Consider the following 72,089-nt stretch of genomic DNA (forward strand, 5'->3'; position numbering starts at 1 on the left):
TTATGTTGGGGTGGACTTGTCCTTTAAGTATGAACGACAAATTTTGGTTATCTTGTCCTAGCTGGTCTGCATTCCCATTCTGGACCAAATTTGTTCCACCACTGCGCTCAGCAGAAGCTGATCAGTATCTATGCCAGTACATTTCAAGGGTCGTCCACTACATAAAAGGAACTGTTGCATCATGCCCAAGACAAAGTGAGAGCTTCAAATCGTTTTCAATATTTTTTCCAGGCCAGAAGTTTGCAAAACGAAAGATTATTTAACATCACCAACCAATAATTCAGAATACTCATGAGTATTAATGGAAGGGATAAAGTATAAATTATGAGTGATTTCTTTGTCACAGTACAAGAAGTGGCATATTGGTAACAAGATTGAAGGGAAGAAAAATAGGGAGAGAAAGAGAATGAGAGGGACAGAGCGAACATGAGATGAGTACAATTATTCTTCAGAATGAAGATGAATAAGAATGCTTACACAAAATAACTGATGAGATATCCTTGAACTATTATTCAAAAGATATCAATGTGTCCTCACGTTGCTGCTGAGGAGGGGGCTGTTGCATGCCAGGGGGTGGTTGCTGTTGTTGTTGCATACCAGGTGGAACCATCTGCTGCATGCCACCTGCACCCATCATCTGTTGCTGGCCCTGTGGTTGATATTGCTGTTGTGGCGCTGGAGATCCATATTGACCTTGTGGTGGCACTTGCCCTTGTGGTGGCACCTGCCCTTGTGGTGGCACTTGCCCTTGTGGTGGTACCTGACCTTGTGGTAGAGCACCGGCCATAGCTTGCATGTTGTAGGGGTTGCCTGCTTGTGGCTGGTATTGTGGTTGCTGAGGTGGTGGCTGCTGCTGTTGCCGATAGTCAAGCGATGAGTGAGGCGACCCAAAGCTCTGATTCATGCTACCAGGTTGCGGCTGCGCTTGCTGCTGCTGCTGTTGTTGCTGCTGGGGAGGTGCACCATATTGCCCAGAAGGATAGCCTCCACCACCAGCCATTGGTTGCTGGTATTGTTGTTGCTGCTGCTGTTGGGGTGGCATTTGTTGTTGTGGTGGTGCGGGCTGTTGCTGTTGTTGGAGTGGTACCTGGTAACCTGAGGGAGGTTGGTTGTAACCCACCTGGGTGGTTGGCTGGCCAGCATCCATCTGGGTGGTAGGAGGGGGCGGACCATTGGGGTAACTCCCCTGGGGTGGGGCCATCCCATAGGGGGCATGAGAAGGGGATCCATACTGTAAAACAAAATTTTAACAAGCCATCAATGGACCTAGGTCTTCTTGCAAGTCATTGTTAGTCAAACTTCACCCCAAACTTAATTAAACCAAACTAAATAGACATTATATTATTTGTGTGTGATCGGGGCTACTACGTTTTGATGCAAAAAAGTCAATATGATTGTTAAATATAAATGGACATTTTTTTTCTCATGAAATACAGAACATATGAAACTGACTGAATATGGTGTCAAATTACCTCCATGTGTATTGATTATGAACATTTGTTTCCGAGATCTGCAGATTTTGTGATTTGCAATGATTTTTCTAATTGAATTCTTCAATCCAAACATTTCTGTACCGATTTTTTACTGCCTTGTTTTGTTGTTTTTTTTAACATAAATTCACAACCAGGATTTGTAATGTATTTATGTTACTTTTTGGTACATATGATCAGCTCCACTTTTGTTTGCCCTAGCAAATAGTCAAAAACAACAAACTGCATTAATCTATTATTGATCAGTTTAGTACTAGATCAGTTTCTGAAAGAGAAGTTGAGATTTGATTATGATCCTGATTAGAATACAACTATCTATAGACTTGTGTAAACCTACCTGCTGCTGCTGCTGCACAAACTGGCCAGGAGGGGCGTGTTGCATTCCACCAGGTGGGGGCACCATACCACCTTGCGGCATCATGCCAGGTTGATTCATGCCTACATCATACAAATCACAATGACACAAATGAATGTGATGACAACACCCCAAGAATAAAACCATAGATAGGAACAACTCTTTCCCTACCGCAGAATACCAGATAAAGTGACTTTCAAGTTGGTTAATCAAAAATGAAGGCTTATAAAAAAAAAACATGGGCCACAAGCAGTTGAAGTAACTGCTCCCTTCTATCCTCCCCCTGGTAATTAGGTAGGCCTACTGTATGATTATTTTTAATATTGGTCACATGGCATGAAATGAACAAGACAAAATGATGAAAAGTAAACAAATTTAATTGAAATAGATTAAAAGGGGGATTATAAAGATATCTCAAAAAGAGAATCTAGAATAGACCCTTTCATACAAACACACACAAAAAAGTTTTCTGCAGGCAAAGGCAAATAACACAAACCTTATCAATGGACCATATGTTTGATTTTAGGGAATGATTGTTGTAAAAAGTTTCATTTACCATCAAGTACTAATTGTTTGATCACAAATTCCATTAATATTTTTATTAACGTCTTAAGAAACACTCTTCATAAGGCAGCCGTACTAGTGCTGCAGCCGAACCGAACGGAAGTTCGCCGAACTTGGCACTTCCGAACCGGACCGAACGCAAAAGCCTGGTTCGGAAGTTCGGTAAAAAAAAAAAATTAATATGCAATGCGTAAGTGCGATGACTACATAGATTTAATTATAAAATTAAACAAAAAATATTGGTTAGTGATTGTGCACAAAGAGAATTCCACTCAATATATTTTTGAAATCCACTATGATAGCTCCCATCACGTCTTTGATTGAACTGTTATCAACTTAGGAATATTTTATTAACATAAATATATTTTTTTCTTGATAAAATGAGGGGACATTTTGAAGCTAAACTCGTATAAAAGTGTGGTGTAATAACGTGTTGCCATAATCGATCGTGATCGTAATCGGACCTAATCATTTTGTATTTAATAAAGAAAAAGAACCAGACATAAATTCATTCCTCGTAAATGACAAAGTATGACAGTTTCGGTCTCGTGTTTGATTAAATTTTTATCATTTTCATTTTTTTTTATAAACATGAATATATTTTTTCCTTATAAAATGTGGGGACATTTTAAGCTTAACTCAGTTAAAAAGTGTAGTTGAATTACGTATTGCTGTAATCGGACGTACATTTAATTGTTTTGTATTTAAAAAAAGAAAAAGACAAGACAAATTAATTCCTTGTGACTGACAAATGGTAAAGCAGGCCTCGAAATAGGATTTTGGGGGGGCAAGGCCACTTTTTTGAGGGGCACTTTTTCACTGAGGCCAGGCAGCAGAGGGCACCAAGGCCATACAGAGGGGCACCAAGGCCACTTTTTAAGGGGCATGTAATAAATTATTTGTAGGTGTTACAGTTTCGCGGCGTGGGGGGGGGGCTTTCCACAGTCGATGTTATACATCAGATTCATTACCAAACCACATTATTTACTTAAGAAAAAATGAACTTTAATAGTCTGACAACACTCACTGTATAAGGTTTTAAAAGAAATTTTCATTATTCTTCAGAATCACTTCAGGACAGGATAACACATCATTGCATTGCTTTGAGTCTTGAATTTGACATCCAACATGTAACATGTACATATTAACAAATCAAGTAAAAGTACCTCTGGTAGAAGTAAATTTCATCTAATTCTTTATCCAAATTACCTCATGGTATGCCAAGTAGGCCTGGGACGAATACCCTTTTTGCCATTCGATTGTTTGCCAGAGGAAACATTCGATTAGTTCGATTAATAGAGATTCCTGGAATATCAGAAATCACGCACTCAAAAATTGACCTACTTCCATGACCTAGCGGTAGCTGCGCTTATAGATATGGGCTGATATGATGGGAGTGGAACTTGGAATAAATGCATTGTATACAAGGAACATGTACTTGTACTGTGTTTGTCATTTATCCCGCCCTCTATACACACAATGAACGAATAGCAAAGGAGTTGTACTGTGTTTGTCATTTTATCCCGCCCTCTCTGCACACAATGAACGAATAGCAAAGGACTTTGAGAACTGTGCGTGACCGCTATGGTGCATGGATGTTAGGCCTGGGACGATTGTCATTTTTACCATTCAATAATTTCCTGAAAAAATAATCGAATGATTCGATTGTTCGTCGGGAATCAGGTCTTTTAGGTCACAATAGTTGACCTACTTTATGGTGACCCCCCACCCCATGAATAAATCTCCATCAAAGTCACATGTTTAGAATAAATGAAAGTAGGACCTTTTTTCCCCTTCTCCATATTTATATCAAAAGAAACTACATGAAATGAGATTAAAACTTTCAGTTTATTGTTCCAATGAAAATCCTTCCTAAATCCATGCTGGTACTCAGGTATTATGCATGCATCCCTCCAAGTGCCACACCCCTGCATATGAATGAATCAGCCCAGATCAGAGTTCAAAGTCCAAAGATGTAAACAACTCATTCATGAACTATTCTTTGAGACTGACCCCAGGTGGAGCATTTCTTGAACAATTACATCCCTTGCCCACACCATGTCCCCGCCCCCACTTGTGGCACTGCCCACGATTCTACACATGTATTTCAAAAAAATATTTTGCAAATATTTAATTTGAAATACCTTTTAAAATTACGATTTTTTATCATTTGAACCTACATGTATAACTGGGTCTATTTTTGGAGACTAGTCGAGAAAGTACCGGTGAAGACTGGCACATGTTGGAATGTAGTTTTCATTGTGTGAGGGGGATAGAAAAAAGGTTGCATTATTGTTTTGAAACATGAAAGGAATTCTCCGGCTCCCACCCTTATCTTTCTCTCTCCCTCACACACACACACACACACACACAGATGGGGGAGGGGTCAATTTATTTCTGAAGTCATGACCTCTCCTGATAAGGGAACCACATGCCTTCTTCTTTGTTTCCCCAAAAGTTTCATTGGCTATCCGAAGGTCCAATCAGCTCAAGTGAGCTTGGTTGTGTGTTTTCTTATTGTTTTGTGCACGCAGACAATGAACTCATTTTGTGTATCAAGGGCTCGTCCATTCTTATGCTGCAGCTTACATAGCATATGTAAAGCGCACTAGCTGCCGGCTGGCCGCTAGCGGTGTATAGCTACTAGCTCATCGTTCGGCGCGGCTTCAGACTAGACTGCATACATGCACTGGACGTTGCTGGTAAAGCTAAGATATTGGATACTTTTTGAGATCGGAGAAAAGTTTTCCTCGCTCAGAAAAAAAGGTGCAGACTTTCAAAAGGGGCACATTATATATCAGAAAAAGGGCACATTTATGAGAAAAAGGGCACCACGGCCATATAAAAAAAGGGCACATTTTTAGTGGCCGTAACTTTTAGCAAAAAGAAGAAGGGCATGACGGCCAGTAATGGGGGCATCGACGGCCATGGCCGTCGATGGCCGTCGATTATTTCGAGGCCTGGTAAAGTATATATATTCCACCTTCTGAAATTTCCATATTAACATAAAAGATAAATAAATAAGAGATGAAGGAATGAGGGTGAAAAAACAGAAAATATAAAAATTCAAACCAAATCAACGCATGTTCCCTGATCGATGTTCCGGAAATGGTTGATAAGTCCAAACAACCTGCTCTCGGTTGCTATCATACAGGTAAAATTCGTATTCCGAACTTGAAACGTTTTTCCATTGTCAATATTTTCTTAAAAGTGGTTTAATCTGGTCAATTACTGAAAATGAAATGATTATAATTATCAGTTCCGTCTTAGTTCTGACGATCAACGCCGAGTGATTTCACAACACTAAAATACAGTGTACAGTCCCATGTACTCATTTTCGTGTTGGAAATATGTTTGAAGTCACGTAGCGTCGATCTTTCTGGACCAAGAATGGACTGATATTTTATCTTTTTAAAGTAATTCATTGACCAGATTTCACCACTTTTCAGAAAATAGGGACTTTCTAAAACACTCATATTCTTTGGAATGTGAATTTTACCGGTATAATAACAGTTGAGTGGAGGTTGTTTGTCTACTGTTTCGACATTCCCGATCAACACTTTCCAATTTGAGAAGCTGCGTTGGCAATGACATCGTAATTAGGCCTGGGACGATTGTCATTTTCACCATTCGATTATTTCCTGAAAAAAATAATCGAATGTTCGATTGTTCGTTGGGAGTCACGTCTTTTAAGTCACAATAGGTGACCTAATTTATGGAGACCCCCCTCCCCAATGAAGAAATCTCCATCAAAGTCACATGTTTAGCATAAATGAAAGTAGGCCCTTTTCCCCCTTTTCCATGATTTTTATATCAAAAGAAACTACATGAAATGAGATTAAATCTTTCAGTATATTGTTCCAATGAAAATCTTTCCTAAATCAATGCTGTTACTCTGGTATCATGCATGCATCCCTCCAAGTGCCACACCCCTGCTTATGAATGAATCAGCCCAGATCAGCAAAGCCCAAAGACGTAAACAACTCATTCATGAAGTATTCTTTGAGATTGACCCCAGGTGGAGCATTTCACTTGAAAAATTTCATCCCTTGCCCATACCATGTCTCCGCCCCCACTTGTGGCACTGCCCACGATGCTACACATGTATTTCAAAAAAAAATATTTTGCAAAATATTTCATTTGAAATACCTTTCAAAATTACGATTTTTTTATCATTTGAACCTACATGTATAACTGGGTCTATTTTTGGAGACTAGTCGAGAAAGTACTGGTGAAGACGGGCGCATGTTGGAATGTCGTTTTCATTGTGTGAGGGGGATATAAAAAAGGTTGCATTGTTTTGAATCATGAAAGGAATTCTCCGGCTCCCACCCTATCTTTCTCTCTCTCTCTCTCTCACACACACAGACGGGGGAGGGGTCAATTCATTTCTAAAGTCATGACCTTTCCTGATAAGGGAACCACGTGCCTTCTTCTTTGTTTCCCAAAGTTTCATTGGCTATTCGAAGGTCCAATCAGCTCAAGTGAGCTGGTTGTGTGTTTACTTATTGTTTTGTGGCAAAAAGAAGCTGCTGAAAACTGCTTATCTAAAAAAAAAGAGCCAATGGAGTAAATTAGAGTCAAAAGGGGCCTAAGCTTTCGATCCTAGCAGAATCTTCGTCGGAGGCAAAATGCATTTTGCCTCCGACGAAGATTCTGCTAGGATCGAAAGCTTAGGCCCCTTTTGACTCTTATTTTTTTGTGCACGCAGACAATGACTTATTTTGTGTATCGACGGCAAGGTCGGGTGGGATTAAAATTTTCGGAGCGCTTTCATGTTGGTGTGTAACTGTGAATGTGATACAATCATTGATAATTTTTGAAAAATTACCTCGGTAACATAATTTTTAAACCTGTATGAAGTATTTAAAAACCGTTGTCATCGTTGTTTTCTTGTTTTTGTTATTATTACTTGGGTATTCGAGTTATCCCAATGTCATAATCAGGATCTACCGAACATTCGATTAGTGTAAATTTTTCTAATCGATTGGTGATTGGCGGCATGCCAATCGAACCATTCGATCAATCGATGTTTACTCCCAGGCCTAATCGTAATCGATCATGATCATAGCTACATGAAATAATCATGAAAAAAATATTCTGATCTTTGTAATTCTGTTTCTGTCCTGATTCTCTCATTATCAATATTTTTTCTTTTTTTTAAATTTTCATTTAAAAAAAGAAAGTAGAAATGACTGTTATTTTTTGTTTAAAGATTAAAACAAAAGAAAGTTCAACAATTTTCATAACTATTCTTTTTAGAAACAAAATTTATTATAAATATATGACAGATCATCCTGGAGTTCACTTGTTTGTGGGTCGGCGATCTTTATTTTTTATATGTTAAATTTAATTTGGCATTTATTGCCGAACCCCGAACCGAACCAAAGTTCGGAAAAAAATTGCCGAACCGTGCCGAACCGAACCGAACCCGAACATGCAGCCTGACTTGCAGCACTAAGCCATACAAATGTTTCAAGAAATTGTAAGAATCATGCAAGCTTTTGTAGGGTCAAGAGACAATTCTAGAAGTGTAAAATTCCAATAATTGTAAGAATGCCTGAAGTTGTTCATAGAGGGCTCTTACAACTCTTACAGATTTAATAAGGGTATCAAAAATGCACTCCTACCTATAGGAACAGGGAAATATTTGTGGAATCTCTTCTTGCAGAAGGGTCACTAGTTGTGCATTACGTTATGTGAAACTCCCAAACAGCTTTATGAAATACCAACATGTACATCCCTGTATGGATGAACAATGGATGATTACTTACCACCCAAGCCATAAGCTGTGTATTGTATCTGCCTCATTTGCTGTTGTTGCTTCTGTTGTTCTAACCACATCTGTCTCTCTCTTTCTTGTTCCTGCATCTTCAGCAAAGCCTGCTGCTGCTGGAACTGAAGCATCTCCTGCAAAAAACAAACAAAAAACAAGTGTTGAAAGGTGGAATAATTCTTAGGCATCCTCCCAATATGAATCAGCGAAGGCAGGCAACAAAATTCAGTCATAAAATACTGGTACTCCAGTTGTGAACATCTTCCCTTAATCTATCCGATATTTTTCAAGAAAACTTTGACATGAAGAATCTTGTTCCTATGAATTTACCATTTGACTTTAGCTTTCAATAGTGTATTCCCACAAGGATCATGATTTAATACTTTAATGCATTTTTAATATTTTATTAATGTTTTCATACAAATGCGGTCAATGTTTGTACTCTTAATTATACTTTTGATATCTCAATAAATAATGGGAAATTTAGGCATTGACTTCCCAAAAAAACATCTTGGGATATAAAGGACTTGCAATTTTCAAATACATGGAATGAAAATGAAATATGATGTATTGAAGCTGTATGATGAGGTATTTGTGAACAAAAATGTCTGTTAATGTTTAGAATTGTTTTATGTGAGAGAAAATCAATTTCCCTTGAACTTGAAGCCTAAATAATCTATTTTAAACACACACGTTCAAAAAATTGACTGTGCGCCATGCGTAATGTAGTTCTTGGAATTTAAAACTGTGAATATGAACCCATGCACTTTTCAAATAATGGAATATTACAATGAATAATGGCTATCAAATTGAAACATGTCATGTAATTAAAATTCTCTCATTGATATAAATCACTTGAGAAAAATTAATAATGATGAATAGGATGCCATAAAAAATTTGTTTTAATGAACATTAATGAAGTCTTAAAGAATGGATACATATAGCATAACAATTGGACAGCATCATGCAGCCACAGGTATCTTGTCTTGTATGTATGTAATAGAAGTGTATCTCCTCAGCCAATGTGTATTAATGGGAAAACCCAAGGGCTGTTATCGTTAAGAAAATTCTCTGTCGATATATCGCAAAAAATATCTTACCGATAGCTGTCAAAAAAAGAACATAATCAATATGCATTTCTTATGCATCATAGTGATGTCACAAACTCACATTGGTCAAAATTCGTATCTGCCACTGTACCAAGAACGCTTTAAAATCCATGTTCATCGGATGTTAATGATTACATAACACCTTTTAACAAACATATTTAGCATAAATACATCCACACCATTCACGTTCTTAGCATTATTTTAGGGTTGGATGAAATCTTATCAACAACTTCGGGGTTTTTTGAACATCGTTCTTAGCATTCAACGTCTTTTGCCTATCCGCCATTTTGATATTGTGCTGTACATCTTCAAACGTAGAGAGCAGCAACACAAGGCTAAGAGCTGCTTTCTACATTGGTTGGTAGGTCGCTAAAATTGAACTTGCGCTTGTGATGTTTTTTATTCGATCGAATGGAGTTGAGTGCAGTCACGATGTTTGTATTGTCATGATTATAGCAAAGTGGGGATGATATCGAGTTTTGTGGCTAGTAAGTATTCATATTTTGTTGAGATTTAGAATAAATTTCTGTTGTTGGTCTATGCAGTTTGAGGAAAAATATGTTTTCCGTGACTTTCCGTTTGAAAAGCCAGTTTCAAAAGACCGTTTCCGTGAATTCTGTGAAATAGTGGAAAATCACTGTGTCCCTATATAAGAGCGGTTATTATCAGAACAAGAGAAAGGTTATCGTTATTGCTAAGTGGCAAAAACAAGCGATTATTGACAAGACTAGCGACAAAGATGTTATTGATAACAGCCCTAGAAAACTCATACACTCATATACATATAGAATATCTTTATCTACTTATGTTTTTGACTTCACACATGCAAAATCGTGTTTTAAAGATAAAGATTTTTTAATCCCATTTTATTTCTCAATAAATGTATGTGTATCCTGCAACCACTTAGTTGAAATTTATCCAAAAAAAAAAACCTCACAATGAAAGATGGCATTGTTTCTTTATGACCACAAACCCTATTCCACCTTTAACAACCTCAACCAGTAAATCTAGAGAAACATTTTGAAGTCTATACCTTAAACTTCAGTTCATTTTCTTCTCTTTGTCGTTCCTGCATTATTTGTATTTCACCATCCAAAATCATTAAATGCCAGAAAAAGAAGTGTGGTTATATGTACATTTTTAAAGAAAAAAATAAAATGTTATGTGGATAACTACTAATAAAACCTTAAAACAAACAATAAAGGAGAAGACTACCCAAATGTAAAGTCAGCTTTGATAAAAGCCACACAAAAAAAAAACGAAGAGAAAAATATTAAAACAGAATTGGCAAAAATCCATCAATATATAATGGAAATTATGATCATTTGGATATCTCCACATAGGTTGTTATATGAATTTTAGAAATTACATTTTTCTGTGTTGTATAGTACAAAATAATGTGTTTGATTATATATTGAATGCATCAGTGAAATCACTATAAATTTCTGAGAAAATGGTTAACAATATGATGCATGGAAAAGCTGATTGCGTGTAATGGGTGGATTTCCCTTTTTAATAAGGAGGAAGAGAAAAGGGAAGGAGAGAATAAAAGAAGTGTAAAACAAAATAAAGGTTTACAGGAATTTGAAAGAACTAAATAAATGAATGAATTAATCTGAAGTGAATCACCAGTTTAGAACACAACTCTACCACGTAAATGCAATGAGTTCAGAAATCAAACTCGCCTGAGACTTTAATATAAAAATAGCCAGATATGTTTAATACGAGCTTTAACTATTTGAAACCCACTCAGAGCAAAGTGACCACATTTTGAGGTTTGCTGTGATATCTTCTGATACATAACCATAAAATACACAAATGCACGAAGGGATAAGAAAATTTGCATAGACTGTGCATATTTTTGTTGTTTTCAGTATCTTTATCTAAATTTCTATAAAATTGTTTTAAGGCGAATCATCATCAAAGCCCTTAAATCAGCAACAACGGTAATGACCAATGACCATATCACCTATAATAATACAAATTGAGAAATCTGTAACTTTTAAATACAATCTCCATCAAAGTAACTTGCCTGTTTCTTTCTCCTCATGATCTCCAACTTGTGAGCCATCTGAATCTGACGGAGTCTCTCCGCCTCTTCTGCTTCTCGTCTTAGCTTTTCACGATGTTCTTCCCGGAGAGCATCCAGAGCCTCGCGAGCATCTCGGATCTGAGCCAGTTTGTCCTGCAGTGCCTCCATTTGAGCTACATACACGAAATAATAAGAGGTCAAGCAATTCTTATTTTAAAAACATAAAAAATTAGTGATCATAGAATTTTGGTGGGTGGCTTAAAAAGCCAATCAGCACCTCCTAACATAGATGGAGTAAAGTGCAAGTATTTGCCCGGTGTGAAAGTATTCTGTATTTTCCTGAATCAATTGAAAAAAACAAACAAAACAAATATAACTGCAAATCTATGGAAAACCATGTAAGTTGCAATAGATTGTGTATATTGATCATATCTATTATTGTTACATGCCCTTGGGATGACACTCATTTCATGCAATACTGATCAGAACATTTGTAAGGCACTAAATATCACAGTAACACCAACAAAAACTGACTCCAATCCAATCATAGTTATGGCATTATTACCAATGACAAACCATCAGTTGACTTGGAGCCTGTTTTGCTGGAGTGACTGTAGCATAATATTCTCGTTTCTCAGCATTTCACAATTTCCTACAATATGGATACCCGGAATCTCAAATGAAAAGTAATCACTGAATCCCAATAGAGTGAAACCTGTCTACAAAGATCACCCAAGGGAGACAAGGAAATGGTCTTTGTGAGTAGGTGGTCTTTGTGGACAGGTTATCCATTCATACAGGTGGTAAGGCAGCTTTGGCTGGACTTGACTGACCTCTCTTCTCTTCCTTCTCCTGTAGCATTTTAAGCAACCGAGGATGCATGCTGGATAAGACCTGGAATAATCCCTGGACCGTGGTATCACTTGCGATGCTTCGGCCGCGGGATGAGTCGCTCTTCATACGGTTCACCAGGACATCGATGCTGCTTGACATGTTATTGATCAGTTCCTGGTTCTCTGGTTCAGGGGCACCATTCTGTTGCTCCTGGCAGAGTAAAGAGAAGGTAGATGCATGAAGCATGAAATAGATCTGGGCCCTGCCTGTCTTACAAAGAGTTACAATTGATTGACTCAACCACAACTATGGAGAGCCAGCAATGTCAACATTTATTATGCATGTTTGATCAAAATATTTCTAATTGTGATGTATATTTATGTATTCACATTTTTCTTGAAAATTCAGTGTGCTTCTCTTTGTTCAACCAATTACGTTGTTCAAATTTCTTGTAGAAAAAATTATGACTATGATGGAATTGCATAGAATTGAGGTTGATCGATCGCAACTCTTTGTAAGACGGGACCCAGGGGTGACATACCTCAGCAACATTTTTTCAAGACGTTCAGACATGGTTAAATAAATCACTTCATTTATTAATAAATTTCATTCATTTACTTGCCTATAGTCTTTAAAAAAAAATGGTCCTAAGATGGAGGAAAAGTTGTGAGGTCATCACCTGGAGCTAAACTTTCAATGACATGCTCTGTTCAGCAGCCAGTTTCAAGGTCTCAACACACTCACGTCAACGTTACACTTAACAACCATCAAACAAAGCGAAAATGGACAAAGTGGCCATTTATCATTGTACAACGCCTACTTAGCTTGTTGTACGCGAGCAAATGGGAGGCTGAATGTCAAACATTCATAACGTTGCTCAAAAGACGTAACAACCAAAATGTACCGTTGCACAGCTTTAAGAAGTGAAGTCATAATGCGATTTAATTCATTGCGCTTAGTAAAAATGAAGGTGCAATACGCGTATAAGCCTGCTGGCTGAATGCGCAATGCTGCCTAAGGTCATGTGCGCTTGTGGGATTTTGCTCTTCACTGTCAGTATTTTTGCTCCCTTTTCATAGATTACTACAGGGAGAAACTCTTGTTATTTTCATATTTACGCTAAATTCCGAGGCGTTGTACAACACAAATAGCGAATATTCTTATTTGAGATTTCGCATTCGGTGAAAGAAAGAGACACTCTATTCAACTTGTTGAATAGAGCATCTTTCTTTCACCTCATGCGAAATCTCGCACCATTGCACTCATGCCTATTCGCTATTTATATATTACCATCAGAGCAGGTGAATGTTTCATAATGCTATTCACAAGCTAGTTTCTCCCACTCTGCTTTCTCTACCTACACTCTGGTTGCCCTACACTTTATCCTTCATATCCACTTTATATGCCATGCAGCCGTATCTAACTCCTAAACCCCCTGTGCTCCTGACCAACCGACTGTGGTGTTATCATTCTTCTTCTAGTCCTGAAGCATATTGCTAATGATCTCCGACCACAGTGGAGGAGGAAGAAGTAACAAGCGACTTTATGAACGGTTGGTGATCCTTTCTTCTGGTAAATAATATACATATTATAATGTAATACTTTAATAGAAGCTGATTCAGCTCCGAAGAACCCCCCCCCCCCCCCCCGATGTAACAGAAATGAAAATAGAAGCCATCTTACCTCAAACGTCTTACTCTGAGAATACTGTGGCATAGATGAGGTGGACTGCGACAAGGGTGGGGCCGTTGCTGGGACGATGTCACCCCCTCCAGAAGGAGCTGAGGGCATTGCACTGCGATTTTCCTGCTGTTTCTGCTCCCAGTACGATCGGTTCAGATATCGGGCAAGCTGAAAGTGAGATAAATCAATCTTGAATAGAATATAATCCTATTATACATTTTATGTAGGTGCATTTTTGAGAACTTGAAAGACCTAGATGGGGTTAAACACCCACTATAGATTCTAAATCTGATAAAAACTAAGAAAATTCCTTCTGAAACTACTTAATACATTCTTGAATCTGGTTTATCTTAACTTCAGTTTTCATCACTGGTACAAGTTTTTAACATCCCAGCCACAAAGTCTCTAATTGCAGAAATCAAAATTATAAACACATTTTGCACTCAAAATATTTCCTGGAAATGAAGAGTATCATACTTTATTCAACATCATATCATAGGGGGGAAAAAGTGTTAAAAAAACTGCCATGTAAATAAATTTTGTCAAAATTTTTAGAAAGGAGTTAGACATGGTTGAGTTAAACCAGTCTATAGAATATGAGCCAACGTTGATAATTCAATTGATGGAATGTTGTTCCAATTTTTGCCGGCTTACCTCGGGATCCAATTCTGGTTCTGGGGCTGGAGCAGATGAGACCTGAAAAAAACGCAGAGAGAGAGAATAAAAGCAACCTATCATCACTAATGAAAATAAATGCTATGGCAATGACATTCAAATTACCATCATCGCTATCATCGTCATCATCATTTTAAACAAGGAGTTTAGTAATTACCGTAATCAGATTTCTATCTTAATCTGATTAATTCTTGCGAGTCACCATCATCATAATCATTGCAATCATCAAAACACTCAGCATCATCATAACCATCATCATCAACATCATCACCATCATAATAATCACCACTATCATCATCATCTGCATTATCATCATTAGAATCATCACCATCATCGATTTAATTTCTACCAAAACTTGTCAAAACCAATAACCATCATTACATCATCACAAGGCAACTATAACATAAAATTCTAGTAATTGATCAGATTTCTATCCTCCATTAATACTTGAGAGTCACCATCATCATCATCATCATCGCAATCATCAAAACACTTATCATCAACATCATCATCATCATCATCATAACAATCACCACTATCATCATCATCCACATTATCATCATCAAAATCATCACCATCACCGATTTGATTTTCACCAAAACTTGTCAAAAAGCAATAACCATCATTACATCATCATCTGCAAATATAACGAACTCTTCATTCAAGAATCACATGACTGCTCACAAAAATCATTCATGAAACTTACGCTAGAGTTGTATGCAGAGCTGGGTACAGCAGAAGCAGTCGTACTTGAAGTAGTGGCTTTGCCTCCTTTGATCTAAAATCAGAACACACAAATTGATTAACAGTATGGAGTCATTTACCAAACTTTCTTTAATGTCCTTATTTTGTCTCTTAATTAAAGTTTCCATATTATGAAAGTTAAATATTATCTTCAGTGGAACAAATGATTTCTCCTATTGAAGCCTCTTTATTTATTTACTGTCTTCATATTGTGCAGCCCAGGGGCCCGTTGCAGAAAGAGTTGCATTTAAACGCAAGCCAAAAAATCAATCTCAAGTCCCAAATGCGCGCTGTTGATTGGTTAAAAATCAAGTTGCGAATAATTTTTAGAGTTGCGATTGATTGCAACTCTTTTTACAACGGGCCCCAGGTGATTATGCCCTTATTTTCTTTATTATTTTAAGGGCATTATTATCAGAAGTCATTGGGGACTCTCTGTCTTATCATCTTTAGTCATCGCATTGGGCACTGCAATTTCATTGAGAAAATAGCACAGGATATGAATAACAACACTAGTGGCATTCTCTGATTACTGTTTCCATCTAAAGACAACATATCTGGAAGAATATTTCAGAAAATTATAAATTAAACAGATGTTAAACAGAGTGACCACAAACGAAAATAGCTGAAGAAGCAAAAGCTTCTATACTTTTGTGTAAGCAAAATACACAAGCTGAAAATACAAAAAACAAAAATAGCAGAAATCAGCCAAAAAGCTGAACACTCACATCCCTGCTTAGAGAGGAAAAACATAAAAATAAATTAAAGAGATGCCTATGAATGAGGACACTAAATGAAAGAGAATTAAATACTTACAAGATGTTTATTCTCTGCTTCATCCAGCGAGAGAGCCATAGCTAACTGAAGCTCCTCTTCTTCTTGAAGATCAGTCTCATTACGTTGCGGAGGAAGCTTTATTTGAAACAAGAAAGAAACATTGAAATTATAGTCCACATCATTTTGATTTCATGGGCCCCTAATAAAAAATATAGATTCTGGTGGGAATTTCAAGAAAGTTGTCAGCTCTGGCTAAATTGTTAGTGCTGACTATTTCAGTGAAATCCTTGGATTTGATTGGCTGTGAGGCACTCTCCTCTGTAGTGCTGACAACTTTCATGAAACAGTCTATTGTTGTGGTTTAAGTATGAAGAGCCAAATGTGACATAGACATCCAACAGTACAGGTTTGATTCATCACCCATCAGTCATTCCAGACTTTTCATAACCATTACATGAAAATAACTCAATTATTTTTATATTATATGTCATCACAACATGATGAAAGCTCACATTGTACATAAGAAATGTACAATGTTACATTTTTTATATTTTTCTGTTCCCATAATTTTAGCAGAATTAGACCTTGTCCTAAATAAAACAGGGCTTTCAAAATACAGGGCATAGAGTTATGCAGTATAATGGATCAAGTTCATCATCTATCAGCACAAAACTTACACAGAGAATGAGTGTCTTTTAGCTCCCAACATGCTTAAAATTCGGTTGTAAATAGTCTCCTTCTCCTGCTCTTTCCCTTCCTTCTCCTTTTTGATTGAAATTCAGTAGAGATCAAAATGATTGCTCCATGATTTCCCCTATGATTGAAATGGAAGTAAGGCATTAATTACCTGAGACTGCTGTGCTAGAGGACTATTCAGGTACTCATCTGGTAAATCATTCTCCTTGTTACCACTTGAGCTGGAGGACTTACTTGAACTTGACTTGCTGCAAAAGATGGAAAACAACATGCATGATCTTTAATAAGTTTGTTTTTTAAGGAAATGATCATTTGACAAAAAATCAAACAGAATCCAACAAAATGTCAATCCCAATGTTTGTATTCATGAATTAAAACATACTGTGCCAAATGATTCTGGAAGAAAGTAATAATAATAGTATAAAGCATTTATGAGGCAGCGTTATTCTAGTTGCCTATCCAATGGCGCACAATATATCACCCTGGCTTTAGCTCCAGCTCCTAAAAGAACTTGGTGCATTAAAGAACTTAATGAGAAATGAGCAAAAGCTAAACATTCCAAAAGAATGTAATTGTTGAGAAATGAGCAAAAGTGATTTTACCCCAAGGTTTAAGACGCAAGGTCTTTTTGTGTCACTTTCCCCATTAAAATCCTACTAAAGAGGACAAAATCCTACTAATTGGCAACTCTGAACATGGTCTTGTCGTTCCAGTAATGATGTGTACTTACCCCTGGAGCTTCTCATGGCAGGTGTCACACACCCTGACAGGTTTCTCAATGCCAAACTTAGGAATGGTGGAGTTCTTAGAAGAGCACTTGCTACAGAAGACTTGGCCACAATGGCGACAATGGTGCTGTGAAGAGATAAGTTCAGATGATAGGAATTCAAGAAATTTCCTCTCTTTGTGATTATAGGGAACAAAGGTTGGGGAGCAATCCAGTGTTTATCATTGAAATAAAAGCATAACAAGGGAATAAATCTCCTGATATGTCACAAATTTCTTCACAATTTTTTACAAATGAATACAACAGAAAATGTCTTTCATGCACATGTAGCAGGTTTTTAGATAGGTCAGTGTGGAAATTTTGTTGAAACATTGCCTGCTTCAGGAATGTATCAACGAAGGGCATTGCGCATGACAAAAATACAATAAGCAACTGATGCAGTGTATTGATTTTACCAGACAATTCATAAGCATAACCTGAACCTCCATCTACACTAATTTAGCACATGACAGACACTGTCATTAATGGCTTGACTTACCTGTCTCTGTAGCATGCCAAACTCAGACCTACAAGTGTAACATCTCTCACCTTCTGCCCAATCTGGGGCCTGCAGTAAACAAACATTGAGTAGAAAGTGATCTCATTGCTCAAGGATGTACAAAGATCTAAAATTACATGTCTTTTGGGAGATTACACTTGAATAGCAATAGAGCACCTGAACTGGTACACAAACAATGACAGTGTTACTATTTATGTTTATACATAAAACTGATAACCAATGTTTGATCTCCTCCATTCCTGTGGAGGAAATTGGTAAACATATACCATGCTTTAAATATGCTTTTTAATCATATGTTAACACATGCCTCCAATTATCAGCTAAATCATAAACATTTTTAGTGAACAATTAGAAAAATCTGGATTCTGAAATGAAGTATCACAACTCTTTATCAATTCTGTATCGTCGAGTCTCTCTACTACTCATCATCCTACTCGCCGACTCAAGCCAGCATCTCCTCATCAGCTCTACTACTCAAGCTGTTCTCACTCAACATTCCTTCTGGTTTACAGTCCTTTTCAGGACTATTTTCAAGAAAGAATACTCTACTCTCAAATCTCCACTTTCTCGCCTATCCACTTCTTCTATCCACGGTTTCTATATCACTCCACATGGTGTACCGTAAACCACATCAGCAATTTTATCAATTTTGTTCATCAAATTCAAGAGACATCTAAATCCCCTCTCTGTAAGTAATTTCTTGTGATATAGAAATTAAGGTTACCTTTTCAGCCACAAACATAGCATCACTCTCTTTCAGCTGAGGGAATGAATGTCCTGTAAGAAAATTGCAAACAAAAATAATAATTGAGGAGTTTACTCATCATTTCCACGAACAACAAGATCACCTTTTCACATTGATCCAATGTTTGACCTGGGAGCCACTGCATTATTGTAACTTAGCCATCCAATGGTTACTCGCATGGAATCCTTTATTTTAATTGGTTGTTCAGCATCATTACCACAGTTATTACATTGGATGGCAAAGTTCCCACAATAGTGTATTTTATGTATCGGCCCCCTGGGTGCCATAATTACAATTTTTCAAAAACCCTTGTAATAAGCGCCTTACCTTTACAACATACTGGCACATGAAATATAATCTTTTATCTGTTAAGACAATGTTTTTTTCCTCACAATTTAGGTACTCAGACGTGATGCAGTTTTTTTTTTTTTGGGGGGGTGAGGGGAGTTAAGTCCCGTCAGCTTTCAAATTCAGAATATAAAAGTAGTAATCCAGGGTCTAAAGCAAACATGCTACATGTACCATTACTTTGAACAGCACCAGCTAAGATCTGAACTACTCATATGAAGCCTAGAGCCTTACCGGTAGTGCTACATTCTGAGAACATAGTCTCATACATACCTATTCACATGACTAGAATGACAGTCGCCATTTCAATGCCACAATATTTCTAAGAAACCCAATACTTAAATTATAGATCCAAATATTACTAGGGGGGGGGGGGGTTGGGGGATTTTTTTTTTTTGAAAAACAGATCCAATGGCCATAATTGTTAAAAAAACAAATATTCAAAATATATTTGTGATAATTTATCAATAATGTATATGTACTAAGATATATAGGCCCTTAGGGATATGGCAGGAGATCCACTGTGTGATAAAGCTCCTTCGGTCCCTCTTTTAATCCGGTCCCTGAATACAGGAGGGGCAGAATTTACATGTACCATGCACCTGAAGAAATCCCTCTAAGTTCAATAATTAAAAAAAAAATGGAAAACGTCAATACCTTCTCCTTTGAGCTGGCTGAAGGTATCGCAGACTATCTTCAGGCTTGGTTCATTCCTAAAGGCTTGGGCCCAGGCCTGGATCAGTTCTAATGTCTTACTTTTCACTGCTTCATTGCTTGACTGGATGAAAAATGGGGAAAAACAAACATTCTGAATGACCTCCCATTCTCCTGCTTAAACTCATAATAATTTGCCAGGGATGATTGTCTGTAGTTAGCATAATAATCACATTGGTATTCATCATCCAAAATCAACAAAACAATTTGAACATACAAGCTGATAATTTAGAATACATATATTTCAAGGAATAAATTACTTAGATGGCTTCTAAAAATCTATGGAAATATAGTTAACTTTACACTTGTTTTTTATGTTTCTTTCAAAGAAGTAGGAACTGTTGAATTGCGATACTGTTTCTTGAGTGAATACAAGAATTAAAACAAACTCCAAAACATAATATACTTCTTCTTTTGAGCTATAAATGACCTTCAAAATGCTTTTGTTCCTGGTTTGCATGATATATTGAATAGCTACCTAAATATAAGGCAGTAAATGGACATTTCAAATAGAATCCACATCACAATAAAAAATGTTTTTTTAAAACCTCAAACTTTATAAAAACAACATCTTTAGTAAAATTTCACCTACCAGAACTAGTTCCTTGATATCATCCATAAACTGAGGGGTCGCGATCTCTTCATGAATCCCTGTTCCACAATTCTTCACACATGACTCCAAAACCTAAGTGTACAAGATGCAGAAAAATGAAAATGTTTTACATTCATGAACACCAAGTTATGTGGCACTTCTTTCAAACGTGCACAACATACAAAAACACCTCGTTTATATGAACAACAAAAATGCTGGTTTACACTACACTGACAATTAAATTATGTTAATGCTTATTCTCATTATTGGTTTTACCACTGAATGAAAGGTATTAATGCATAAAATGGACCAAGTGCAGAATTTTGAGCCTTTCTTCTGACAAATTTGTATGATGTATCAGTCTATGCATCAAAAATTATTGAGCTAAACCATTAAAAGTGATCTTTTTGTCTTGAAAAGGTTAACAGTAAAATGTAGCCACAGATGCATTGGAAATGTTCCTAAGCAATCTTCAACACTAAGAACCTATTAATATATTTAGGTTACCTTTACAAAGTTGTTTTTCTTTTTTAAAGCAAACAATTGCATTTTCAAGGATACCTTACCTGTAGAGCATAGAGCGTGACCCTTGGATTCTTGTCATATAATTTCTTCCTGATCATACCCAAGGCATACTTGGGACTGAAAGTAAACATAAAAATAAATAATACATAATCTATTAGGAAAACAATCAAATGTTTGGATTTGGATAAGATAATAGGCACAAAGAAGCTGCTGAAAACTGCTTATCTACAAAAAAAAAAGAAGGCCAATGGAGTAAAGATAATAGGAAATATATGACTGAAAATTACATAGGGTTTAAAGGACAGTGAAGGATACATGATCCAACTGTGCTTGCCGGGCTACATGTAAGTGAGGATCCCTGCTGATGTTTTATTTGTTTATTTATTTATCAATTCGGCAATTACAATATATACAAGAAGGATTTCAACAATATATGAAGGAAAACAGAACTGTGGGTGGGTACATGTATCTTAGCTGCCTGGGTTTGGGAAAAGCTAATTTGATAACTGTGACCCGAGGGTCTCCCTCCCTGACTAAGCTACATGTACCAGGACTGGAATAATAAGATTACGAATAATAATTAATAGAACAGTAAAAAGAAGATATTAGTAACACAATATCACAATGTCGATAGTGATGTGACCAGATATGAAAATGAAACAATCTATGGAGTAGAGGGATGAATTACCACATGTTATACACCACTCTATCTTACATAGTACAGCATCTTCCTGAAAGAGTGATCATTTTGAAAGTACTTACGTGACATCTTTTTGTCTGATAGCATCACATATCTGGAGCGTCGCTTCCCAATCAGGCTCTAACAAAAGCTGACTTGCTGCTTTATCTATTCAAATGAAAGAGAGAAAGAGATTGATAAAAAGACAAAAGGAAGAGAAAGAAGGAACAAGTTCAAGCGAGATGAGTACATTTTTAAATGGGCAACTTTTTATCTTTTAAAAAAGATACTACCATCACATTAGTGGGCTTCTGATCTACACATTAATGCAAAATATTTGGACAAAATTCCAAACAGCCACCCCCCGAAAGCTAGATAGGGAAAGGGTGAATGAGCTAAAAATGATCCCCAAGTTAATAATAGTTAATAATTAAATGAAAAAAAATCCAAACTGTACATGTATGGAACTGAATATTTTTTGTTACAAAGGTGATATTTTAATTTCAAAATGTGATGTATGATGCATGACATTCTGACTGAAAGTAGTTTAATAATGTCTATACCAAAAGCTTCAGTCTCTGTATTTGGTTGTTCTGCTGAAGCGCATTGGCTCCACTCACGAATACATAGACTGAAAAGCTTGGAGGCCAGTACGTAAAGACAATATATTAGCAGTAATGTTAGATCTAACATTCGGTGGAAACCTGATTTTCGGTACGTAAAAAGATTTTACATCCAGCTTGACAAGAAAGCAAATAAATTTCAGAAATATTGTATCTTATACCACAGTTACCACTAATTCCTTTCAAATGATGATCAAAACATAATAATCCCCGGTGGGGTCACTCAATATGACTTTGGGAACGCATGACCGTTACCAAAATCGCGGGAAAAGGGGTCAATTTCAAGGAACGTCCGCGGACAGAACACTCCTCGAAGTAGTGAAAATAGGGGTGCTCACCGTCCTCAATCTGATGGAAATAGGGGTCAGGAAAAAGGGGAGAACGATCACGGGAAGTAAAATCCGTCGCCGAGTCACCAGCCGCAGAGGGCGCGCTCATCATGCTCTGTATCTTTATGTGGACAACTCTAGATTTATTCTTACAAAGAATTCTCCTTTTCTTATTTTTCAAGAAAAATAAAGTTCTTTTGGATTATTGTATCAGTATGACATGGCTCTTGGTCATCTTTAAGGACTGAGCACTCTGACGCCTGTGTTGCAATTTCCTCTAATAAGGAAAGGGTATAAATGCCCTGTCCTTGAAATATGGTAAATAGGGGTAAGTTTGCAAATTGGGCAAAAGTGTCCTTACAATCTTATAATTAGGGATGTTTCAAGGTACCATTTTACCGCAATTTTGTCCTTGTTTTGCGTGAAAATAGGGGGGGGGTAAATTTCACAAAATGTCCTTGAAATTGACTGCAATAGGGGGTTACTTGCATTTGTGGTAACGGTCATACGCATCCCCCTCTACGGGTGAGTGACCCCACCGGGAATAATCCTTGATCCTTTTGTAAGTTACCATCTTGGATGACCTCATCATCCTTACAGACGTCTTAACCAGTCGTCATATATCGCTATTCGTGCCACTGCGCTTGTCTATGTCTGTGCTTGCGTTCGGAACTTGTCGCTCGCATTGATAGGCCAAGATAAGCGGTAAGCCTTCATAAAAGCCTGACTCAAAAAACGTAGAGGGCAGCAACACACGACTGCCATTTTTTCTCTCCGGCAATAAATTTTTGAAAATAAGGAATAAATCATCAGTAACATATAATTTCGTTATTTTCTTGGAATATGCGCAGTATCAAAAGAAAGATTAGAATCTAATGAAAATAGTGGGCCATCGTTCAAGATAATAGGTCATTAAGACCTTTTAAAAAACTAAAATATAGACCAAACACTACAGGCAGAATTGGGCAACATGATAACACATGCAGGTTCACACTAATGGATCACTCTAGGCGACACCGCAATACTTACCCGTGTTAAGAAACTGAGACTCCACTCACGCGCATTTGGGCAGCCCTAGCTTAGAACTAAGCTTTCTTTCCGTAAAAAATCTTTATTCTTATGATTCAATAAATGTTAATGAATATATAATTACTCTTAAATCGGTACTCACCGGTTCTTTTCTTGAATTTTCTGCCAAATTCCCACGCTTCTGGCTTCAATTCTGCGATGGATTCTGTTGCCATAGACAGCTACACATGCAACTCTATTTATAAATGGAGCGCCCCTTACGAGAGTTGTTAATGCCGCGGAAAAATTGTTAGGCATTTTGGCCTGTGGTCAAGGCGTTCTTTTGTTCTATTTTTTTTATAGGTATGAGATCGAAATCACAGCGACTATTCACACTGTTCCATAATGATTCCGAAAGGAGGTGCAGCACCCCCCACCCACATGGGCGCAAATCCCAGGGGACACTTCCCCCTAACCCAAAATAGTAGGGGCACATTATCAAATGTCCCCCTACTATTTTTGTTCTTTTATATATGATGGAAAGAAATAGGCCTACATCATTTAAATCGAAGTAAAACATGTATTTTGGACGAGACGACCTTCTTTTGGGGGTGATAAACCTTCCTTTTTTTTGTTATGTTAGTTTGTTTTTGTTTTTTTTTTGCCTGTTTTCCAGCCCCTGGTCCCCTACCTTAGATTTCCACCCTTGCCTCCCACTACTCTTGATATTGTTTGCGAATCTGTTTTGTAAATTAAAGGGGAATTTCACCCTGATAAAAAGATGATGAAAATATGAGAAAAATCATTTCAAAATATCGATGAAGGTGTTATTTGACAAAAAATGGAGTTGATAGAATTTAGAATGCTTGATTTATTGTGACGTCTATAACGAGCAGTTGCTCTATCCTAAATATAAAATGCCCAAATTTCCCATTTTTAATGGTCCGTAACGACCCACTTTTTTCTTTTTGATAACAAGTATAGGCCTACTAAAATGTACCATAAAAATCATTATCCTGTATTTCTTGACATTTCATTAACTTTTTTACCATAATAATAGCTGCTTGCAAAGGCCTACGCCATCACAAAAAAACCCGGGGGGCGGGGGGGGGGGCACTTACATTGACGAGTGGATACCATGCACGACCAAAAAAAAACGTAAAAAGGATGTCCTTTTCACGATAGGGCACGTTACCTACGTAACGTGATAAGGGTGTCAAAAACACAAAAATAACGAAAAAAGGGTATCTATTAATTCGCTAGGAAAACCGTCGTGTTTAGGGTCTAATTTGCGGGGATGATAAAACAAAATCAAAATGTTTTATAAAGGATGTCCTTTTTGCTCCAACACTTCGTGTTTAGAGTCCGATTTGCGCGAGGTGTAGAAGGTGGGGTCGTACTAAACCAAATAAGGTAAAGCCGACGACCGAAGGGAAGGACCCGTAACAATAAAACATTCCTGTACTTGTTTAGGGGTTCATTTCAGGGAATATTTGCCAAGAGTATCGTTTTGTTTCCAATACTTGTTAAGGGTAGGGTTTCACACGCCAATACTTGTTAAGGGGTGCATTTTCAGAATATGGAAATTACGTGTTTAGGGTGCTTTTCGAGACCCCATGGTCGCGCATGGTATCCACTCGTGAATGGAAGTGGCCCCCCCCCCGGGCAAAAAAAAAATCTTACCTTTGAAAAAGATTGGTGGGGGATGGATTTTCCTCGAACGCATACCAATTTTTTTTCTGCTATTTTCATAATAAACTTTAAATGAATTCAACTTTGCACTACTTAATTTTTTCAAAGACAAAATAACAAAATTACATCCATTATGAAAAATACGAGACATTTGACTTCCTCCTGCTCGTACGCACGGGCGTCCGTCGATATAACACATAATATTTTTATGAAAATATGCACCTTTTTTCTTAAAAGTTGATGGAGAGGGGGAAAAATTAATCGTATCAAGTCGGGGTATTCAGTAATGAGTACAGGAGAAACTATATTTTACTGATTTTCATGATTCATCCCATTTGATTAACTCATCTATTCGTGTTTTGTAGCTAATCTTTCCCTTACGCATTGCTTTTTGGCAGAAGTTCTATGGAAAATGCACCTTTTTTTCACACAAACTTTGAGACACTCTGTATTCATTCCCCCCATTGCTCGAGAATGAATGGGCAGTTAACGACGGGGTTAAAGATTTATTGAAGAATGGAATGTATATTTCATGAAAATGAAAGCCATTTCCCCATTGGATGTTATCTTCAATACGTGTTTTTTAGATTAAGTCAGTTATCGAATAGGCTCTCCTGGCATTTGAGGTCTCTATCGGTGACGTCACTCAGGATCGTCATGCCTGGACCATCGGCCAGGCAGGGGTCGCAATGGTATATGATTTATGCATAATGCACTCGATATATACAATAATCTTGTACTCCCGTTCAAATGAATGTGAAACTCATATAATTTACATCAGAGCATTCAACAGGAGTACTGTAGTACACATTTCTTTGTTATAAGTGAATTAAAGTCCCTCCAGTGAGTTTGCCTCACCCCTATTGTGAAAATGTATCACCCCTAAGTTGTAACACAGTCAGCTGTTTGCACTCAGGGTCACTCCGTGACCTGTGTGTGCGTTCAAGAGTTGTACATGATTTTCTGTCTCATTTAGGCAGAAATCTTTCATAATGCGTCATCATCATCATCACCACTATCATTAGCATCACCATCATCATCACCACAACCGTCACCACAACCATCATCATCACCAAGATAATTTTCATCATCGTCATTGCCATCATCATCTTTTTTTTCTTTATTTTTTCCCCATCCCTTCTTCTTTTTTTTTCTTCCAATATTCCTCCTTTTTTTTAGAGCGGCACACCGTCATGCTCCCTCACTGATTATCCGCCTCTATATGCTTGGTGTTGTATAAATTGGCGGATACCTGAATGAAATACTGAAGAGAAAATAAGGAAAGGGAAAAAGTAAGAAGAAAAAGAAGATGAGGAGAAGAAAAAAAGAAAGCCAAACAAATGAAACAAAACAATGTCAAAATTTCGTAATAAAGTCTTCTACATGTACGTCAGTTTAATAATGATGTTTTCATTGAAATGAGAACAAAAAAAGAATTGAAACCATAGGCGGCGGAAGCGGGGACGTTCCCCCCTAAATTTGTTGTTGACCTTTTTTTTTGCTTGTCAATTTATTTTCCTACGTCCCCCCTAAAATGTTTGGGTTGAGAGCCTTTTTTTTGCTTGTCAAAATTTTTTAGGTTGTCCCCTCCTAAAATTTGGGGCTTCCGCCGCCAATGATTGAAACAGGACTACATTATAATATAGTGTAAAGAAATAGAGGGAAGCTCCGAGACAATAAAAAGGTTGAAAAAGAAAAAAATGTGAAAACACAAAGCTCTCACAACATGAGCATAATAACAAATAAGCGAGGACAAGTAGCTGAGGGCCCCCCCCCAACTCTCTCTCTCTAGTTATCTATCTATCTATCCGACTCGATTATATAAGAGAAGAATTTACTAATCAAAATATTATGAGCAAAAAGCACGAGCTGATATTTTTTATGAATATTCAAAACTGATAGAGAGACGCAATCGAATTATTCGATTGCGACAAAATTGATGATCTGAGAATTTATTGTTTTTAGGAATTCATTAAAAGCATAAAGTTGATCAGCATTGAAATATGGCAGGTGCAACGCATGAGCTAAAGCTTTATAGGCATACACCGATAAAAAATTTTAAGTATTTTTGGTAATCATGAAAAAATTGATATTTCATGAAAGAAAGCTCAAATCCCGAGGAGGAATATTCTTATGAATTGACTTTAAAAAAAACTGTGGTAAGCCCCATTTAATATTTGATTATAAGTCGAATAAAACAGTAAAAGCTGACAAACTTTCGCGTGATATTTGGCAACCTCCCCCCCCCCAAAAAAAAATAAATAAATAAAAAATAAAAAAAAAGTTTTTAACTATAATAATGATCGAAGGTAATTTTGTCTCGCGTAGAACTGGACAAATGAAAAAAAGATTGTCACTAAAAAAATGAAGGTAATTTTGACCCACGTAAAATTTGGCGAGCCCCCCCCCCCAAAAAAAAAAGGAAAAAAGGTTTTAACAAGCAAAAAAAGGCTAAAAAGGAGAAAGAAGAGACAAGAATAATTATGAACGAAATATCCCCATTACAAATAATGCTGTGATCATTATAAGGGAGGGGTCGCATAACTAGTATGAACAACGTATTTAATTCCAAAATATTTACTACAAATCTCAATAGGGGGATCGGGCAGAAATGCTCACCCCCACCCCCACCACCCCCGATCCGCCACTGATTCCAATCAATAATGACATTTATCTGCAATACTGATACTTTGGAATCAAGATCCTGAAGATTGATACGCTTTACATAAATTATGAACGTCTGACAAAAAGATAATCTACCGATCACCTGACCGATCAGCTGACCAGTTCGCGTATCACTTCGGAGTTGATCACTCGTCGCAGCTGTGTGGAACGCTCACCGAAAATCAACAAAAAGGGCCTGAAATGTAAGTTTAATGATAATATATTTTAATTTGAACTACTTAATTAATACTTTTAATGTCTCCCCAACAAATGAAAGTCATATCACGTAACTCCAATTTGTATTAAGGCGTACATTTACCAAAGTCTTGGGTTGGAAATCAGAACAGCATTGTCTAACCCATATTTTTGGGTAATGTCGCCTATGAGGTCCATACATGTTAATGTTTGGACCTCATTGGTACTAGGAGTGCTAATGTATTACCGTCGGTGAATGGGGATGATTAAAATGTCAAAAATTGTTAAATAAATCCCCAGAAACAACGGTTATTCCTGTCTAAATGTCATGACATGCGTGCGTACATTCCATACAAAATCAAACAAAGCAAAATCACACACCAAAAATACTTCAGCTAAATACATGTAGATTTCAAATTTAGTCAATGCCGTTCATATTGTCATATTGTGAGCCGGAGCTGAGCCCACACACGTACACCCGACACACACGAGAAGAGAGCACATCCTCGGACTCGGAGGTTACTTATTTCAGGATAAGGCGACTAAGTAAGATTTATGTCGGTTACGAGAAACGGGCACCCAAAACCAACCAACGTTAGTTAAAATAAAAAAAACACATCGTCTCCAGCCCAAAAGCTCAGGCACCGCCCCACCCCCGGGCCGGTCCAGCCAGCGCTCCCCCGCTCATCTCACTCTCAAATCGGCTCAGGCCGGCAGCGTCGTCACAAGCTGCACAGTCACCGCAATTAATCACAAGAAAATCATTGGTTTTTACCACAGCAAAGAGAAATCTTCACTCAATTTATCACGGAAATAGACTTACCAATATTCCGATCAAAGGTGCCTTTAGCAGATGATCCAAACATGGCTGATTTTCTGTAATATAACTGTTTTTCTACTTGGATATAATTGTTTCTTCACCGAATCTTGATGCACCTGTATTGTACTTCCGGGGTGAACTGACGTCATATCCCCAAATAGATATGGCCACAATTACAAAAAAAGTATTTCCATTACAAACAAAGAATCTTTTGGTCACGAGAATCTGACAGAATGAACCCTGAGCCCCTGATTCTGACTAAGCAAAATGATAGCAAAATAATGAAGCAAACTAAAACATGAAATAAAGAAACAAATAAAATAAGGACCAGGGAAAAATGCCTAGATGTAACATAATAATAATAAATGAAAAAAAAAATTACAATTTTTTTTTTTTAATTTCTCCACTTTCAGAAAAGACTTAGAAAAAGAGATTTGACAGAAAAGGTAATTACAAGGTAACATTATGCAAATTAATGTGTGAGGATGATGGGCCAATTAGTATTCGTAGAAATGCACATTTAAAGTGGTTCGCAGTGCATTTTGCCCCTTAGCATACAATGTGATAACTAGTTTTGCAATTTCAGAAATGAAATTTGATAACCTTATGTTGCCCTCATAAGCCCAAAAATGGAACGTTGGTCAATTGAAAAAAAATACATATTTTTCATACAGTTAAGGCAATAAATATTACAACATATAATAAAAGAGCTTAGTAGTAAAGTTGTAGCATTGTTTCCCGAACAAAACAATGTCTTCTTCACAAAAAATTTATCAATGCAGTTGAAATACATATTCAAGTGCCTTTTCAGCCACTGAATATAAATTTTGGCTATCTGAAATTTTCTCACAAAAACATTGCATTTGTATATTATGGGTCTGCTAAAAACAATAGCCAATTTTTTTCTTCACATTTCACATTCGGTCAGATGAGGGCAACATACAATTTTTTTAAGGTCCTTACATTACTCCAGAATCTAACAGACAACATTTGACAACAGGAATACATGTTTATGTAAAAGAGTTTTATTCAATTGACTAGTAATTTACACGATATAAAGCATGCCTTGGACAAAAAAGTCAGACATCACCCAAATGATAAAGCTACTATAATATTGCATTCACACTCTTATCTTATCTAGACAGATACATGGCACTGTAAAGTCTATGGTTGATAAACCCACCATAGTAGAAAAATAATAGAAATGAAAAAAAAAATGAGTAACTTTCTCAACAAGCCTAAATATTAAGGTGCTATTTTCTGCCCTCTTTAATACGTAATCATGTACCACATGCATGTGTGTTCAGAGGAAGAAAAAGACAGGAGTTTCAAAAATAGTTAATGACTTTGATCCGTAATTTAAGATCGCACTAAAAGTCCACAATGTGTATAGTATATGAGGCACCTCGTTGGTCAAGTCATGCTCAGTCAGGGGTGCCTACTACTGTGTATTCATCAATGAAATCACCTGTTAAAAAATTTGTATTTGTTAGCACATATGAACAACTTTAAGTCATCTTTAATAACTATATGAAACACCCCCAAAAATATTTCTCTTCCTTTCTCACAACACAGTATGATGTGTGATAAGAAGCTCGGGGGCCTGTTGCAGAAAGAGTTGCGATCAAACGCAACTAAAAAAATCTTGCGCAACTTTATTTTGGACCCATCAACAGCGCGCATTAGGGACTCGCGATTTATTTTTTTTTTATTTGCATTTAAACGCAACTCTTTCTGCAACTGACCCCTGGACCACTAACCACAAGGGTTTGCCATTGATCGTTATCGGTTTGCCGTTGATTTTTACGTTTGATTGCACATACATGTAATTAGCAATGTAATCAAGCATGAAAATCAGCACTAAGATCAAGCACAAAGGTTTGTGTTATTGGACCCCTGTGGGTACAAATTAGTCTACAATCACAGCCTCATATTTGACACTTTAACTAACCAATGTCTAGAAGGAGACTAGACTCCAAAATCTCTCCGTGTGTCAAATTGGAGTACGGTAGGGCCAGCCACAGTACATAATGAATCTAGTCTCTATACTTCAGACTCTGCATGATGCATCATGTGAAAGTGTGAAAAACAAGGGTCTGTGCCTGCAGACTAGGTACAAATTACCTTTAGCAATCTCACTTCATATATGCTTTAATACAAGCAGGTCATTCTATCATGGTGGGTTTTTTAAAAATTATACAAAAAAATCTAAATATTAGCTGGAGGATCAACACCAAGAGAGTATAATTCATGATGTTTTCTAAGGAAATCAGAATATATCTGAGTGATTTTGATCCCATCATCAGCCTCACTTCAATTCGGGTTTGGTGTTCATGTTGTATAACACCTAAAACCAATACCAGCTCTCAACAATGAAAACTTATTCATTTTTTGAACCCTTTACGAAACAAGTGTAAGCATGGAATCAGGCATGGAATATACATATACTATAGTAGTAGGGTTGAGTAGGCCCTATTGCCATTGATATGAAGTTTTACACTCTAAAATGGTCAACAACTCTGACAAGTTATTCCAACCCCATCACCAGCCTAATTCCAAGTTGGCATTGGGTTTAGTATTTACTTTTCATAACACCAACACTAGCTTACAATTCATGTATCATGACTTCAAATTACCCATGGTATTGATCCTCCTGTGAAAGGCTTTACCACTCTAGGCCTATTAAAACTACATGATTTCTAATTTTTTTCATGCCCACATTGCCAAATGCATTTATCTCTACAACTTTGGCAGGAATTCGAAAAATAAGCAGTTCAAACATACATAATAAAAAAAAAATTATAAAAAATAGTAGCATCACCCATATTATAATGAAGGATAAAATAAGTTATATTGATAAATAGGAAAATAAAATAGCCATTCATGTCCTATTCTGAAGAATGGCAAAAAGCTACAAAAGTAGTATTGGCTATAAAATCAACCCATTCGAAGTTCATGCTGAGGAAAATGATAATTTTTCTCAATAATATTGCGAGCTACACACATAACATTCAACAAAAATATACAAACATAAGACATACTTAATTAGGTGGAACATACAAAATGAAGGCAGATTCAATTAAAAGATAGATTACTTGTCATGAACATGATTAATGGTACACATACATGTATTACAGTAAGTATGTATCAACTTCTGTTAAAATAAGCCAGTATAAGAATACCCCTAATTCATTTTACATAAAGTTTACAGAACAAATGGTCAAATTATGAAAGAACACAAAACCAGGAAACCAGTTTCATTTTCATAAAGATCACTTGCTATTACTTTTCCATAAAATTTCACAAGACCTGCAATAAACGGAGAATTTAGAAATTATTTCATTCATGTAACATACATGTAGAGGATTTTCTACCACTATGTTTCTGATCTACCTAAAATTTGCGTTCACAGCAACCACAAACCTGGCTGAAGTGACAGTTCTGGAAAGCATTTCATGAAACATGTAGTGATTTCCAATGATTCTTGTTATAAGCTACTGAAATCCTTACATCTGATTGGCTAAAAGCAAATTCGTCAAGGCGCTTCATGAAACTATTTCGATGTATTCTTAAATCACTAGTTTAGCGCTACACTTTAATTGGCCCCACCACAGTGGCTCATTGATAACTTTTCTATACACTCAAAGATTAATCGTTGTGAAGTTAGGATAAATCCTGCAAATAATGCTGTTAAATATCAAAACTAGTCTGTTTTGAGTATCTATACATATTTATAAGTTCATGTAGCACTGCATTGAGCTTTTATCATCAGTGCAGATTACTATGATCAAGTATCAGTATGAACAACTGTTATATATTGGTTTTGCTTCACATGTGGAATGTAAACAATTATTATCTTTGCACAGAAAAGTAACAGAAACTCATCAAACGGCTAATAAAATATCTATCACTTACTAAATAAAATCAATCCCTCTTCAAGTTAAGAAAAAGTATAGAATTTAGAGCATCTAATTAATATTTGACAATACATCTCTAATAGTGACTCAGAGATAAAGAAGTAAAAAAAAATGAAATCTAACATGTTTGGGAAACTACATCCAGTAAGTAATGATCATTGATTCTAAGATTCACACACACATTCAAATTAAATATCACTTTATGAAATAAATGGAATTCAGACTTTATATGTTTCCGAATCAAATTTTGTCTTCTTGGTCAAAACCTAAACAGTTAACTAAGAAACTAAACCAGCCATTAATCCTTATCTAATATATTGCCTAAAACAATTCTGAAAAAAAAAAAACAACCCAGAGCCAAACCATCATATCTCTTAGGTTTCCTGGAAATCTATAATTTGTTGTTCCTACTCATTGCTGGTATTACCGGGGTATTATAAATGAACACAAATACCTACAAATATGGTATGTGTACAATCGAAGTTCTCTCTATGAAAAGGTTCCAAACAGTAATATCAGTGCATCAGACACAGAAAAAATTGAAAAGTCAATATCACTGTAGGGCTATTCATTTTTAATCCCCTTTTCCTTTTATATCACTTCTTTTTTTGAATACTAAATAATCATAGTGAAAACCTGTTGATGAACCAGCTTTTGATCTAAAAAAAAAAAAAGAAAAGAAAAAGTTTAAAAATTAGGGAGCTACTCCATGTCAAAAGGAAGACTACCCCACTGGATACAGTGCTGTAGAAGCTTAAGATTTTCACCTCCCCCACAGGCTAGCTCTTAGGGAGAAATGAGGCTTGTTTTGCCTCAACAGCAGCAAAATTCATGTTTTACCCTGTATATTATCCTTTCTTACTTACATTGTACATGCAAATAACAAGTTTATACAAATGACCTAATTTCTATTAATAACTTGAGTGTAAATATTACCTCGATTACACACATTGATGACCTTATACAATATAATTCCCCTGAATTACAAACTAATGCAGCAAATACTTTCAGCCAATCAATGAATGATTTCGACAAAATCCTGTTTATTTAGCTGTTTGGTCAAGTTAATTTTGTGCAGCTTTATGATTGACTTCAACATAGTGGGCCATATCAGTTAAATTACTTCACAGTTTAATTAATTGTATTTCATATGTTAGAAGTTGATCAATGGAGACGCCGAACTCTCCGTGAAATGCCCTCAGTTTACTGTTGCCAATTTGAAGAATATAATGATCAAACTAGCTCTAAAAAAAATAATCATCCCTCAAAGGCTGAAAAAGGTACAAATACATAATCTACACTTTGCTTTTCATATACACATTAACAAATATACAAGAAGAATAGCTGTATAACATTACATTTTACTACATATTAATGTAGATAAGGGCTAACTTTCAAAATAATGCAAACTACCGGTATGTGGGATTTGACCTCAAACCTAACGATGTCAATTTAATTACTATTATGTACTGTATGTGGGGGAGGGTTTAATTTTGAATTAAAATGAATAGGTTATATGTAACAACACAATATAAAAGCATTTACAAGTTACATAGCATATGGGCATAGCACTCACACCCATATTAAAATGCCTACAATCAATTTGCATATAAAAGCCAAATAAAACAAGCAAGGCAGCACTTTGAGAGTAAGAAATGAATAAAATGCATATCAAGAGAAAAAAAAATCCCCATGACCAAACTGAAAAATGGAGCAGATAGAGATTTTTCATAAGAGACTTGTTGTTATTTATTATATGGTTCAAGAAATTTTCATGGATACTATAGAATGGACTAGTGTGGAAAAAAAAAACTTTTGAAAGCAATTATTTCCTGACTAAAAATAAGCACAGACAGAACACATAGAGAAATAGGTTAATTTCTCAAGGATTGCTCAAGCTATTATCAGACTACATTCTGTCTTTTAAGGCAGTTCTTTGCAACGCTACAATTCCCTTCACAAATTTGATGTAAAATTCAGAAACTTACGAGGGCAAGTCCTTGGCATGGTTCCATGAAGAAATTTCATGTTGCCCATTGTGTGGTGATATGCAGCTGGTCTTTTTACATAAGACCTGCTTAAGTTACAACATGACAAAGTAGGAAATGAGATAAATACTTAGAATATCATACAATTTGCCAAAGCATCGACAATGGCATTATACACATAATTAACACTAATGTGTTTATAGTATGTACACAAGTAACAAAACGGAGAGAAACACAAAATTTTATCAACATATTAACAAATTGTTGAGTTGCCTCTAAAATACACATCTGGGGACCTGCCCCAAAATAGATACACAAGAAGATAAGAAAACATGCAGATATGTTCATAAAGAAAACAAAAACCTGGCATATAAAAAAACAGCAATTGTATAAAGGACAGTACATAGACGTTACTTTTACATGGAAACCGTTTCGAAAACATCACAGAATATTTGTGCTTTTCAAACATGACATCAAAGTTGTATACCCACCCACATTCAATTTGCATTAGCTTGTTTTTAAAGGAAAGCGAAAGAAATAATCATGGATGGGAAAGTGTCGATATGTTCATAGCAAATTCTTTTATGTATACATGAATTTAGAATTGCATCGTAAACAGACTTAATGTGCATGAATGAAATTCATCTACAATTTATGTTTCATGATACTTCATATAACGTAATATCCAAATATACCAGGCTTTTTTTTATAGCGGGAATTATTTGACTGAGGTTGGACTGGCATTACTATTTTTTGCAGGGGGAGAAATAGTAATTTTGCCAGTACAACCGAGGATGAATAGTTCCCTCTATACTTTCAAAATAAAGGCCTGGTATATTTGTTTTATATTCTACATTTAATAATTTAGAACAACAGATCTTAATAATCTAGTTTTTGTTCCATTATTTCATCTTTTTTTAACCTGAACCAAAATATAGATAACATGCTGCACTGACTGACCTACTTTTACTGAAGCTATGCGCTCAGCAGAACCCGCATTTGTGCCTACGCCCAAGAGATGGCACGATCTGTGTCAATGATGGAATAGTGCACTATTCCATCATTGACGTCACAGAATAGCAATTTATCTTCAGTGGGAGGTTCATTTTCAACATCATTGCAAAATAGTGAGAATATGTTGGTCAAACGATGCTATTTAAACCAATCAGAATACATTATTTGATTTATGTAGAATATAATTGTTACAATTTCATGTTTCATAACATATCACTCAAATCTAGTTATTCTTTGATATCAAATGTTTGATTAGATATCATTTTCAAAATGCAGTGAGAAAAAAAAAGATTCAATCACAAACTTTATTAACATCTGTTTTCTATCTGTATTCAAGTCAATAGCACAATGCTAATATTTGTGAAGCTTTTCTTCAAACTATGGTACACATATTTGACTAGTCCAGTGGTAGAGTTAAATGACCATCTGGGGTGACATCAACAATGTGACTTCATAATTTACAAAAGAAAGAAGAATTAAGCACATAAACATCTTATTTTCTTCAAATGACCCAGGAATGTTACAGACATCTAAGAAAAAACAATGTTATAAACAGAATTAAGCATGTAATAAAGTTAATATCAACTCCATTAACATACAGTAAGTTCATCATTTAATAGTTATTATTAACCTATCAGACATCTGAGCAGGGCAACTTTGAAACATTGTTGCCTGCTTAACACTGGGATCGAATGGCCGGTCAATAAAATTCCAATTGTTTATCCACGGGCCCAATTTATTGCCCGCTCAAGAAAGTCAATGAGAAAATGCGTGGAAATGTGGCGGGCAATAAAAGGCAGCTCTAACATCTGGGTATTCTACGCGTTTTGTACGCGTCCTTGAACCGCGCAGTGCTATACGTCATAATGGTAATGAAGTTGAGACAACGCTGGATACTGCGTCCCTAGGCCAGGGACGCGTCATTTCAATTACGTCACAATGGTAAAGTTCAGAAGCCCAGTCTGCTCAACATGAGAAACTAGATTCTCATTCTAAAAATTTAAAATATCTAAATTTTAACGATTTGGCTCTAGATGTCTGATTTGGTTAATAATAGCAATATTGACTGGCCTGGGGGCGAAAGGACATATATCGCCCTCACTAAATTGATATCACCCTCGTCTACGACTCGGGCGATATAAATCTAGTTTGGGCGATATATGTCGTATCGCCCCGAGGCCAGTCAATATTGCTTTATTATTAACCGTATCAGACATCTGAGCAGGGCAACTTTGAAACATTGTTGCCTGCTTAATGGGATCAAATGGCCGGTCAATAACATTCCAATTGTTTATCCACGGGCCCAATTTATTGCCCGCTCAGGAGAGTCAATGAGAAAATGCGTGGAAATGTAGCGGGCAATAAAAGGAGTGCTAACATCCGGGTATTCTACGCGTCCTTTAACCGCGCAGTGCTAAACGTCATAATGGTAATCAAGTTGAGACAAAGCTGGATACTGCGTCCCTAGGCCAGGAACGCGTCATTTCAATTACGTCACAATGGTAAAGTTCAGAGGCCTAGTCTGCTCAACATGAGAAACAAGATTCTCATTCTACAAATTTGAAATATCTCAATTTTAACAATTTTTGCTGTAGATGTCTGATTTGGTTAATAATAGCAATATTGACTGGCCTGGGGACGAAAGGACATATATCGCCCTCACTAAATTGATATCACCCTCGTCTATGACTCGGGCGATATAAATCTAGTTTGGGCCAGTCAATATTGCTTTAATATAAACTTTGCTCCTCTGTATGCAAAGTAATTCTATTGACTTACATGTACTTCATTTTAGTTTTACAAAAAAATGAAGCCATATCATAATGCAATGCTCAAATAACTGCTGTTTAAACTCATGACATCTCCTATAAATATCAACAAATCGATGGCACTTTTTTGACACATCAAAACATTACTCAACATCCAAATTTTACAGTTAGTATTAAAAAGCATATCAAAATTGTTCAACTAAGATATCTACTGAAAAGAAAAAAAAAGATATGATTAAGACTTCAATAGAAATTATTCAACAAGACATAAGAAATGAAGATTCATGAAATAAACACAGCTATATTTAAAAAATCTGGATGTTAAATTTTGCTTTGTCCGAGTATATGTATATGAAATTTTCTTACATAGGTATGCATACAGATAATGCATCTTTGCACAAGATTTTGCGAAGGGGTCATAAAAGATTGCATTGGCTTATTTACACAAGCTGACACATAACTTCTATATCTATATACTCTTGAATAGTCTGATGTTTAAAAATATACATCATCACATTAGTCTATGCAAGTGCTGCAAAACGGTCATTAATTTTTTATTAATAAGAAAAACCTAACAAAAAAGAGAAAGGCTCTCTGTACATAATGACTTGGTTATTGCTCGGTACTAATTTCAGCTATACATGTGATATACGAGTTTCCAATATATATACATACATGTGTGTGTGTGTGCAAAACACTCTGGCATCAGCCAGTAAGTACCACAACAGAAACTCTTTTAAAAGGAAATGCAACGAAAAGTTAAGCCATATATGCACAAAAAACAACAGTTTTAGTACAAAACACAACAGACTCTGCAGAAGGTGGGAAACTAGCATCGAGGAGAGTTTTGTACAGAACAGTCAATGCATTTGGCTATCACAAAGTATGGCAAATGCTGAAATATGATGATACAAGTATTACAACACAAAGATAAATCAGGGGGGAGGTTGTTTTAGAAAGTTATTGGAAGGTTACACTTGATTTCATGAATTAGTTGATTGTGGAAAGAAAGTAATGATTGTTTAACAAAGATCATTATTGACTTCTTATGTAAATCATCACAACCAAACAGGGAAAGTCAGATTAGAACGTGAAAGTGTACAAAATATATTCAAAGTTTCCTTATAAAATATTGCACCTTTCAAGAATTTTTCCTGTTTCCCCTTCCAAGAAAAGTTTGACTAAAAAATTTCTCTTTTCATACCAAACATTTTCATTACCTCACAAATGGAGACCAAGAGTCTAACCTGTCCAATAAATGGGAAAACATACTGTGACTTGGAGGCAAATATTTCCATTAGAGCCTTTGAAAACATATTCTCAAATTCTCTTCGGAGCAAATAGGGTTAAATCAAAACTACAAAGAATCTATATTCACCATCCAAATTTTTACTTGTGAAACAACATTTAAAATGTACTTACAAAGAGATGCTAGCAAATGTAAATAGCACCAGAATTTGAAAGAGTATTAACTTAAAGGAAAATCTGCAAAGAAATACATTTGCAAGAATAAAGAAAGTCGAAACAATGCATACAATGAGATGTTAATAATCAAAAATAACAATTGGCACTATTACCTATCTAGTATGAAAAAGAAATCAATCTCTCTTATCATCAGTTCTTTTTATCAGGCAGCAACAAAACCATGAGCATATACAATCATAAAGATACCATGGGCATATAAAGGGACAAATCTGGTAAAAAAAAAAAAAACAGGAACAAGGATGAAGTCCAGGTGCTCTGAAAACTAGAATTATATTCAACAATTACAATACATTTTCTCTGATAAGTACTTATATACAATGACAAAAAAGAGGGAATGGAAAAAGTCAAATTTGATTTTGTGGTATCTTACAATTAAAGGGGAAAGGCACTGAATACAGTAATACTAAAACCGTCAAATTCCTGTGCTCGAATAAATTCATCTCCCTTACATGTAATTTGGGATACATGTATGCAATTCTTATTGCATAACAGCATCTTGAAAAAAAAAAAGATGCATTAAAAAGATCAAGTCTTCATGACTTATTCCGAGAAGTCTTTTACATTTGTACTACAGATTGAACTTTTAAGGTAATCTATAACTTTTATAAGACTTCTAAAAAAAACTTTCCTGAATATTAATACTAAAATTATATTACATCTAAAATATGGGTTGTCTCTCTCTCTCCTCTCTCATTCTCACACACACACACACCTATATACACACATACATCCCTAAAATATTGGGGGGGTGGGGCAACCTGAGAAGGATAAACAACTATTACACTCAGTGGCGGACCGTGACCCGGAGACAATGATTGGAGGGGCACTGTATTATTTGTGAACAGTGCTGTGCCCCTCCAATGCTTTGTCTCCTCCGGGTCACGGTCTGCCACTGATTACACTAGCAAGAACTACATGTATTCAACAGGAAAGGATGCCTAAGATGCTTTGCCTTGCTTACATCGTACAGGACAACAGTGTGTACAGGGATTCTCACCTAGGTTTTTTTTAGTGGTGGTTAGAAAATCACCTCACACATTACATGGGGTTTCAGAGGGGTAAAAAAGGGTAATTTTTACATCATTTTCTTTGACAGAGGAGAAATTAGTGCCAGTGGGTAGGTGTTATACAGCATTAAGTGCTGGTCAGAAATTTAGATTGGTGGACTGTTCCGACAAGGTCCAACCATCTAGGTAAGGATCTGTGTGTATGTTATGTTAAACCAGTCGCATGATTTGTTGAGAAGTTCATGGACTGTGTCTCTCTTTCTGAGATACCTACAAGTTTGATGGTTCCATGGACTATTTCCACAAATCATTCTTTGTGATAAGTTTCATAGGGATATTTAATAACAATTAGGGAAATCATGAGGAGACTAACACTTCTTCATATCTTTCCATTCCATTCCATTACTTGCAGAATTTCCTGACAACCTTATGGATGGTACACACTGCCCTTTGACTTGTACATGTATACTCTGAATCCTGTCATTTCTATAGACTTTGCACAGGGATCAACCGATTCCAGTAGGCATAAGGTTAACACAATGAAATCTTGGCTCACATTCCAGAAGTGACCTTGTAGAAGTTCATTGACCTCCTGAAACCTGGCTCATGATGTCCGACAAGATGACTTTACGAGAATGATCATGGTGATGACAAGCTGTTTGGTCAATGACGCACCACGTCTGATGGCCTGGTAACCTGTAACTATTGAGGCTTTCCATTCAGGCCATCCAACGAAGGCTTCCAATGCAAAACCTCCTGTGCCAAGTGATTTCGTTGTTGATGAACCATTCAAATACAAATAATAACAACTCAAAAGCAAATGCTAGCAAACTAGAGATTACAAAAGAAATATGAAAAGTCAAACCATGCACACACATATCCTCTATGTTCTTGTATTTTTGTCTTTTTAATTTTTTTTTCCTTTACATTATCTATAACCGCCTAAGGCTTGCAGAAATCACACGAGAGATGGGGATGAAGAAGTTGAGATAGAGCATAGAATCTTCTCCCTATGTCCTGTGTTCTCGAGATCTTGACGCCCTCTCTTGAAGAATCTGGAAAGGGGAAAACAAAACAAAATTGATCTCATTTTTTAATGTTTGCCGACACTGATTTTGTCAATACATAAAATGAGAGTGACTGTAAAAAAAATACTGGCGATATGAATATTTTTGCTCAGCCATGAGATTACCATTGGTTTATTATATGATCATGTAATTTACCTGCCATCATGCAACTAAAAGGTGCTAGTCCAGATTGGACCTTGGTGTTTGGAAGTTCTCTTTCCCAAGGCTAACATAGAGGGCACAAGACTCCCACTCTCTAATCAGCGCCAATCCACTCATCTTCATCTTCCCTCCTCACTGAGGATGTGGCTACTCTGGCTTACATTGTGTTATGTTGCTTAGCCCCACACATTAACATACATGTACCCTTACCTTTGCCCTATCTGAATTCTCCCCCGTTGATGCTCCCGTATTGTTGACTTCCTTTGACACCACACATAAGAATTCTGACTGGTCCTCATTGCCATAATTATATGATGAACCTATGTTTACCAGCTATAAAGGAATAGGAAGGGAATTAAAATGATAGTTAACATTCATGAAATTGGTTACTGTTGGCATGGATGAATTAATTAAGTGCTTTTGATCAGATTTATTCTTCAAATCTGCAAGATTATCATATATTTTTACATTGTTGTACAAACAATAATAGAATTCAATCAATGTATAAAATCTAGAAAGAAATCTATTTTATATGCTAGATATTAGAAATTTGCATGGGAGAAGTGATACGATTTTACATACAAACATCACATTGAACTAAAAAACTTAAAATGGGCAGAGAGCTGTGAGCATTTTCTTTTTCTACTCTTTCTCTGACATAGGGCTCTGCCTAAGAATCTGACTTGGACCAAACCATAACATTTTCATTACATTGTCACAAATTGGTTGAAAGATCATGCCAATTGGAATTAAGCCAGGAGTTAAGAGAGAAAGTTTAAACACTTTAAAACGGTATCCTGAAGGGAAGTTAACTCATTTCTCCTTTTCTTTGGCACACTAATAGTTTGCTGACATCGCCTTTGTTCTATGATGCATACTTCTGTCACCAAAGTGAATATATACAATGAAGAAATTCATCCATGCTAAGCATCACTGATTATACCACTGAAAATGAGCGGCTGGTATTCTAGGAAAAGATTACTGACAACTAATCAAACTAAATCAAATCATTTGCTTGTCATCGCTATTCAACCTTCATGAATGCTGCTTGAACAGGATGCAGGCAATCCAATGGAGCAGTGGACGTGCAATTTGCCCCCCCCCCCCCTCCCCTTAGATATACATGGAGGATGCAAAAGATCTTATCAATACAAATTTTTTGACAGAGACTTGTAACTAGAGTGTTGCAATTTAGATTTTTTTTGTACGTTATTAAATTGAATTGTTCAAATGAGACACTTAAATTTATATATTTCTGTTATTTTTATCATAAAATCTGGGCTAAAACAGATTATCCAAGGGGTAGGGGTTGTTTTCACAAATATGAGCTACAACAGCTATTGGGGGAGGGGGTCACAAATTTAGATCAAAATAACTTTCTTTTTCTAATCCAATGGGGAGCTGTTTTGATATATTGGGACTCTCTCAAATATCAACTTCGCCTATCTAATGCAGTATGGGTTGGTTACCTGCTCAAATCTCCAGCCATCAGACATTGTTGATACCATCTGAGTGAGTTCTTCCTCTTGACACTGTAATACCCGATACACATGTTTTCTTGAACCCTGCGGAAGACAGGAAGCCATAAATCATTTCAGTTTATTTACAGAGCGATCCACATTAATCTAGATAGCAATGATCAATGTCATTCGTTTCCTGCAATGCTCTAGCAAGACAAGTTAAAGAAAGAACATTTAAAGGCAAAGAAATAATGATGACATCTATTTTTTTTCTAATACTATTAAATAGAAAAGTGGTGGAATGCTTAATTTCTGCTGGCTACTTAAGACCAGTACACAGCTGCACATTAGACATCTATGGTTCTTATCTGATCCGGTTTTTGAGAAAAATTGTAATAGCCTTTGATATATGAACATTTCAACCTGTTAAATATTAATGGTAAAAGTTCCTATAGTGGACAAATATTACAATTTTCAGGCTTTTACAATTCTCCACAATATTACATCTTTAAGATGTCCAGTATACTGTAGTTATCTTGCTATCAAAAGCAATTTGAGGCAGATTCAGACTTTATTCTGACCAAAAGGCTCCCAGTACAGCAGAATTTTATTTTAGCATTTCTATGAAAATATTTGTTGGCTCACAGTTGGATAACGTACTTTGTAGTAGGCGCAGTACTTGTATGTTCATGAATCTTACACTGTATAGGTCTACGGATGTAGATACAACAAAACATTCACTTTACCATATAAGGCACTGTGTGAAACATACAGTGCATTAAAGGTCAAGTCCACCTCAGAAAAATGTTGATTGGAATCAATAGAGAAAAATTAGACAAGCACAATGCTGAAAATTTCATCAAAATCGGATGTAAAATAAGAAAGTTATGACATTTCAAAATTTGGCTTATTTTTAACAAAATAGTTATGTGAACGAGACAGTTACATCCAAATGAGAGAGTCGATGACGTCACTATTTCTTTTGTTTTTTATTGTTTGAATTATACAATATTTCAATTTTTACGAATTTTACGAATAGGACCTCCTTGCCTGAAGCACAAAATGTTAAAATAATGGAATTCCACGTGTTCAGGGAGGACTGAAACTTTATTTCACATGACAATGACGAGAAAATAAAAATATTTCATATTTCATATAATAAAATACAAAAGAAATAGTGAGTGAGTGATGTCATCAACTCTCTCATTTGAATGTAACTGGCTCGTTCATATAACTATTTTGTTGAAAATAAGCGAAACTTTAAAATGCCATAACTTTCTTATTTTACATCCGATTTTGATGAAATTTTCAGTGTTGTGCTTGTTGAATTTTTCTCTTTTTATTCAAATCAAGTGTGGACTTGTCCTTTAATAACACAAGTACAATATGTATGTAAATGTACATGTATATATAATGTGGGTTTATCAAATAACTGTGTTGAGAAGCGCCTAACAGATATCCCCATTGAAACCTGATGACAATACTGCTTTACATGGAAAATTATAACAAATTACATGTATTAGACAGGTTGTATTCATCATACAGGATGAGACCAAGTAAGGACAGCTTGGCATTCTACACATTTCACAACCAATATCTAAATACTACCACTGTATAATGAATGGGCTACAATCTGTTTTACCTGAGAATTCCTAGCTTCTCTTTCTTTCATTCTTTCCTTGACAAGCTTTATTAATGCAGTGATGTTATAGAATTCTGCTTCCTCTAGAATACCTAAATAAAATATTCAAGACAAAAATCCACAAAACAATCAAATAAAAACCAATGTACAGTGTACAATATAATGCTGTATCATACAATGCTTTAAAACTTCCTATTAGTCTTTTTTTTTTCTTTTTTTACTGGTGATTTCATTTTTGGGTTATGAACATAATTAATGATAACTTTCATTTTTAGCAAAATAAGGACTTTCTCAGGAAGTCATGGTACTGTAACAATGGTCGGCTTGACAAATTTGTGTTAATTGAAAATGATCAAAGTGGATTCTGAATATTGTTAACTACATGCGTGCAAAAGACTAGTATACGGTACATGAAATACTATAAAAGATTATTTACTATGCATATAGGCAGATTGTGGAGTTTTTTAATCAGCAGATTTTCAGAAATAATGCATGATATACAGTGTGAATCCAGATGTTCTTGAATGATTTTCTACAATGTGAAAACTAAAAATCAGATGCGTGTTTAAGAACCCTATGTCTTGCCCTTATGCGAGAGGGGATAGAGAGAAAAATGGAGAAAACAATCTTGAGAGATGAGAGACAGATCAAAGAGAGAGAAAAAAGAGAGAGGGAGAGAGGAGGGGAATAGAGTCTAGAGATTTGGTGAAGATCAAAAGATAGAGAGAACGAGAGATGGAATGAATAAAAATTCATACAGCCAAATTAACACATCTGATTAATCCTAAAGTATGCCTCATCACCTGATTATCATCATATTGGATGGGGCAAATGTAATAGTAGAGCTACATGTACATGTAAAACATGCCATTAGTACTGTGCATTTGCCTTTCAACTTGCTAGTTTTCGATCATCATCAATTGAGAAGATTAATTTCATCTAAACCCCATGAGGCATAATAATGGGGTTCATTTGTAAGTCTGCCTCGTACATGTATATTATTACCTACCAATGAGGCAAGTTAACTGTACAAATAGTTATTAGTGAAGTGTGTCATTTAAATGAAATAAAAAGTATAATGGGCATTGCTGTTGGTATTTGGTAGACCAGAAATGGGTTCATTTTAATATTATGATGGTCTGATAGGTAATTGGTATTCTAGGCTGATGGCCAAACAGCAGGTAGTGAGAATTTATGATACATACACTGTACATGTATGTACCGGTATTAATGATGTCAATATTCTTTAAAAATCTATAAAACATGATTTCTTGGTACTTGAAGGTGATGTCAAGGTCTGAATCAAACGGTTAAGGGTTTTAGTATCCCAGCCATGGGCCTGAACAAGAAATTCATCCAAATTGTGCTGTAGGAATCCAGGTTATTTGAATGGTTACATGGTAGAATTTAATTCCTGAATGCACCCACCACTGGAAACAATTGCTGGAGCTACGGTTAATGTAAACCAGTGGCTATATAGTGCCCCTTCCAGTGGCTGGTTTATTTTCATTTGGTCCAATGCAAATTTATCCAATTGCCAACTTGTCTACTATCATTTGGTCTACCATCTGTTTTTCCAATATCCACATGGTTTAAATTCCATTTCGTCCACTCACCATTTCATCTAATAACCAGTTGGTCCAATAGCCATTTAATCCATATACCATTTAGTCTAATTAGACTACTATTAAGTGTTAATTAGGCAATAAGAATGAAAATAAAACGAGTATTAGACCAACTGGTAAGCGGTAATTTGCACTGCCACACCTTTGCACCAGCATGATGTCTTTATTGTTCAAACCACTAGCAATTGCTTTCTAAAGGCAAGAAAAGGGTTCAAGCACTAGCAAATGGTTATGCATATGAAATAAAGCAATTGCTGAAGCATGATCTTTTGTTTGGCTAGCTATTGCTTGTGGTTGAAGCAATTGTTTGCCAGCAATTGCTACTTTTTATGCATCTGACCCCATGTAATGAGTGGACGAGTTGGCAGTGGACGAACTGGCAATTTACCAAATGGCCAACTAGATAAATAATAATTCTGTTAAAACACACCAAAACTTAAATGTTCATTTACCTTCTTCTGCTAAGTCTTTATTGATAACTAATTTTCCATGTCTAAGATAATTTAATACAGGTCCGAAGTACATGGGATCTCGGTCTATCAAATAGGCACCAGTTTCATCCTACATAAAGAGGGGAAAAAAGAAAAAGCAAAGTCAGTCATTTTTTGTTGTGCATGTACATGTACACAGGCATCAAAATGAAACTTAAATGATACATGTATTTCAAAATGCATTTCCCTGTTTTACATACTAAATCAAAATAGCAGCAATAGCATGCTTGTTTGACTTGAAATTGGGTTGGGCTTGGACTTTAAAGAATATATTGAAGTCCTGCATAAACATATCCCTATACAATTCTGCAACAATAACACAAGAAAGGAATAAGTCATAAATTTGAATTATTTGTTATAATTTGCGAGATGATTCTTTCAGTAGGCCTCAATAAAACATGTATGCATGATGCTATCATCTCATACTCATAGACATAGTGTACAGTACATGTATAACTTTTACAAGACAATACAGTACGAAAGGTCAAATGTAATATTTATGGGCCATCCTAACCATGCATTCATCATCATTTGTTACCAATTCAGGGCAAAACTCTTTCATAATGGGTGTATTCACATTATCAAATTAATTTCTAAACAATGAAGCACACATTGCATGGAATAAGGTTTACTGCAGGATAGCATTCAAAAGATATCACATCAATGTCAAATCTCCCTCATTTCAAGATATGCCACAATTTGATCTGCATGTTAAGTACATGTGCATGTATGTATAGGCTGTTAGGCTCATTGTTCATTCTTTAGTACTCCATGTACAGTTCATGTACTGTACATGTAGACTATTACCCTTTTATCTTACTGCAATATTATGGATATTACTGATGCACATTGGAAACCATTTCACCAATGTTGCCGTTTACTGCATTACAGGTACGCTTCAGAATACCTCAATTAATGAGGCATATCCATGCAGTGTAACAGGCCTTGGTCCGCCCCCGGGGGTGGGGCACTCAGTATATAATGCATAGTGGGTATGTGCCGCGGAGGGGACCCCCATTTTCACACTCAAATTTCCGTTCCAAGGCATAGCATTTTTGCCTTGTTGAGAAAAAGAACAAAGAAAGCCGCTCCAAGGCATAGCATTTTCTTATCGAGAAAAAAGAGAGAACTCCGCTCCAAAGCTTCGCATATTTTTCGTTACGCCGCTCCGATCGCATTAAATGAGCCGCAATTTTGGTGAAAAGCGGCCACAGAGCTCCCCGGCGGAGGCCGCGCTAGCTGCATCATGCACGCATGACCGTTCCATAGGGATGCATATGCACTCACACGCTGGCGATCCGTTCCAAGGACCCCCGTTTTCACAAACATTTGTCATTCCGAAGCCCGTTCCGAGGACCCTCCTTTTTACAATAAGCTCGCTTCAAGGCCCCCGTGTTTTGTCTCGCCCGCGGCACACCCCCACCACTTTTTTTGGTCGAGTGCCCCCCCCCCCCCCCCCCCCCGGTGTCCGCCCTGGATCAAACTGGTCAGGGCAGATAATGACAAATTTGCAATTACAGTTTAAAGCTTCTGATATCCTTCAATCTAATATACATTTGTAATAGAAATTGTGCACTTCTAACAAGTCTTAATAAAACTGGACCCAGATGAAAAAAGTAAAAATTTCATTCAAAGCAGATACGAACCAATAGCGCCATCTGGAGTCCTCAACTACTCATACCTGGCCAGTTTTCTGACCCATAATGTAGTCTTGTAATATAGGCCCACTTGAACACTAACATGCTAATTAACTACATGTACATGTACTCAATACATTTACACAGCAATAATTCAGGGACTCAGTTTTATAATTATGAGGGGAGCAATGAATAGCTCTCCTAGATCTTTTAAGGAGAGCGGTAGAGCCGTATAGGAGCACTGCAAAAAGCTCTTCTTCAACATACAAGGGGAGCTTTTTGTCCAATTAACAAAACAGATGGAGGAAATGTATGTACTATAAATACCCTTTTTAGACAGGCTAAAATTTCCTTAACCCCGTACTATTGGTGGGGCTAAATGGCAATTTAGCCCCACCTATAGTACGGGGTTAAGCTTAGTCCACTTTCGTTTTACACAGCGTTTTTGCAAAGTGGGCTAACCCCACCTATAGTACGGGATTATTTGGCCCTGCAAAAAAGCAGGGTTATCCCACCAATTGCGGTGCTAAGAGCAATAGTACAGGGTTAAGATCGCATGTGTAAAACGAAAGTGGGCTAAGCGCTCCCATTCATGCCCCGCAACAGAGCCGGCCCTGTTGTCCAATCAGAGGTAAGTATAATGAATATTCATGAACAGCGATCACGGCGATGAAAAAAAAGCGCGCGCCAGAAGTCAGCGATTTTGGATATGACCCGAATGACCCCTCAGTGCACTCGTGAATATCCATGAGCTACCAATAGTCCGGGGTTAGCGAGTTTCGTGTGTAAAAAGCAAGCATTCCTTATCCGGGGTTAGCAAAAACAATTTGGCATGTGTGAAAAGGAAAATAAATAGTACGGGGTTAAGGATAGTACGGGGTTAGCGATAGTCCGGGGTTAAGAAAATCCTGTGTAAAAAGCCTAATAGTTACAATCAACAACCAAGAGGCAAAGTAAGTATTTGTAATCGTTTTACAATGTTTTGTAATTAGATTGTGTGTTATCAAAACCTGTTTGAGTTAGGTTTTGACTTTGGCTTAAAGTTAAGTCACTGACAATTTTTTTTCAGGGGCTCCATTTTAAATTTTTTGGCAAATTTTGGGGGCTACTTTTTGCATTTCGGGGGCTCTTTTTAAATGCTACTTTTTTGTATTTTGAGGAATACCTGTTCACTTATTAATGAATTATTACTTTTTGTTCAATATTGTATGATTTTTAAAGTTATTTTTCATGCTTAGAATCTTGGATGTGGGTGTGTGTGGGTGGATGTGGGTGTGTGTGGGTGAGTGCGTGTGTGTGTGTGACTGTGAGTTGGACTTGGATATAAATGAATTCAATATCTAATTTCTACTCCATCTATTCCAGTACAATACCCTGTACTCAGCCATGTACATGTAATAAAGGCCCACATCCCCTAACTTTTCCTGAAGTTCTTTGAAAACGCAGATTTCCATGAAAATTTCATTTCTCTAAATTGGGGAGTCTAAATTTGGTGAGAATGTATTCATTAAGAACTTAAATATACATAACAATGAAGAAATCATCAAACTTTATTGGCAGTTTTGAATAATATTCATGAAATGTAAACTCTGTCTGAAACAGAAAATCACCATCATTGAGGCCTTTACTGAGTGAATTGTCCCCCAGAGGCGAGAGCTCTGGCAGAGACAGAGCTCTAACTGGCTAGCTAGTAAAAGCGCCAATGTGTGAGCCTGCCGTCAGCCTTTTAAAATAGATCAAGCTTTGTTTGATGATTTATTGTCTGATATAATACCTCATCTCCTAGAAAAAGAAAATAAATGATTTTTTAGTTATAATCAATAAATAAGGTAACTTATTTTGGAAGTTAATAAGCCGTTTTGAAAAGCAAAGCCGAATGACAACTCACCAATGCTAGGTTACAAGATTCAGGGATTTTTTTCCTGTGTAATTCGAATTATTTAATCACAGAATTGTGATATCTGTAGGGGAAACATGTGCATTCGAAATTGCACATGGTGGTAGTCATAATGGACCCCTATACATGCAACTGTTTCCCGACCGTTGCATTGATTTTTTTCCGTACTTGGTACCATGTGTATGGAAATACGTGGTTCAGAAAAAATAACGACGTCGGAATTTGAAACTGCGCTACTCGCTATTTTTAAGGATTATTCATGACTTTGAGTGTTGGATTTTGGATGATTTTTAAATCAAGCGAAGCTCGAGCATATTGAGTTGTTATCACTCGGCAATAAGCATGATTTTTGGTGATTTCGAGGGCGACTTGAGGCATTTCCGCGCAGGTCAACGATCGCGAGGCGCGCTATTAATCGCGCTACCTAAAATGGATTAAGGCGTGCATGTAGCGCGTGATCGCTCTCGCGCACCTTAAAATCGAATCCCTGAATAATTATGTTACCATTTTTGCCAAGAAGCCAAACTATTACTTTTCCTTTCAAAACATTTTAGTTTCTCTATACAAATACAAATTATAGGTCAATTTATTCTCTGTAGTGTTTATAAAAAGTTTGCAAATGATTATTATTCATACATTGTACATGTACATGCTATGGTACATGTACTTTTTGGTTTTGACGCCTCTAAATATCCATAAGATACAAGGCATTTTAGCAGAAAAATAAGTCATATTTTGCTTGCTACTTTCAATCCGAGACCAAATATATGGAGGTAAACATTTGCTATGTTGCCCTCCCCAGGCTTTGCCCATAGGAATGGACTGAGGGTACAAAAATATTGGCCATATTTCTGCTAATGCACTTGTGCAGTAGGAGCCAAATTAGATCGCTAATTTCAGTAATTGAAAAATCTGGCAAGAACCAGTTTATGAACCAATGCATTTTTGATTTCTAAGCGTTGAGTGTATGTGCGCGCCATGCATGATGCGCGACTGCAAGATAACAATTGCGTCACAATTGCTTTAATATTAATGATTACTACGCTAAGGTCATGAATAACCTGAAATCAGAAGTAGTGATAAGCAAAGAGGCATATAAATTCTTCCAAATATGAGCTTGAATTACACATTGTACATCCTTAGGTAATAATAATAATAATATTGACTGGCTCTTCTTTCGGGAAACATCAAATACACGTATGTCGCCCTTAAGAGAACCATATTGCCCTCATCTAAAGACTCGGACCAATATGATTCTGTTGCGGGTAACATATTTGCTGTTCCCCTCAAGGCCAGTCAATATTATGTAATTATTATTATTTTTATTATAATAGATATCTGAAAACATGTATTTTAACCCGACATGTATCTAGGCCGGGGGGGGCCCTCCCCCTCAACGAATCGCGCGATATTTTCGCCATGCGAATTTTTTTACCGCGCCGCTCGCTGACTTTTTAGACTTTTTCAAGTCTTGCACTACTTTTGAGACCAATTTTACATCACCCGGGTACGCGGTTCCGAAATTACGCAACATTATGTAAGTGCATGTCTGACAAAAATGGCTCAAAAACGTGATTTTGTGTACAAAGTCAATGCAAATTGAGTTTCCAACCAAAATTCATAAATGTATGATTATTTTTAGTTTTGCTGGTCTAAATGAATTTATTTTATGCTTTTTATGATCTCAGAAGAGTCCCCAACAAATTTTATTGAAAAAAACAATGAAAAACAAAAGGTCAAAAAAACAAAAAAAATGCAAAAAACAATAAAATACACAAGAAAATGATTTGATCTCGCAATTTTTTTCATGTCCACTTGCTGAGAACACCACAAGGAGTTTCTATACCAAATATGACAACATTTGGAGCTTTATTTAAGGAGTAAGAGGAAAAAGGTTGATTTTTCATACTAATTATGCATAAATTAGCATAATAACTTAATAGCGATTCATATGAAATAAATTACTATACAATGGTGTAGATTATGTCCCAGGCAACCCGCATGCCAATTTTCGGCACGATCGCACGGTCGATGGCCGAGATCTAAAGGGGGGCCTGGGAGGCCCCCCCCCCTCCCGGCCATATGAACTCCCAAAATACCCTGGCCTAGAGAGGGTTAAGACTATGCATTAATAATACAGTTCATGAGAAACCACACACAGTTCACTCCCCTTTAAAATATTCAAACATGTTGAATGTGGTCGCATGAGGTGGTCCATTTCGCAAACAGGTCCGTGTGGAAAATTGTTAATTCGACACCCTTTTTTGCATACCCAACTTACGAAATGTGACTGTATATATATTAGCAAAAATGTGAATAAACAAAGAAAAAAAGCATGAGAACACAATTCTAAAAGTGATGAACAATATTTCCAGCTTTGATTCCCCCCCCCTTCTGCAAGTTCCTCTTCAATCAAAGCTCTGGACTGTAAAGAAACCACAGAGATAAACTTCCACTAGTGTGAAAATGCAATAAAAGACCAAAATAACTAAAGATCAATAATAAAAAGCCCTAACAAGCACCACTGATTACATAACATCAGTAACTTATTGATTTTCAGCAGCCGAGTGTGACTACATACCCTTCCACCAGATAAAGTACCCCATTAGGCATAGCAATATCCAATCTTGTGTAGTTCAGTGATATATTGTCAATGATTATTGGGAAATGAAGATGTACATGTATGCCTACATGTATGAATGAACAGATTTGTGCCTTCCAAATCATAATATTTAAGTTGGTTTGAAGAATGAATTATATTCATTTTAAAAAAATATTTCCTCTTCCAGCAGGTGGAAATAATGTAATGTTCAGTTCCACAGCCCTTGTAGGCTCATACCCCCATTACACCAATGTTCGACATCAAAGAAAAGTAGCCATGGTGCATTAGGACTGCTACAGCATACTGTGAGCGTAGCAAGAACGGCAATTGACATTGCATACAGTCTCCATGATCTCCAGAGACCCATTTTCCGCTATGGGATTGGTCACGGATAAAGTAATTAGGGAAGGATTTTCGTTGTGCATGTATCTACATGTATTCCGAGTTTAGAAATGTGTCCATTTTACCTCTAAAGTCACCCAAATGCGAGGCGATGTCGGACAGGTTGCTCAAAAAATCACAAAATTTCCTTAACCTGGAAATGATCCCTGATTAGATCAAATGAATGCAATTATTCCCAATCATACTTCGAACTGACGGCTCAATTCAAAAGATGCATGTTTGAATCCTATTTTTTATTTGTTTTTTTTATTTTGTTTTGTTTTTGTCTCGCTCAGTTTTCCTGAAATGAAATTGTCAACGAATTTATCACCAATAATTGCCTTTTTTATTATTGATTATTATTTATTCATAGCATTACTAGTACTGTACTTCCTACTTTTCCTTCACTCTAGTCTATAATCTCTCTCAAGTCAGACTTTCCCATCCTGTTGCATCTGTCTATGGTTAGCAAGATTCAAGATCATTTGCAGCCTGAATTACCATTAAATTCTAATTTTGATAATATGAATTGCACATGAGTGATGATAACAATTTCATTTGCTATACTAATATTAGTACACATCAACTTTACAACAATTTCAATTCACAAACTACATGTAGTAACATTAATTACAGGTACGTCTATTGTTTTGGGCACTAATGCAGTTTCGCACCTGCCGACTTCAAGCAAATTTCCCCAGCACAAATCATTTGTGAATGTCATAAAGCAAGTTTCTCAATCCCATTTCAAAGTCAATATACCACTGCATTTAAAAAAATTGCGATCAGGAACGGCTGAATTTTGGCTTCAATCTCAATGTCATTGTCATAGTTCAAATTCTAAGTCAAACATCGCTTTGCTGTAATTTCGATGTGGACTGAAATTTTATAATTAACAACCAAAATCATGCGAACATGCGGCGAACAAACAGGTGAGCATTCGCTGTCAAATCTTTTGGTTGCTAACTTCATCTGTCCAAATCGGAGCAAAGCGAAGACTGACTGAGAATTCAAACAATAATAAAGAGATGTTTAGTTCCGCACCAAGCTCATTAACAATTCAAAACCACTCTAGTCATGAATATCACTTGGATAAAAGAAGCCACTTTTTCAGGGGCTTGCCGACTGACTGCAAAGTTTATTGGTAGACATGTACATGTATACGGCATCTAACCTTTGAGTGAAAATCATCATTTGAGAAGCCTTGGTGATGATGATGAAAAAAATTCAAATTGACTGTGTTGTAAACACTGCTCTCCTCCAACTTCTAATGGCCATTATCAGCATATTTTCGTACAGTTCTGATGGATTCTGATAATTCTTTCATTAAGCTAATCCTCTTTACATGTACTCATTGGTTTAGCAAGAGTGCTATTTCAGTATGGTAAGGTCTCCAAAGTATGTAGAATGACCCTTATCTGCGCATATGCGTATCTGCGCAATTCTTATTTTTAAAAAGACACACAACAGCCACAAATTTCAAACCTGCAATACATAGAGAAATATTCATTAAAATCTGACTCAAACTGGTAAAAAAATTGAATTTCAGGTATTTCATGTGACAGCCTCAAAATGCATCCTTTCTCATCAAAATCTCAGAATTGTGTGTACAGTAACTTTGTGCGCAGACATGGGGCACCCCTTTCCGCTTTCATATGTAATTTCTTCTCAATTTCTTTTTAATTCATTTAATTAAACAGGAACGGCTGAATTTTTGCTTCAATCTCAATGTCGTTGTTCAAATTCTATTTCAAACATCGCTTTGCTGTAATTTCGATGTGGACTGAAATTCTCTTAATTCATTTCCAAACGGCATAAATGTGGTAGATAAAAGAAATTGATTTTTTAAAACCAATATTTCACAGGTCATAATTCCCAATGCTCATGATGCTTGGCTGGATTTCATTTTTGTTTTTTACTTTTTTTTGCACAAAGTCAAAGACCTTTCAAACAATCTAAGAAATTATTCTTGCCAACATTTAATATTTATTACAACCGCTGTGTTGGCTCAGTTGGTAGAGCTATAAAGCTTCCGTCTCACAACCGGGAGGTCAAGAGTTCAAACCCAAGCCGTGTCAGACCAAAAGATAGAGCCTCGTCGATCTGGAGCTGCATAGAAGCTGCCGGGCCCACGATCAAATGGGCAAAGCAAATTTTCAGAGTATTTCATTTCACGTCTATTTCACATTAAAAATATGGATTTTCATCATTTTCATTAATTACAAATAATAACAGATCTATCGTTTTTGGCGCTTATGCAGTTTTGCACTTGCCGACTTCAAGCAAATTTCCCCATCAGAAATAATTTGTGAATGTCATAGGCAAGTTTCTCAATCCAATTTCAAGGTCAATATTCCACTGCTTTTCCAAAAATTGCAATCAGATCAGGAACGGCTGAATTTTTGCTTCAATCTCAATGCCGTAGTTCAAATTCTATTTCAAACATCGCTTTGCTGTAATTTCGATGTGGACTGAAATTATACAGTATGTCCCAGAAAAAAATGAAACCGAGATTCAGCGATGATTTATCACAACTTAATCACAAATACAATAGACAAATGATCTACGATTGTAAAGCTTAGAATTTCCTCTTTCATCTAAAAAATTATTTAGATTATTCCCCATTCACGCATGAGTGAGCAAAAACAATTTGAAGAGGACATACCAACTAGAACATCAATGATGTGGAGCTCATCCGGCATCTCACAACACAATTTAACACAATTTTCATTTCAGCCCAGTTGACACTGTAGTGAATTATATTGGTGACATAAATTGAGGATATAGAATTGAAATTGATGAAGAAATGACATATGGATGGAACAAAATAAAATAACCAAAATCAATCAACAAATAAGTAAGCAATTTTTGTGAGTTTTGAAAATATATGAATAAATAGCAGATTCAAATTGGTCAACAATTAAAAAAAAAATGCATTTTATGTGAAATTTTAAAAATATGAATAAATTAATTTTGAATAAATTAGCATAAAAATTGTTCTAGTCAAAAATTCGAAATTCTGTGTACAAGATTAGTGAACCTCATGAAGCTCTACCAGATGGAAGAAAAAAAATCAAAATCGGTCAACAAATAAAAAAGAAGCATTTTACGAGAATTTTTAAAAATATGCATAAATTAATTTTGCATAAATTAGCATAAAAATTGTTCTGAAGAAAATTTCAAAATTCTGTGAAGAAGATTGGTGAACCTCATAAAGCTCTACCAGATGGAAGCAAAAAATTCAAAAATCGGTCAACAAAGAAGAAGCATTTTATTTAAATTTTAAAAAATATGCATGAATTAATTTCGCATAAATTAGCATAAAAATTGTTCTGGTCAAAATTCTGTGTAGAAGTTTGGTGAACCTCATAAAGCTCTACCAGATGGAAGTAAAAAAATCAAAAATCGGTTGACAAATAAAAAAGTAGCATTTTTTGTGAATTTTGAAAAATGCGCATAAATTAGCATATTTAATGAATTTCAAAATTCTGTGTAGAAGTTTTGAATGCCCCACCTAGTGCAAACAGAATTGAAATCAGACTTGAAATGGAGAAGTAGTAGCACTTTGAAATTATGGACTGACGACAGACGATGGATGCCACGCCACGGCATAAGCTTATCTTGCCCTTCGGGCCGGATGAGCTAAAAAGTAATTTGGTGGGCTATATCTGGGTTTCAAAAAGAAAAACACATTTTTAAAAAGTTCAATATCTGCTTTTTAATTTGATACCTCAATTACAGAAAATGGTCAAGAAATAACAAAGTTCTGGCTATTTGAAATAAGGCTTGAATTTCAATAATTTCACAAAACTTAAGAGGTTCTTCAGGCTAGCGTTCAAACTCACTTGACACTCCCATTTTGTTGAAGATCAGCCATGCATTAAGTCTTTTGTTGACCATGCGATAGCTTCTGTGGGAAACCGGTGAAATATGTTTATTTACTAAAATTATGGAAATACAAGCAAAGAGGATATTCTACGCTTTACATTGTTAGGTCATTTGTCTATTGTATGTATGATTAAGTTATGATAAATCTTCACTTAATCTCGGTTTCGTTTTTTCTGGGACGCACTGTATAATTAGCAACCAAAATCATGCGAACATGCGGCAAACAAACAGGTGAGCATTCGCAGGCAAATCTCTTGGTTGCTAACCTTATCAGTCCATAACCAGCGAAGCGAAGACTGACTGAGAATTCTAACTACATGTATAAGTCGAGACCAAAGCCAAATACAGCCGTTCCTATGCGAATGCGATATTTGGAAAAGCAGTGGGCACATTGTTTATTATTGACCTGGAATTGGAAATGTGACCAAGAATTGCACCTAAGGTGGGGGCACTCAGTATATAATGCATGGTGGGTATTTGCCACAAACAGGACCCCCATTTTTACACTCATATTTTCGTTCCGAGGCATAGCATTTTTGTCTTGAGAAAAAGAACAAATAAAGCTGCTCCAAAGCACAGCATTTCCTTCTATTCGAGAAAAAAGAAAGAAATCCGCTCCAAAGCTTCACATATTTTTCGCTGTTCTGGCCGCATTGATCTGAGACAATGAGGTGCAATTTTGGTGAAAAGCGGCCAGAGTGCTGCCGAGCTAGCTGCATACACATATGCCCGTTCGATATAGGGAAGCATGCGTACTCACATGCAGGCGACCCGTTCCAAGGACCCCCGTTTTCACAAACATTTGTACTTAGTTGTAGTTCCGAAGCACGTTCCGAAGGCCCTCCTTTTTACAAAAAGCCCGCTCAAAGGCCCCCGATTACCCCCCCCCCCCCCCCGATTTCCCCCCGGAATTGCAATGACAATGTCTAACAATTTATGAATTTCTGGTGAGTGGTGCCTGGTGGGGAAATTTGCTTGAATTTTATCAGCTGGTACGAAACTGCATTTGCGCCTTGTTTTCTTGGAGTGGGACAGTCATGTGCCTCCAAATTACCAACTTTGACTTTTTGGTGTGGCTCAACTTCAATTCAAGACTGAGTGACAGGTGCAGGGCCAAGCCAGACAAGGAAAGGATGGTCAGTCGGGCAGCGTCGGACCACAGACACGCCGCGCCATCCAATCCATAAGCCGTCATCACTCAATGATCAATCACAAATCCCCCTCCCCTTAGACAACTGTGACATTCATAAGTGACATAATAACTTCTTCAGTGTGCATCCTTCATGATTTAACATCAAAACACATGCAGTCAATAAGGCTCACACTTATTTGTTCCTTTTAAGCTTTTTTTTTCATTTTGGTGCAATGATTGAAGGCCAAAACAGATTTTTTTTGTCCAGTCCTTTTTATGTATTTTCATAAATCAAAATAACAAAAATCAAAGATTTTGCATGGAAAAAAGAATCACACACACAGCACTGGTAATTGACTCCTTACTATTTAATGGAAAGACTCGGAGTCTGAGACTTTGCAAACTCATTCATTGATGGCCCAGCCAACCAAGGCAGAATATAAATTTGACTCAACCGTCAACGATCACTCCGATCCGCGTACCGTAGGCCCTATATCGGAGCCCATGGGCCATTCTAACTGATCACTCTCGTCACTCAGGCTCAGCTCAGCTCACTCACCTTATCGCTGCTCAAGTCAGGATCATCTTGACATAACCTGCATAGAAATGACTTGGGATCTCTGCATAGCGTCGTCCTCGTTGTCAGGAAATATGTTCCACCAACATTTAGACGGACCCACTTCGCCTTAAAAGAACAATGTTCATGATCAAAGCTGTGCTCAAATCCGTTAACCATTCCATTTTCTTCGGTCTCCATTGTGTGTGCACCATTGGACTCTTTCCCATTAGTCGCCATTTTACGTGTATTATCGGAACTTTAAAGAACACGCCCTCAACCGGCGTGAAGTTGGTTGGATATTCGATATTCGATATTCAAACTGTGAAGTTGGTTGGATATTCAGGTTCGATATTCAAACGCGCGTGAAGTTGGACAGATATTCAATATTCGATATTCAAAAATTAGGGGTTTTGAAAGCTAGCTAGGGGCTAAGGGTTTAAAAGGTGGAGCACGTCTCGGGCAACCATAAAATAGCTGGCTTGCCCTAATACGAGGGTTTTTTAGGGGACAAAAGTCATTGAATAAAAGGGTTGGAAATTTCTAGTTTAATTTTTTTTTCAAGGGGCCCCCAGGGATATCCCGACGGCCTAGCCAGGGCCCACCTATCCTAACTTGTAGAACTTGATTCGGGCAACAAGATAAACACCTGCTTGACCCGGCGCATGCACATTAAGGGGGCTCAAATTAACAAAATTAAAGGGAATAAAGGGCTATTTAGACCATTTTTTAATTAAAAAAAGTATTTTTTTCAAGGGGCCCCCAGGGATATCCCGACGGCCTAGCCAGGGTAACCACCTATCCTAACTTGTAGAACTTGATTCGGGCAATAAACACCTGCTTGAGCCGGCGCATGCACATTAAGGGGGCTCAAATTAACAAAATTAAAGGGAATAAAGGGCTATTTAGACCATTTTTTAATTAAAAAAAGTATTTTTTTTCAAGGGGCCCCCAGGGATATCCCGACGGCCTAGCCAAGGTAACCACCTATCCTAACTTGTAGAACTTGATTCGGGCAACAAGATAAACACCTGCTTGACCCGGCGCATGCACATTAAGGGGGCTCAAATTAACAAAATTAAAGGGAATAAAGGGCTATTTAGACCATTTTTTAATTAAAAAAAAGTATTTTTTTTCAAGGGGCCCCCAGGGATATCCCGACGGCCTAGCCAGGGTAACCACCTATCCACACTTGTAGAACTTGATTCGGGCAACAAGATAAACACCTGCTTGACCCGGCGCATGCACATTAAGGGGGCTCAAATTAACAAAATTAAAGGGAATAAAGGGCTATTTAGACCATTTTTTAATTAAAAAAAGTATTTTTTTCAAGGGGCCCCCAGGGATATCCCGACGGCCTAGCCAGGGTAACCACCTATCCTTACTTGTAGAACTTGATTCGGGCAACAGGATAAACACCTGCTCGACCCGGCGCATGCACTCTAAGGGGGCTCAAATTAACAAAATTAAAGGGAATAAAGGGCTATTTAGACCATTTTTTAATTAAAAAAAGTGTTTTTTTTCAAGGGGCCCCCAGGGATATCCCGACGGCCTAGCCAGGGTAACCACCTATCCTAACTTGTAGAACTTGATTCGGGCAACAAGATAAACACCTGCTTGACCCGGCGCATGCACATTAAGGGGGCTCAAATTAACAATATTAAAGGGAATAAAGGACTATTTAGACCATTTTTTAATTAAAAAAAGTATTTTTTTTCAAGGGGTCCCCAGGGATATCCCGACGGCCTAGCCAGGGTAACCACCTATCCACACTTGTAGAACTTGATTCGGGCAACAAGATAAACACCTGCTTGACCCGGCGCATGCACATTAAGGGGGCTCAAATTAACAAAATTAAAGGGAATAAAGGGCTATTTAGACCATTTTTTAATTAAAAAAAGTATTTTTTTTCAAGGGGTCCCCAGGGATATCCCTACGGCCTAGCCAGGGTAACCACCTATCCAAACTTGTAGAACTTGATTCGGGCAACAAGATAAACACCTGCTTGACCCGGCGCATGCACATTAAGGGGGCTCAAATTAACAAAATTAAAGGGAATAAAAGGCTATTTAGACCATTTTTTAATCAAAAAAAAGTATTTTTTTTCAAGGGGTCCCCAGGGATATCCCGACGGCCTAGCCAGGGTAACCACCTATCCACACTTGTAGAACTTGATTCGGGCAACAAGATAAACACCTGCTTGACCCGGCGCATGCACATTAAGGGGGCTCAAATTAACAAAATTAAAGGGAATAAAGGGCTATTTAGACCATTTTTTAATTAAAAAAAGTATTTTTTTCAAGGGGTCCCCAGGGATATCCCGACGGCCTAGCCAGGGTAACCACCTATCCACACTTGTAGAACTTGATTCGGGCAACAAGATAAACACCTGCTTGACCCGGCGCATGCACATTAAGGGGGCTCAAATTAACAAAATTAAAGGGAATAAAGGGCTATTTAGACCATTTTTTAATTAAAAAAAGTATTTTTTTTCAAGGGGTCCCCAGGGATATCCCGACGGCCTAGCCAGGGTAACCACCTATCCTAACTTGTAGAACTTGATTCGGGCAACAAGATAAACACCTGCTTGACCCGGCGCATGCACATTAAGGGGGCTCAAATTAACAAAATTAAAGGGAATAAAGGGCTATTTAGACCATTTTTTAATTAAAAAAAGTATTTTTTTTCAAGGGGTCCCCAGGGATATCCCGACGGCCTAGCCAAGGTAACCACCTATCCTAACTTGTAGAACTTGATTCGGGCAACAAGATAAACACCTGCTTGACCCGGCGCATGCACATTAAGGGGGCTCAAATTAATAAAATTAAAGGGAATAAAGGGCTATTTTGACCATTTTTTTATTAAAAAAAGTATTTTTTTCAAGGGGCCCCCAGGGATATCCCGACGGCCTAGCCAGGGTAACCACCTATCCTAACTTGTAGAACTTGATTCGGGCAACAAGATAAACACCTGCTTGACCCGGCGCATGCACATTAAGGGGGCTCAAATTAACAAAATTAAAGGGAATAAAGGGCTATTTAGACCATTTTTTAATTAAAAAAAGTATTTTTTTTCAAGGGGCCCCCAGGGATATCCCGACGGCCTAGCCAAGGTAACCACCTATCCTAACTTGGAGAACTCGATTCGGGCAACAAGATAAACACCTGCTTGACCCGGCGCATGCACATTAAGGGGGCTCAAATTAACAAAATTAAAGGGAATAAAGGACTATTTTGACCATTTTTTTATTAAAAAAAGTATTTTTTTCAAGGGGCCCCCAGGGATATCCCGACGGCCTAGCCAGGGTAACCACCTATCCTAACTTGTAGAACTTGATTCGGGCAACAAGATAAACACCTGCTTGACCCGGCGCATGCACATTAAGGGGGCTCAAATTAACAAAATTAAAGGGAATAAAGGGCTATTTAGACCATTTTTTAATTAAAAAAAGTATTTTTTTCAAGGGGCCCCCAGGGATATCCCGACGGCCTAGCCAGGGTAACCACCTATCCTAACTTGTAGAACTTGATTCGGGCAACAAGATAAACACCTGCTTGACCCGGCGCATGCACATAAAGGGGGCTCAAATTAACAAAATTAAAGGGAATAAAGGGCTATTTAGACCATTTTTTAATTAAAAAAAGTATTTTTTTTCAAGGGGCCCCCAGGGATATCCCGACGGCCTAGCCAAGGTAACCACCTATCCTAACTTGTAGAACTTGATTCGGGCAACAAGATAAACACCTGCTTGACCCGGCGCATGCACATTAAGGGGGCTCAAATTAACAATATTAAAGGGAATAAAGGCCTATTTAGACCATTTTTTAATTAAAAAAAGTATTTTTTTCAAGGGGCCCCCAGGGATATCCCGACGGCCTAGCCAGGGTAACCACCTATCCTTACTTGTAGAACTTGATTCGGGCAACAGGATAAACACCTGCTCGACCCGGCGCATGCACTCTAAGGGGGCTCAAATTAACAAAATTAAAGGGAATAAAGGGCTATTTAGACCATTTTTTAATTAAAAAAAGTGTTTTTTTTCAAGGGGCCCCCAGGGATATCCCGACGGCCTAGCCAGGGTAACCACCTATCCTAACTTGTAGAACTTGATTCGGGCAACAAGATAAACACCTGCTTGACCCGGCGCATGCACATTAAGGGGGCTCAAATTAACAATATTAAAGGGAATAAAGAGTATTTAGACCATTTTTTAATTTAAAAAAGTATTTTTTTTCAAGGGGCCCCCAGGGATATCCCGACGGCCTAGCCAGGGTAACCACCTATCCTAACTTGTAGAACTTGATTCGGGCAACAAGATAAACACCTGCTTGACCCGGCGCATGCACATTAAGGGGGCTCAAATTAACAAAATTAAAGGGAATAAAGGGCTATTTAGACCATTTTTTAATTAAAAAAAGTATTTTTTTTCAAGGGCCCCCAGGGATATCCCGACGGCCTAGCCAAGGTAACCACCTATCCTAACTTGTAGAACTTGATTCGGGCAACAAGATAAACACCTGCTTGACCCGGCGCATGCACATTAAGGGGGCTCAAATTAACAAAATTAAAGGGAATAAAGGGCTATTTTGACCATTTTTTTATTAAAAAAAGTATTTTTTTTCAAGGGGCCCCCAGGGATATCCCGACGGCCTAGCCAGGGTAACCACCTATCCTAACTTGTAGAACTTGATTCGGGCAACAAGATAAACACCTGCTTGACCCGGCGCATGCACATTAAGGGGGCTCAAATTAACAAAATTAAAGGGAATAAAGGGCTATTTAGACCATTTTTTAATTAAAAAAAGTATTTTTTTTCAAGGGGTCCCCAGGGATATCCCGACGGCCTAGCCAGGGTAACCACCTATCCTAACTTGTAGAACTTGATTCGGGCAACAAGATAAACACCTGTTTGACCCGGCGCATGCACATTAAGGGGGCTCAAATTAACAAAATTAAAGGGAATAAAGGGCTATTTTGACCATTTTTTTTATTAAAAAAAGTATTTTTTTTCAAGGGGCCCCCAGGGATATCCCGACGGCCTAGCCAGGGTAACCACCTATCCTAACTTGTAGAACTTGATTCGGGCAACAAGATAAACACCTGCTTGACCCGGCGCATGCACATAAAGGGGGCTCAAATTAACAAAATTAAAGGGAATAAAGGGCTATTTAGACCATTTTTTAATTAAAAAAAGTATTTTTTTTCAAGGGCCCCCAGGGATATCCCGACGGCCTAGCCAAGGTAACCACCTATCCTAACTTGTAGAACTTGATTCGGGCAACAAGATAAACACCTGCTTGACCCGGCGCATGCACATAAAGGGGGCTCAAATTAACAAAATTAAAGGGAATAAAGGGCTATTTGACCATTTTTTTATTAAAAAAAGTATTTTTTTCAAGGGGCCCCCAGGGATATCCCGACGGCCTAGCCAGGGTAACCACCTATCCTAACTTGTAGAACTTGATTCGGGCAACAAGATAAACACCTGCTTGACCCGGCGCATGCACATAAAGGGGGCTCAAATTAACAAAATTAAAGGGAATAAAGGGCTATTTAGACCATTTTTTAATTAAAAAAAGTATTTTTTTTCAAGGGGCCCCCAGGGATATCCCGACGGCCTAGCCAAGGTAACCACCTATCCTAACTTGTAGAACTTGATTCGGGCAACAAGATAAACACCTGCTTGACCCGGCGCATGCACATTAAGGGGGCTCAAATTAACAAAATTAAAGGGAATAAAGGGCTATTTAGACCATTTTTTAATTAAAAAAAGTATTTTTTTTCAAGGGGTCCCCAGGGATATCCCGACGGCCTAGCCAGGGTAACCACCTATCCACACTTGTAGAACTTGATTCGGGCAACAAGATAAACACCTGCTTGACCCGGCGCATGCACATTAAGGGGGCTCAAATTAACAAAATTAAAGGGAATAAAGGGCTATTTAGACCATTTTTTAATTAAAAAAAGTATTTTTTTTCAAGGGGCCCCCAGGGATATCCCGACGGCCTAGCCAAGGTAACCACCTATCCTAACTTGTAGAACTTGATTCGGGCAACAAGATAAACACCTGCTTGACCCGGCGCATGCACATTAAGGGGGCTCAAATTAACAAAATTAAAGGGAATAAAGGGCTATTTTGACCATTTTTTTATTAAAAAAAGTATTTTTTTCAAGGGGCCCCCAGGGATATCCCGACGGCCTAGCCAGGGTAACCACCTATCCTAACTTGTAGAACTTGATTCGGGCAACAAGATAAACACCTGCTTGACCCGGCGCATGCACATTAAGGGGGCTCAAATTAACAAAATTAAAGGGAATAAAGGGCTATTTAGACCATTTTTTAATTAAAAAAAGTATTTTTTTTCAAGGGGCCCCCAGGGATATCCCGACGGCCTAGCCAAGGTAACCACCTATCCTAACTTGTAGAACTTGATTCGGGCAACAAGATAAACACCTGCTTGACCCGGCGCATGCACATTAAGGGGGCTCAAATTAACAATATTAAAGGGAATAAAGGCCTATTTAGACCATTTTTTAATTAAAAAAAGTATTTTTTTCAAGGGGCCCCCAGGGATATCCCGACGGCCTAGCCAGGGTAACCACCTATCCTTACTTGTAGAACTTGATTCGGGCAACAGATAAACACCTGCTCGACCCGGCGCATGCACTCTAAGGGGGCTCAAATTAACAAAATTAAAGGGAATAAAGGGCTATTTAGACCATTTTTTAATTAAAAAAAGTGTTTTTTTTCAAGGGGCCCCCAGGGATATCCCGACGGCCTAGCCAGGGTAACCACCTATCCTAACTTGTAGAACTTGATTCGGGCAACAAGATAAACACCTGCTTGACCCGGCGCATGCACATTAAGGGGGCTCAAATTAACAAAATTAAAGGGAATAAAGGGTATTTAGACCATTTTTTAATTAAAAAAGTATTTTTTTTCAAGGGGCCCCCAGGGATATCCCGACGGCCTAGCCAGGGTAACCACCTATCCTAACTTGTAGAACTTGATTCGGGCAACAAGATAAACACCTGCTTGACCCGGCGCATGCACATTAAGGGGGCTCAAATTAACAAAATTAAAGGGAATAAAGGGCTATTTAGACCATTTTTTTATTAAAAAAAGTATTTTTTTCAAGGGGCCCCCACGGATATCCCGACGGCCTAGCCAGGGTAACCACCTATCCTAACTTGTAGAACTTGATTCGGGCAACAAGATAAACACCTGCTTGACCCGGCGCATGCACATTAAGGGGGCTCAAATTAACAAAATTAAAGGAAATAAAGGGCTATTTAGACCATTTTTTAATTAAAAAAAGTATTTTTTTTCAAGGGGCCCCCAGGGATATCCCGACGGCCTAGCCAGGGTAACCACCTATCCTAACTTGTAGAACTTGATTCGGGCAACAAGATAAACACCTGCTTGACCCGGCGCATGCACATTAAGGGGGCTCAAATTAACAAAATTAAAGGGAATAAAGGGCTATTTAGACCATTTTTTAATTAAAAAAAGTATTTTTTTTCAAGGGGCCCCCAGGGATATCCCGACGGCCTAGCCAGGGTAACCACCTATCCTAACTTGTAGAACTTGATTCGGGCAACAAGATAAACACCTGCTTGACCCGGCGCATGCACATTAAGGGGGCTCAAATTAACAAAATTAAAGGGAATAAAGGGCTATTTTGACCATTTTTTTATTAAAAAAAGTATTTTTTTCAAGGGGCCCCCAGGGATATCCCGACGGCCTAGCCAGGGTAACCACCTATCCTAACTTGTAGAACTTGATTCGGGCAACAAGATAAACACCTGCTTGACCCGGCGCATGCACATTAAGGGGGCTCAAATTAACAAAATTAAAGGGAATAAAGGGCTATTTTGACCATTTTTTTATTAAAAAAAGTATTTTTTTTCAAGGGGCCCCCAGGGATATCCCGACGGCCTAGCCAGGGTAACCACCTATCCTAACTTGTAGAACTTGATTCGGGCAACAAGATAAACACCTGCTTGACCCGGCGCATGCACATAAGGGGGCTCAAATTAACAAAATTAAAGGGAATAAAGGGCTATTTAGACCATTTTTTAATTAAAAAAAGTATTTTTTTTCAAGGGGCCCCAGGGATATCCCGACGGCCTAGCCAAGGTAACCACCTATCCTAACTTGTAGAACTTGATTCGGGCAACAAGATAAACACCTGCTTGACCCGGCGCATGCACATTAAGGGGGCTCAAATTAACAAAATTAAAGGGAATAAAGGGCTATTTTGACCATTTTTTTATTAAAAAAAGTATTTTTTTCAAGGGGCCCCCAGGGATATCCCGACGGCCTAGCCAGGGTAACCACCTATCCTAACTTGTAGAACTTGATTCGGGCAACAAGATAAACACCTGCTTGACCCGGCGCATGCACATTAAGGGGGCTCAAATTAACAAAATTAAAGGGAATAAAGGGCTATTTAGACCATTTTTTTATTAAAAAAAGTATTTTTTTCAAGGGGCCCCCAGGGATATCCCGACGGCCTAGCCAGGGTAACCACCTATCCTAACTTGTAGAACTTGATTCGGGCAACAAGATAAACACCTGCTTGACCCGGCGCATGCACATTAAGGGGGCTCAAATTAACAAAATTAAAGGGAATAAAGGGCTATTTAGACCATTTTTTAATTAAAAAAAGTATTTTTTTCAAGGGGCCCCCAGGGATATCCCGACGGCCTAGCCAAGGTAACCACCTATCCTAACTTGGAGAACTCGATTCGGGCAACAAGATAAACACCTGCTTGACCCGGCGCATGCACATTAAGGGGGCTCAAATTAACAAAATTAAAGGGAATAAAGGGCTATTTTGACCATTTTTTTATTAAAAAAAGTATTTTTTTTCAAGGGGCCCCCAGGGATATCCCGACGGCCTAGCCAGGGTAACCACCTATCCTAACTTGTAGAACTTGATTCGGGCAACAAGATAAACACCTGCTTGACCCGGCGCATGCACATTAAGGGGGCTCAAATTAACAAAATTAAAGGGAATAAAGGGCTATTTAGACCATTTTTTAATTAAAAAAAGTATTTTTTTTCAAGGGGCCCCCAGGGATATCCCGACGGCCTAGCCAAGGTAACCACCTATCCTAACTTGTAGAACTTGATTCGGGCAACAAGATAAACACCTGCTTGACCCGGCGCATGCACATTAAGGGGGCTCAAATTAACAAAATTAAAGGGAATAAAGGGCTATTTGACCATTTTTTTATTAAAAAAAGTATTTTTTTCAAGGGGCCCCCAGGGATATCCCGACGGCCTAGCCAGGGTAACCACCTATCCTAACTTGTAGAACTTGATTCGGGCAACAAGATAAACACCTGCTTGACCCGGCGCATGCACATTAAGGGGGCTCAAATTAACAAAATTAAAGGGAATAAAGGGCTATTTAGACCATTTTTTAATTAAAAAAAGTATTTTTTTTCAAGGGGCCCCCAGGGATATCCCGACGGCCTAGCCAAGGTAACCACCTATCCTAACTTGTAGAACTTGATTCGGGCAACAAGATAAACACCTGCTTGACCCGGCGCATGCACATTAAGGGGGCTCAAATTAACAAAATTAAAGGGAATAAAGGGCTATTTAGACCATTTTTTAATTAAAAAAAGTATTTTTTTCAAGGGGCCCCCAGGGATATCCCGACGGCCTAGCCAGGGTAACCACCTATCCTTACTTGTAGAACTTGATTCGGGCAACAGATAAACACCTGCTTGACCCGGCGCATGCACATTAAGGGGGCTCAAATTAACAAAATTAAAGGGAATAAAGGGCTATTTAGACCATTTTTTAATTAAAAAAAGTTTTTTTTCAAGGGGCCCCCAGGGATATCCCGACGGCCTAGCCAGGGTAACCACCTATCCTAACTTGTAGAACTTGATTCGGGCAACAAGATAAACACCTGCTTGACCCGGCGCATGCACATTAAGGGGGCTCAAATTAACAAAATTAAAGGGAATAAAGGGCTATTTAGACCATTTTTTTATTAAAAAAAGTATTTTTTTTCAAGGGGCCCCCAGGGATATCCCGACGGCCTAGCCAGGGTAACCACCTATCCTAACTTGTAGAACTTGATTCGGGCAACAAGATAAACACCTGCTTGACCCGGCGCATGCACATTAAGGGGGCTCAAATTAACAAAATTAAAGGGAATAAAGGGCTATTTAGACCATTTTTTAATTAAAAAAAGTATTTTTTTCAAGGGGCCCCCAGGGATATCCCGACGGCCTAGCCAAGGTAACCACCTATCCTAACTTGTAGAACTCGATTCGGGCAACAAGATAAACACCTGCTTGACCCGGCGCATGCACATTAAGGGGGCTCAAATTAACAAAATTAAAGGGAATAAAGGGCTATTTAGACCATTTTTTTATTAAAAAAAGTATTTTTTTCAAGGGGCCCCCAGGGATATCCCGACGGCCTAGCCAGGGTAACCACCTATCCTAACTTGTAGAACTTGATTCGGGCAACAAGATAAACACCTGCTTGACCCGGCGCATGCACATTAAGGGGGCTCAAATTAACAAAATTAAAGGGAATAAAGGGCTATTTAGACCATTTTTTTATTAAAAAAAGTATTTTTTTCAAGGGGCCCCCAGGGATATCCCGACGGCCTAGCCAGGGTAACCACCTATCCTAACTTGTAGAACTTGATTCGGGCAACAAGATAAACACCTGCTTGACCCGGCGCATGCACATTAAGGGGGCTCAAATTAACAAAATTAAAGGGAATAAAGGGCTATTTAGACCATTTTTTAATTAAAAAAAGTATTTTTTTTCAAGGGGCCCCCAGGGATATCCCGACGGCCTAGCCAGGGTAACCACCTATCCTAACTTGTAGAACTTGATTCGGGCAACAAGATAAACACCTGCTTGACCCGGCGCATGCACATTAAGGGGGCTCAAATTAACAAAATTAAAGGGAATAAAGGGCTATTTGACCATTTTTTTATTAAAAAAAGTATTTTTTTCAAGGGGCCCCCAGGGATATCCCGACGGCCTAGCCAGGGTAACCACCTATCCTAACTTGTAGAACTTGATTCGGGCAACAAGATAAACACCTGCTTGACCCGGCGCATGCACATTAAGGGGGCTCAAATTAACAAAATTAAAGGGAATAAAGGGCTATTTAGACCATTTTTTAATTAAAAAAAGTATTTTTTTTCAAGGGGCCCCCAGGGATATCCCGACGGCCTAGCCAAGGTAACCACCTATCCTAACTTGTAGAACTTGATTCGGGCAACAAGATAAACACCTGCTTGACCCGGCGCATGCACATTAAGGGGGCTCAAATTAACAAAATTAAAGGGAATAAAGGGCTATTTAGACCATTTTTTTATTAAAAAAAGTATTTTTTTCAAGGGGCCCCCAGGGATATCCCGACGGCCTAGCCAGGGTAACCACCTATCCTAACTTGTAGAACTTGATTCGGGCAACAAGATAAACACCTGCTTGACCCGGCGCATGCACATTAAGGGGGCTCAAATTAACAAAATTAAAGGGAATAAAGGGCTATTTAGACCATTTTTTAATTAAAAAAAGTATTTTTTTTCAAGGGGCCCCCAGGGATATCCCGACGGCCTAGCCAGGGTAACCACCTATCCTAACTTGTAGAACTTGATTCGGGCAACAAGATAAACACCTGCTTGACCCGGCGCATGCACATTAAGGGGGCTCAAATTAACAAAATTAAAGGGAATAAAGGGCTATTTAGACCATTTTTTAATTAAAAAAAGTATTTTTTTCAAGGGGCCCCCAGGGATATCCCGACGGCCTAGCCAGGGTAACCACCTATCCTAACTTGTAGAACTTGATTCGGGCAACAAGATAAACACCTGCTTGACCCGGCGCATGCACATTAAGGGGGCTCAAATTAACAAAATTAAAGGGAATAAAGGGCTATTTAGACCATTTTTTAATTAAAAAAAGTATTTTTTTCAAGGGGCCCCCAGGGATATCCCGACGGCCTAGCCAGGGTAACCACCTATCCTAACTTGTAGAACTTGATTCGGGCAACAAGATAAACACCTGCTTGACCCGGCGCATGCACATTAAGGGGGCTCAAATTAACAAAATTAAAGGGAATAAAGGGTATTTAGACCATTTTTTAATTAAAAAAAGTATTTTTTTTCAAGGGGCCCCCAGGGATATCCCGACGGCCTAGCCAGGGTAACCACCTATCCTAACTTGTAGAACTTGATTCGGGCAACAAGATAAACACCTGCTTGACCCGGCGCATGCACATTAAGGGGGCTCAAATTAACAAAATTAAAGGGAATAAAGGGCTATTTAGACCATTTTTTTATTAAAAAAAGTATTTTTTTCAAGGGGCCCCCAGGGATATCCCGACGGCCTAGCCAGGGTAACCACCTATCCTAACTTGTAGAACTTGATTCGGGCAACAAGATAAACACCTGCTTGACCCGGCGCATGCACATTAAGGGGGCTCAAATTAACAAAATTAAAGGGAATAAAGGGCTATTTAGACCATTTTTTAATTAAAAAAAGTATTTTTTTTCAAGGGGCCCCCAGGGATATCCCGACGGCCTAGCCAGGGTAACCACCTATCCTAACTTGTAGAACTTGATTCGGGCAACAAGATAAACACCTGCTTGACCCGGCGCATGCACATTAAGGGGGCTCAAATTAACAAAATTAAAGGGAATAAAGGGCTATTTAGACCATTTTTTAATTAAAAAAAAGTATTTTTTTCAAGGGGCCCCCAGGGATATCCCGACGGCCTAGCCAGGGTAACCACCTATCCTAACTTGTAGAACTTGATTCGGGCAACAAGATAAACACCTGCTTGACCCGGCGCATGCACATTAAGGGGGCTCAAATTAACAAAATTAAAGGGAATAAAGGGCTATTTAGACCATTTTTTTATTAAAAAAAGTATTTTTTTCAAGGGGCCCCCAGGGATATCCCGACGGCCTAGCCAGGGTAACCACCTATCCTAACTTGTAGAACTTGATTCGGGCAACAAGATAAACACCTGCTTGACCCGGCGCATGCACATTAAGGGGGCTCAAATTAACAAAATTAAAGGGAATAAAGGGCTATTTAGACCATTTTTTAATTAAAAAAAGTATTTTTTTTCAAGGGGCCCCCAGGGATATCCCGACGGCCTAGCCAGGGTAACCACCTATCCTAACTTGTAGAACTTGATTCGGGCAACAAGATAAACACCTGCTTGACCCGGCGCATGCACATTAAGGGGGCTCAAATTAACAAAATTAAAGGGAATAAAGGGCTATTTAGACCATTTTTTAATTAAAAAAAGTATTTTTTTTCAAGGGGCCCCCAGGGATATCCCGACGGCCTAGCCAAGGTAACCACCTATCCTAACTTGTAGAACTTGATTCGGGCAACAAGATAAACACCTGC

The 72,089-nt window shown here is 37.5% G+C and overlaps 2 protein-coding genes across 5 annotated transcripts; both read right to left on the reverse strand.

Moving 5' to 3' along the window:
• Positions 1 to 236: 236 nt before the first annotated feature.
• On the reverse strand, positions 237 to 29,104 carry LOC121422516 (hepatocyte growth factor-regulated tyrosine kinase substrate-like). Of its 4 annotated transcripts, none has more exons than XM_041617641.1 (18): positions 28,959 to 29,104; positions 21,708 to 21,792; positions 20,987 to 21,062; positions 20,421 to 20,513; positions 19,772 to 19,892; positions 18,746 to 18,798; positions 18,001 to 18,069; positions 17,466 to 17,590; positions 16,887 to 16,983; positions 16,079 to 16,174; positions 15,225 to 15,296; positions 14,498 to 14,539; positions 13,844 to 14,011; positions 12,160 to 12,370; positions 11,327 to 11,499; positions 8,184 to 8,319; positions 1,837 to 1,928; positions 237 to 1,234 (listed from the first exon to the last, which is right to left on the reverse strand). In XM_041617641.1, exons 1-18 carry the CDS (start codon positions 28,999 to 29,001, stop codon positions 509 to 511), a joined length of 2,478 nt encoding a protein of 825 aa, XP_041473575.1. In that variant the 5' UTR covers positions 29,002 to 29,104; the 3' UTR covers positions 237 to 508. The 4 variants fall into 4 exon arrangements, with proteins under 4 accessions (XP_041473575.1, XP_041473574.1, XP_041473573.1 ...); XM_041617640.1 differs by having other exon boundaries at positions 1,834 to 1,928; XM_041617639.1 differs by having other exon boundaries at positions 237 to 1,231; positions 1,831 to 1,928.
• An 8,674-nt stretch (positions 29,105 to 37,778) lies between these two features.
• LOC121422482 (BTB/POZ domain-containing protein KCTD5-like) lies at positions 37,779 to 58,939 on the reverse strand. The gene is made up of 6 exons (XM_041617555.1): positions 58,679 to 58,939; positions 46,544 to 46,652; positions 44,467 to 44,558; positions 42,834 to 42,929; positions 41,575 to 41,697; positions 37,779 to 41,190 (listed from the first exon to the last, which is right to left on the reverse strand). The coding sequence occupies exons 1-6, from the start codon at positions 58,913 to 58,915 to the stop codon at positions 41,146 to 41,148; spliced, it is 702 nt and encodes a 233-aa protein (XP_041473489.1). The 5' UTR covers positions 58,916 to 58,939; the 3' UTR covers positions 37,779 to 41,145.
• Positions 58,940 to 72,089: the final 13,150 nt, after the last annotated feature.

Source organism: Lytechinus variegatus, chromosome 10, assembly GCF_018143015.1.
Source record: "Lytechinus variegatus isolate NC3 chromosome 10, Lvar_3.0, whole genome shotgun sequence".
Classification (NCBI taxonomy): domain Eukaryota; kingdom Metazoa; phylum Echinodermata; class Echinoidea; order Temnopleuroida; family Toxopneustidae; genus Lytechinus; species Lytechinus variegatus.

What these genes read in the sequence shown, in the direction of transcription:
- LOC121422516 (XM_041617638.1), bottom strand. Translation starts at nt 29,001, where the DNA reads ATGTTTGGATCATCTGCTAAAGGCACCTTTGATCGGAATATTG. An exon ending in CTATGTTTGTGGCTGAAAAG is followed by an intron (nt 18,070 to 18,745) that starts GTAACCTTAATT and finishes TGTTTACTGCAG; the next exon opens with GCCCCAGATTGGGCAGAAGG. An exon ending in GGAGAAGGAAGAGAAGAGAG is followed by an intron (nt 11,500 to 12,159) that starts GTCAGTCAAGTC and finishes TCGTGTATGTAG; the next exon opens with CTCAAATGGAGGCACTGCAG.
- LOC121422482 (XM_041617555.1), bottom strand. Translation starts at nt 58,915, where the DNA reads ATGGCGACTAATGGGAAAGAGTCCAATGGTGCACACACAATGGAGACC. An exon ending in ATGGCTGGAGATTTGAGCAG is followed by an intron (nt 41,698 to 42,833) that starts GTAACCAACCCA and finishes ATTCCTTTATAG; the next exon opens with CTGGTAAACATAGGTTCATC. An exon ending in AGAATTCAGATAGGGCAAAG is followed by an intron (nt 41,191 to 41,574) that starts GTAAGGGTACAT and finishes TCCCCTTTCCAG; the next exon opens with ATTCTTCAAGAGAGGGCGTC.